The sequence below is a fragment of the Centropristis striata genome, chromosome 10, assembly GCF_030273125.1.
Source record: "Centropristis striata isolate RG_2023a ecotype Rhode Island chromosome 10, C.striata_1.0, whole genome shotgun sequence".
Taxonomy (NCBI): domain Eukaryota; kingdom Metazoa; phylum Chordata; class Actinopteri; order Perciformes; family Serranidae; genus Centropristis; species Centropristis striata.
The window spans coordinates 24,540,599-24,612,687 of record NC_081526.1 but is presented as its reverse complement, the minus strand read 5'-3'; the positions used below and the strand labels follow the sequence as shown (position 1 = coordinate 24,612,687).

At 41.7% G+C, this 72,089-nt stretch overlaps 2 protein-coding genes across 3 annotated transcripts; both read left to right on the top strand.

The window, feature by feature from the left end:
- Positions 1-18,846: 18,846 nt before the first annotated feature.
- Positions 18,847-30,388, top strand: arglu1a (arginine and glutamate rich 1a). 2 transcript variants are annotated; one of them, XM_059342635.1, is made up of 4 exons: positions 18,847-19,447; positions 24,801-25,023; positions 27,972-28,055; positions 28,807-30,388. In XM_059342635.1, exons 1-4 carry the CDS (start codon positions 19,116-19,118, stop codon positions 28,969-28,971), a joined length of 804 nt encoding a protein of 267 aa, XP_059198618.1. In that variant the 5' UTR covers positions 18,847-19,115; the 3' UTR covers positions 28,972-30,388. The 2 variants fall into 2 exon arrangements, with proteins under 2 accessions (XP_059198618.1, XP_059198617.1); XM_059342634.1 differs by having other exon boundaries at positions 18,849-19,447; positions 24,798-25,023.
- A 3,256-nt stretch (positions 30,389-33,644) lies between these two features.
- On the top strand, positions 33,645-62,998 carry efnb2a (ephrin-B2a). Its single transcript, XM_059343151.1, has 5 exons — positions 33,645-34,489; positions 45,625-45,908; positions 54,409-54,501; positions 56,396-56,506; positions 58,952-62,998. The coding sequence occupies exons 1-5, from the start codon at positions 34,377-34,379 to the stop codon at positions 59,356-59,358; spliced, it is 1,008 nt and encodes a 335-aa protein (XP_059199134.1). The 5' UTR covers positions 33,645-34,376; the 3' UTR covers positions 59,359-62,998.
- The last annotated feature ends 9,091 nt before the right edge of the window (positions 62,999-72,089 follow it).

The window sequence follows — 72,089 nt, the reverse complement described above, 5'->3', positions numbered from 1 at the left end:
CAAACATTTTTATCCAAGATTGCACCCACTCCTTTTTATATGTCCTTTCCTTTATTCCATGTCCTCCATTAAATCAATTGCTGCAAATCTTAGTTTGCCTTTAGATTTTTTGCGACATAAAGAAAGCTGTAAAATAAAAACAACATCTGACATAACAAAGCTAAAGTCAATTTCCCATATGAACTCAGACTCATTTTCAGGAGTTGCTCTTTGACACATGTAGTACACAACAGGAGACTGTCCTTGTCAGATGCATTCTCACCTACTGGAAATAGTATTTTGGTCATAAACAATCAAGTATCTTGCTGTTTCCTAAATTTCTTTGCTATTTGCCATAGCCTCTCAAGTTAGGGCTTTAGTGCATTTGTGATACACAGTTCTGTGTTTGCACACACCCAGTACCATTAACAAGGTTTTTCCACCGCCTCCGGGTTCCCGGCCGGTGCCTAATTGCGAACTGTTCTTTGGTTTTCCACCGCCAAAGAACCTGCTCTCGGCCGGGAAAACAGGTTCCACAGTGGCACCAACTCTTTGCTGTTCTTGAACTGCAAACGCTACATCAGGGGCTGGGGGCGGGGCTATCTCACCAACAAGACCAACTCGGTGCCGTTGAAAGAGACCAACTAAAACGTGTCATTTATTTGATTTGTTTAACTGCAATGTGATGGACATGGGCTAGCGGGCTAACGCTAGCAGGCAAAGGCTAGTGGGCTATCAGGCCAGCGCTAGCCCACTAGCATTAGCTTACAACAACTTACAACATTAACATCTTAAGTTCAGTGTTAATAACAATGTAATTGGCGTCCACATTGATCAAGATAAACAGCACAGATTAATTATATGATTAATTAGTAATTATATTTGCCATGAGGGCGGAGTAATAGTGATGCAATGATGTGGCTCTAGAGCCGGTGGAAAAGCAAACAGGTTTGGAGCTGCGAACCACATGAGCAGTGGCCAGGCTCTGGCTCTGAACCGGCCCTGGTCAAAAAACCCTATAAGAGAACAATGTTGGCATTTATTTCCTGCCCTGGAGCCTAAAAACTTTCCACACACTTTATTTTACACTTACATGACTACGAAAGATTTTAAGTTACAGTTTTATTATCATTCAAAAACCTCTTTTTAGTTTTTCTACTTGTACACAATGAAGTAACTCCTAAATATATGCCATTTGTCTTGTTTTTAAATAAAAGAAACAGAGTTGTATGTGTAACATATTTTGTATAGTTTATACATTGTGACATAAAGTGAGTAATTTTATATTTCATGGTTACTTTAACAGCACACGGGATGGATAAGTCGGATCATTTGTATTAGTATCATTAACATCTCTGAAAAAAGGTGAGAGGTCATGGATAGGTGTCAAAATATCCAGGAGACAAATGGGTTTGGGACCTGGCAGCTCAATTCAGGTCCACATAGAGGTCAACCCAGTGACGGTGGGGTGTCCTCAACAAGTTAACCTGACTGTGAACAGGCTTCCTCAGTGCACAAGGCCTTCATACATAGCAGGCAAGGCCTCCTACTGTTAGCTGAGGGCCCTGTAGGAGCGCTCAGGGAGGTTACTGTTTCTGCCACTGTCAGTGAGATGGATGAGAGGGGAAACACAGAGAGAGGGAGAGTCCATTTAGGCTTGGTGACATCTTGGACTGTGTTTGACACGTGAAAACAAAATCTCACAACCCCCCAACTTCACTTGCACTCGCACAATGAACATATGGTGTCCCCAAACACTTAAACACATGTGCAGAAGGAATTAGATTATAACTGGCGATGATGACCAAATTACATTTGTCACACTCTCACATGGGGATAGAGAGTGCTTTGCACACAGGAGGCGGGGGACACACATGTGTGCACACACACGTGTGCGGCACAAAGGTTGGAATTCTGCACAAAAGAGTGAAGGGGTGACACCATACTGTGCCACAGACAGACAGAGTGATGGATATGATGGATCAATCACCCACTCTGTTTAATCAGGACATCAGTCACCAAACTGGATGGTGGGTGATGGGTACGCTGGGGGAGGTGGGGCTGAGAGGAGAGGGCGGGGGAGAGCTAGAGGCTCTTTATAACTCCATTTAACCCCTGATGGGAATTTTTATGGGTTGATGGAATGATGGGGCTATATATTTAAATTAGCAACAGGCACATGCTTGTCTTGCAGAGTGCTGTCCTGTGCACACAGGAAGAGGTTAAAATGGTTTTCTAGAGGGTAACAAAGAGGGTTAGCTGCAAATGATGTAGACTCGAATTCTAGCTGGTGTAAGTAATTGATGTTGTGGAGTATTCTGTGATACTTTTTTGTCATGCTCGCAACAGCTGACAATTAAGGCCCCATTCAAACCGTGCATTAACATGCATCCTGGGTGATCTGATCTCAAGTGGAGAGCACAGGTGTGAACACACTCAGGTTGCACTGTGGACGCATTTAAGATCCGATCGCTCAGACTATTTTCAGAGGTGATTTGGCCACTTATAGCCACATTTTTAAACAGTGTGAACGCCAATGCGTCCTGACCCACATTAAGCACCGTCTACTCAACTGACGTTCCACTACCATCTGTGGCTCCCACTGCACTCCTCTTGTAAATAGACAGGCAGAAAAGCACTCTGTTGTTGCAGAAAGTACCGATAGTGAATCTTGTGTTTTGGATGTTATTATCAAACTGCCACCTTCTTTTCTTGGCAATGTCAGCTGCATGCAGCTCAGTGGGGACCGCCAGTGTACAATAACCGCATACTTTTAGGTTCATAAAATATAACCAAATTCATGTTCATGTAGAATTACACTACAGACATTGCTATAATCTTTCAGTGTAACATTGACTGTATTAGCCATGCATTTAATCTATTTTAATTTGCATGGGTATAAAATTTTGGTTGCAAGCTAAATTTCTCAAACAAACAGTAGGAAATCTGAACTCCTTATCATCAGCCCCAAATCCCTGCTCTGCATCCACTGTTCCTGCTTCCACACACATGGAAGAGAAGAGAAGAGAAGAGAAGAGAAGAGAAGAGAAGAGAAGAGTCTTTATTGTTATTGCATAGTGTACAACAAATTTTTGGGTGCTCAACTCAATCAGTACATAAGACATTAGAAAGTGAATAAGACATTAAAGAAGATAAAACAAGATAAGGACATGTGGAATATAAACATGAGAATAAGTGATAAATATTGCACAGCAATGAATTGGGGATATTGCACAGCAATGATGACAGTAATGATGAATATGAGACATTGAACAGTGGGTGGGGTTGGAGGGGAGTCTATGGGGTTGTATTGTGGGATCAGTGCATGTGTGTGTTTAGGACTGTGATGGCTTTGGGAAAGAAACTGTTTTTTAGTCTGTTAGTTCTTGCTTTGATGCACCTGTAGCGTCTGCCAGAGGGCAGCAGGACAAACAGTCCAAAGCCAGGGTGTGAGCTGTAATTATTATGTAAATCACAGAAAAACAACTACCTTCTTTCATCTCAAAAACATTGCTCGTCTTCCCCCGAGCCTCTCCTCTCTTCCTCCTAAACCTCCACTGACAACATATAATCCAGTTCAAAATTCTCCTCATCACCTACAAAGCCCTCCACAACCTGCCCCCTCCTACCTCACAGAACTCTTACTGGGGATTTCCATCGGACGCGTTACAGCAGCACGTCTCCACAGCGTTTTTGCTGCGTCTGTCAATTCACACCGGGCGCGTTACAGCAGCAGCACGTCAGCTTAGCGAGCCGGCCGTATACACGCGAGATAACGAGATCACGCGATAATCCTGACCATACGGGGGACCGCAAGATCCCGTGATAAACTTTAAACTCTATTTATACAGTCTATGGATAAACTGTGTGTATAAAGTAAACAACAACAACAAAAACCAACTTACTTTGCTTCTCTGAGGTGAAAGATATGTTGATCTGACCATCTATCCTTATAAAAACAATATGTTATGTCATAAATGATTGTATGATGTTCCACTTCAACAATCAGTCTCTTGTCTTCCGTGTCGCCGATCCTCTGAGACCCTTTGACATAATGTTGATGTGAAGTAGTTTTAGGCTGCATGAACTGCGTATTGTGTTTTATTTTGAAAGGGGCGGAAGTGTTTTACGCTGATTCTGAGTCGGACTTCCTGTCTGGTGCGATCTGCTCTGTTGAGATTCACGCGATTTGGCAGCGTCTCGCGGAGAAATAGAAGTCCTACCTAATGCTCGCGTAGAGACGCTGACGCGACGCTGCAGTAACGTTACGCTACGTGCCCGGTGGAAATGCTCTCATTGATTAGAGTGTTACCTATTTGCAACGTCTTACGCGAAGCTGACGTTACGCTGCAGTAACGCGCCCGGTGGAAATCAGGCTTTACAGTCACACCCCTACCCGCAACCTCAGATCCAGTGTCACCAATGTTCTCGCCCCTCTCACCTGTTCCAAACACCAGACCTGGGGATAGAACCTTCTCCATTGCATCCCCTTCTCTCTGGAACTCTCTCCTCTGATACACCAGACATTCTCCCTCACTCCCCTCTTACAGAGATGCCCTCCACAACCACTGCGTCATTATCTGTGATCCATTAGGCCTCCCATTCTACTTTCTCGTTGTTATTGTTGTTTCATTTTACTTTAATTGCCTGTACTGTTCTTAATAGTATATATCTCTCTCCTGGCCGGGAATGCCTCGGGGTCCCCCAGGAGGAGCTGGACGTTGTGGCTGGGGAGAGGGACGTCTGGAATGCCCTGCTTAACCTGCTGCCCCCGCGACCCGGCCCCAGATAAGCGGAGGAAAATGGATGGATGTTCTTAATAGTTTGTAATTTCATATATATATTGCTATTGTCACAGATATTGTTCTTACTGTTATTGCTTTCACCCTCCTTAGTAGTTGCTGTTATTCAATATCATTTTTTTTGTTTGTCAGTGCCCGTAAGAAGTATGTATTCGTACATTACATGCCACACTACAACATCTGCAACTCCATAAAACACTTACTTTTCATAAGGTACACACACCATCCAGCACATACACATTGAACAACTATTTGAATAACAACTATAGTGTAAACACCTACTCAGAGCTGTCCACCTGTGATCAGATCACCCAGGAGGATTCAGGTCTGAACAGCCTCTAACAGTAGTTTGAACCTCCTAGTGTTATTTAGTGAGCTTATGGATTTAATCATTTCCTTTAACCAATAAGTGGCTTAATGAGTAATTAAACTGAAGCTTGACATCAGAGAATTAAGTGAAACTATTTGCACAGCCAATCTAAAGCATACACAACCAGAAAGACTCCTCATTCAGTCAGGCTAGAGGCTCTTTGAGGTTGTACTTCAGCCATCAGAAGTGCTGGTGGAATCGTCGAACAGCTTCACATCCCATTGTGAGGCCTTGCCTTTTGTTTTACTGGTGATGTCTGCTTGTAGTGTTTTGCTTGTTAAAGATTCAGAGAAAAGGTGGAGGCACTAAATGAGTAAAATGCCTGATTTGCTACGCCGAGCGGTTAGTCAAAGAAATATTTCTCCCAGTCCACTGGATGGCTACCAATCAGCCCCAAATTCTTTGATTAAAAACACACCTTTATAATAACCTTGTTCTGATATTCTGTGACACCCAGGCCTGATGGAGAAGGTAACAACAAGTCACTGATTCCTGCTAGTACTATGTGTGGTGCTCTGCCAAGAGTCAGCACACTCTTCAGGCACCAAGCCTGACAAACACAGTGTGAAATTACCCTAACCCCATCCTCCATGGCTTCCATCAGGAGAATATAATGAAAGCTAACACGCTTAGCCAAACAGCCAAAATAACCCAATAAACAGTCCTAATTCAGAGTCACACCCTCAATCCCCCCCACCCCCACCCCACCACCACCACCACCACACACACACACACACACACACACACACCCTTATATATTGTCACCCTGGGACCTGCACAGCTGTGGCTGAGACTACGTAAACACTAAGTCAGCTAAATATGAAAATATTGTTTATGTGTGAAAACAGTTGGCATCCACACTAGTTTTCAAATTGACACGCCCAAAGGGTGAAATAAAAATAAGTGGATGTGATGAATAATGGCCCACTTAAGGCATAAGACAGACAGTCTGGTTACTCTGTTTAGTTTCAGTGGTTAAACCTCTCTTCTGTCCCACAAATTCACAATGTAGTTGTTTTTATTTATATGGTTTTTGTTGGTTAGTCTTGAACAAACATATAAATATAACAGCTTTTAATAGGACTCGTTAACCAGGCAAACATTATATAATACCGCCATGTGAGCAGACAAAGGAACTGGGTTCAGCAGACTCTCAGTAAACACAGAGGAAAATAAGTAGAGAAAAGGAGAGAGTAACCAAGCAAGAGGCCGCCAGACAAGAGTAAATCTCAATCTGGCTTTTTGAGAGCTTCCTAAAAATGAATGCCGTTAGTAATGGCGTTAGTTAGCACTGACCATTCTGCTTTTTTTATTTTAATGGAGATATCTCCTCGATCCACACGTATTATTGTATGGCCGTGAATGTGTTTGCCTCATCGGATTGCTGATCATTTAGCTGATCCACATCTTTAATCAGTTGTGGTTACTACCAACACTGTTTCAATGCATGCGCTTACTGGGACTCAGCTGGAAACATCTTTACCTTTGTCATCACCAGTCATCTTTAATTCCTTCCTGGGAGCTTATAGAACATGATAAGAAAGACTGAATACAGTCTGAGAGGCACAATTTAGGGAAAAATTTCCCAAATCACTCACTGCATCACTTGCTGCTGCTCATTAAGGTTGTTGTGTACATAGTGTACAGTAACTGAAGGCGACACAGATTAATGTGTCCTTATTTTTACCATCCTCCCTTCACCGTCTGGATTTAGGCAGCTGGACAGAGAGGGAATCAAACTCCCATTATAAAAGTAGAGGAGACAAAAGTATGAAAAGTGAGTGTGTGTCTCCTGTCGTGGCAGTTTTGACAACTGCACTATGTTAATGGGTGAGCTGGTCAAACAAGACGCACACAATACTCAGTTCTCCAGGTTTTATTAACACATCCGTACTCCAATACACCACTCAGTCCCGGATGGTTATCTGACAAAGCAACAAAGTCCCGTACACCGCTTGACTTGTGGTTGTTGCACTTTCCAGCATTGGCTCTTCAGCAAGAGGCAATGTGGCCCTAACCCTCCTGCCCTATACATCACATCAGGACAGACCTCACTTTTTTTACAAGTTTCCTTCTCACATGGTGTTATCACAGTTAAGTTCACAGTTTGAGTTAGCACAAGGCCTTGCATCTTGAATATCAAGCAGGTTGCCGCCTACTTCATGCCCCACCATGACAGGAAACACCAAATTTCCTTCACACTCACATGCCCTGTGAAAGGTAGGCCCTCGCCTGAGCTCACTGATGTGAACATGGGGGCTGTCTTTTTTCACAGCCTAAGCATACACACAGACCTTTTTAGCTTTCGAGCTCCAGATAACACCTTTCCCACAGTGCTGAGAGGTGACACACAAACACACCTGCCCTGAACCCAGCAACCCCTTCAGAATCTGGAGGGATTGGGGTGTGGGTGGATCAACGCAAGGTGGCAAACTCATCTCTTCATGCTAACCATGATGGCTGTCAGTGCTTTGTGAGAATGACAGAACAGCTTCTTCTTTTTACTGAGAGCTGATGTAGATGAGAGTAAGCCTGACAAAGAGAGGCATGAACCTGACAAAGCCTGAGGGGCACAACACCTTGTTCACTGATATACTTGCTGTTGATCTAAAGATATCAGACTAATAGAGGGAGTTTGAAGCCTTCAGTGTTTGGTGCTTTCATCTGGGTATGAATAATTATCCCTCCTCTAACCTCAGAGTGAATGTACTCCCCATTTCAGTCAAGATGAAGTGATTCCTAAACAGCAGCCAGTAAGTCCATATCTGAGAGGCTCTATTCACTCAGTGTTAGACATATTGATGTGCAGACTTGAGACCTATAGCAAAACACCCTAACCCTAAGAAGACCCTACTTGGCCAAGTCAGACTGAATACCATTTGGACTTGGCTCCACTTGTCCCAGTGAACAAGTGAATACCTCTAAAAGCAAGTAGCTCACATTTAACCCCCAAATAAATCCTCTATAAAACAGCACATACACCAATTGATAATAATTTATGGGTAATTACTTTAACCTCAGACTGGAAAATACAAGTTGGGACACTAGTACTTAATGTAACTAAAACACAGTATGATAATTTGCTAGTTTTTTAAAACTGTATTTAAAAACATTACATTTAAAAACTTTACAAAGACAATATCTCACATTTTAATATTGTTATATCCCGTGACCTTTGACCCCCTCAGATAGCACTGCATTGGAATCCAACATGATCTTATAAAGAACAGGCCCAGGAACGCGCTGAAAAATTGTCAGACAATTGACAAACTGCATCTACCTCTAACCTGAGAGTGAATGTACTCCCCATTTCAGTCAAGATGAAGTGATTCCTAAACAGCAGCCAGTAAGTCCATATCTGAGGGGCGAAGCCGTTCCGGCCTGTGAATAGATAGAAATCAGTGCAGTGTGTTTATTCTGTTGATTAAACTGAGTCATGCAGTATTCAGAACCAGTGAGCTGCACCTTCCCTTATGGTATGCTTGTGCAATTCTAAGTTGATGAGGGTTGAGTGAGGAAACATATAAATATGAAAGCAGTTCTCATGTTGTGCGGGCTTCTCAAGAAAAATCCTTTGAGTGATGGTTGGATGTTGAGTAAGACCTTGGCTCCTTCCTATTCGCAGATTCTGGAGCTTTCACACACAAGCGGCTCGTTGCTCACGACGTCACTGTGACCCCAGTCTTCAGGAAACATCCATTGTTACAGTGGGGAACAGTGGCAAGCAAGGAGAGTGAACTGTGAGTTACTGTGTGTGTGTGTGTGTGTGGCAGGAGGAGGGGGGTGTGTGTGCTTGTGATGGATGTGTCTCTCTTCCTGTTTGTAGTTTCTCAGGAGTGCTCTTTTTTCCCATGCTGTGAATCACACACACTGGCTCACACGCACAGGCTGCCATGCTTTCTTTGCACACGTTGTGGGAGAAAAGTCGGCGCAAGAAGAAACAGAGGAGGGAGATGAAAGAGTCGCAGGAGTAAATCTCATTCCCCTCGGACCAAAGGATATGCCAAAGACACACTCAGGAGAACTGGAGAGTCTTTTAAGTTAAATTCCTTATTCCCCCATGTTTTGACATAAAACTGCAGCCTCCACTGTGACCGTGGTGCGCCGGCACACAGTCCAGATCATGTTCCCGTCAATCTTTTGCCCTTTCATGCTTCTATTCAGGCGTACAAACACAGACCAACCCTTCTGCGTTCACTCGCAGTTTTTAATTTCAGCTGATAATTGCTCTGATACTTAAACTTTGTTCATTTGAGTTGTGAATGGCAGCGAGGGCAGGGACCTCCGGGGTGCTGCACCAAGACGAGAAGAGAGGCAGATTGCTCATCTCAGATGAAGACAGAGACAAGAGCTTAACCAGATCAGCTTCCCCGCCGGCCAATACTTCAAACCTGACCCTTGACCTCTCCATTTGGCCTGTCACAATCACCTGTCCTCCTCTCTCTCTTCTCCTCCAGCCCGTCCAAGAAAGATGATCCTCGCCGCTGACCGCTGCTTGTCACATATTCCTGGTGGTGACAGCCAAGTTCTCTCTCTCCCTTTTGTCACAGAGGTCATCTCTGAAGCTCCTCTAACACTTAATTACGTCTCTTAAGGGGAAAGGGACATGGCTGTCACATGCTAGGCAGACTTGAGCTCTTCACCGGCCTTGACACAAACAAATCATCAAGACGTGGACATTCGGCATATGGTGGTCCGAGTGAATGGGGAGCTCTTTTAAGGGTTACTGACTTTGAATTGAGTGAATCGTAGGGATGACTGTTCTTGAGTAATGGTCAGTCAGAGGATGGACATCTGGTCAGTGGGCTGTTGGAGTCACACAGCAGTAGATAGAGTGTGATGATAAAGTGGCAGAATAAATCAGACAGCAGAAGAAGATCGACCCTGTGATGTCTTCTTAAAACATTACACTTCACTTTTGACTATTTCACTATTCATGGATGTGTGTTTCTCTCTCATTGTTGCAAAGCAAAAAAAAAAAACTTTACAAGAAACTGCTCAATTTGTGATTCAAGACTACATTATCGTTTTTGCCTTCAGCTTCATGAGACAACTTTACTGGTTAGTAGCCCTGGCACTGTTTAATACATGATGTACTATAATTGCCATACCACATAATGTGCCCTGAGAGGACCAATGTACATGTTAACAAGTGCAGCTATTAACATTGGTATTGTTAGAATAATTTGAATATTATACGTTGTTTAAAATGAAATGTTACTGTCTTCCTCTCTTTTTTCTTTGTGAACAGTCATCACAGGTCACTATGCATGCGTAATTCACTAAACCTTGATAATGTCTATCTCTATGCATTTATATTAATCAGATAATATGATTTTGATACAATGATTGTGTTTGTGTGTTAATGTTGATGTAGAAAACTATGATTACTTTGATTGCATATATTCCATTTGCTTAAACTAATTAAGATTCAATAATCACAAAAAATAGTATTGTATGTCTTATATTTTTTAAACTTTAAAAGAACATGTAGACATTGAAAAATAGTTGGGCTCTTGTTATATTTCAGTAGAACATAACAAGGCAGTATGTTCGTCATAACAAGTTTGTTAGCAGATCACATGTCCTTGTCCTGGGCAGCGGTGATTGTGTTGCCCAGGTGGCCTGACGTGTGACGGTATGAAAGAAGACTGGCGAATCAGCGGAGGGGGGAGGCGGGACTTCCTGGAAGAAATCTACCTTCATGATATAATTAAACAATGTTAGTGTGGAACTGGGTTTTTTTGCAGGGGGAGAGACGAGGTTTTCAGACTTCATGACCTGAAACCTGTGTGTATCAGGGACAGTTAAACTGATTCCGATAGTGAATCCCAGAGCTCTGTAATTCACATTTCTTGACGTATTGTAATAAAACTATGTTAAACTGAGAACTCGGACGTCTCCAGCTCATCATTTCCCCATCAACGACTGCGCAGAAATAATTGGTGAGGTATTTTCCTGTTGGTGTCAGATTATTCAATTTTCAAGGTTTACTCATGCAATTTTTCTAACAGTATTGATGCATCTGTTTTGGATCAGGTTGGACCCAAACCAAAATAGCCCCATGGAAAAGCCACCCACCTTCAACATGCATAAATTCATTGTTTCACAATAAGTGAACTAATTTTTGACAGGGTCCTGAGGAAAACCAGACCTGGTCCAATCTGGACTGGGGATCATCAACCCAGTTGCCAGAATAAATGTTGGCATTGCATGTTTCTTCAGGTGACAGATATGTTGAATCTCTGCAGTTTTGAACCACACATATGTTGAAAATGAACATTTCTAACCTGCTGCAACCCATTCTCATTGTGACATGTGATGATAACTGCTTTAAACACACCAAGCCTGACAAAACTCGGAAAGTTGGGTTGAACCCCAAACTAAAGATATAAGTAACAAGTAACAACTCACCAACTTGTTTTTGAGCACCTGCCTTGCTTTGTTGTGCTAACTTACATTATTGCCCTAAATATCAATCATTTATATTTCAAAGTTTTACCAACTTAAATCACTGTATCAGGCCAAAAAATACAAGTTGGCTTTTTTGCAGTGTAGAGGCATCATTTGAACCAGGCTATAAACACATTTTTATTCCTTTTAACATGAGAGTTAATCTAACTTGCTCCCTTCTGCAGCCAGCTTCAAGGGGCGAGTCGAGGTATTGCAGTTTTTGGTACTTCCGCATAGATTTCACAGCTCAGGACCGGAGGTTGCCGCTTGGTAATGATTGGTGCAGGAAGGCGATGGCTGGTCAGTGGTGCAACCCAACAGACTCCCTGTGACTCTCTACTCCACTGAGCTCCTAACCTACCTCCTCCCCTCCTTTCCTTCATATCCTCAATCTCTTCACTCCCCTACAATCTCCACCTCCACCATCCTCTTCCTTTGTCTCCCTCTGCTCCTCACCTCTCCCATACCCAGCCCGAGGTGAAAGAGCTGTTCTCATTCAGGGCAGTGGAGGGGGGGTGGGGGGGGTGGCTTGCTTTCAGGTCTCCTTCCTCAATGGCTCTTTATGCCAGGACCCCTGGGCCATCAACATGACAATGTGACAATGTGGCGGGGCTTTTTAAAAGAGATCCTGTGTTTGTTAAGTGTTTTTCCCCCTGAAGAGCAACCACGGGGCAGGGTCAGGGGACATGAAAAGTGCTCGTGAAAGAAGAGGGCCAACTTTGATCACACAATGTGAAAGGGATGGACTTTTTGATTAACTTGAGCCGGGAGAGCTGGGTTCTGTTTCTTTTGGTTTTAGAGTGTAGTTAATCTCAGTTCTAAGGATAATCTATAATTCTTTAAAATATTTTTCAGGTAAAATTTTAAATTATAATAAACCTTACAACAAGTCAGATGTTCTTAGAGAGTATTACCAAGAATGTCTTACAGTGTGCTGAAAATGCTTTAAAGGGATTTGCTACTGGGGAACCATAATATTTTGCAGACTCATGAATGCCTTTTGAGTCTCTGCACGCCGTTGGAAATTATTTTGACTGGTGAGATTACTGAGGTTTATCTCCGTTTGTGGATGTCAATGGGATCAGTAGAAGCTGCTTCTAAAGTAGCAGCATACACCTTCTTTGTAACCACTGTTGCAGTGGATGCATGTAAACAGGAAGTAGTGTAATCCCATTTAATAGCTAATAATGAAATTAGTGCCATTCGAAAAATAGGCTCCCTAAATAAAACCTGCCGTTTAGACTGCCACTATAGGGATGCGCAATATGGATTTTTCCAATATTTATCTGCTTCTCATGGCTGATACCAATATTATTATTTTTGTATGTTAAAGAGAACTTTATGTAGTTTATGCACACCTGAAAGTAATAAAAGCTAAGATGGAAGTCTAACTGACATAACTGTACCCATGGAGTGTACTCAGGGTGGTTTTCCGTCGACCACAACGCAGACACAGACAGCAGATGTAAGCACATTTATTTAAGGTTACAATATAGTATCATGCTTTGGAGGGCACATTGTTCAGGGGTTTTTCTCCAGGAGGACAGCCATGCTTCCAAACTCCTCCAGGCCCTAATGCATAAAATGTGGTCTGATTATTAACAGGTAACACCTGTGCAAGGTGCTGATCCCACAAACCACTCCCTCATCTCTCCCCTGCAGCTGAAACCAGACCACACTCAAATGTTCACAAACATGCTTGTTTTATGACCATAGATAAAGACTGGTAAAGACTGGTTATTTTCATCTTCATCACGATGGCAATTTTCAGAGAGGGGTTTTGCTGCAGACCTGCACTGTGAGGTCCTAAAGGTGATTTGAAGCCTTTCAAAATAAAAGCGAGTCTACCGGAAGCACATATTTTTCGTTTCCCGTGTAAAGTGTGGAGACCATGAGGTGACAAAAAGTCAAGTGACAACAACTTTTCATCATACTAAGAAACAAACAGTCTTAATCACTAGAGCGTTATGTTGCACTCTATACATTGCCCTGTAAAGTTATATTAATTTGAAAGAATCAGGTTTTGGACTTTTTTTTGGATTACACATAAACATCTTGACACATAAAATGTATACATAAAGTAAAGACCCAAGAAACAAACGAAAAGTATGTGCTTCCAGTAGACTCACTTTTATTATGAAATGCTTCAAATCAACTTCCAGACCTCACAGTGCAGGTCTGCAACGAAGAGTCCTGACAGTGCAAGTCTGCAGCCAGACTGTCTTTTTGTTTGGTTTTTATCTTGATTTTTTTTTTTTTTTTGCGTTTTTTCACCTTATCCAGTTGAACTGGAAAGATATGCATTTTTAAAAAATCTTTTTAATTGAACACATCAAAACACAAACATTTTCACAATGTATACATAAAATGAAGACCCAAGAAATAAACACTGGGAACGAAAAATACGTGCTTCCAGTATGCTCGCTTTTATTTTAAAAGGCCTCAAATCAACTTCCGGTCCTGACAGTGCAAGAGACCTCACAGTGCAGGTCTGCAGCCAGACTCTCTTCAATTTTCAGATGATTTGTTGTGTTCAAATTCACAGATGCTTTCCTTTACATTTGGAATACTTGCAATTGCAACTGGGTTGTCTTCCTCTTCTAGAACTGTGAAAAACATTCACCACGTTGGACTGAATAAAAAGCAAGCTATTCTTCTTCTTGTGTTTATTGGTGGATCACAAACCAACTTTAAAGGTGCGTAGCAGCACCTATGTACCAGCTCCAGTTACTTTTTTTAAATTAATAATAAAAAATAGCTACTCTTGAATGAATGACCCACTGTTCTGCCCCTGAAACACCAGTACTTGGAAGTACATTCACATCAGTGACACGTGTCACACCATTGCACTGGGTCACACATTCTACACTAGTTTAGTTTAACTCTGCTACACATACACCATCTCGCTGCCCCAAATATTCAGTTTAACACCAAACAATGCATTGTTTCATACTGGTTAATGATTGTTAAGGACAACAGTGTGCAGGTGTTTCAGGAAATGACCGAGCTCTAAAAAAAATTAGCCTATACATTGGCAGTTTCAGTATGCTTCTGCTGTTCTTAATGCATAACAGGGAAAGAGGCTGATAATCATGCACCAACATCTAAGAAATAATGTGGAAAAATCACTTCGGATTTTACACCATGTATGGGAAATTGTAAATGAAGGTGAGGCTGTTTTCTGATGTTTCATGTTAGCTTGTTGCACATAGCAGTAACCATGATCATCAGTCTTTTAGTGGAACTGAATTAATATTATCTAATTTGTTGTAAGTTTTCATTTATTCATACTTGATTGTTTTTGAGAGCAGGTACTTAATGAAATTATCATAATGTAATTACCTGTCAGATTATCACAGCTAAACTGAGACTGGTTTATACTGCCAATCAGTGAGATATTATGTTACAAAGTCAATCCTCATTTTGGCTGAAACTTCTCCTACCAAAGGAATATGTGGTGTTTCTGTGGTAAATATACCTAAAACTAAGCCTTGACTGGCATGTAATTATTAGTGACATATCCAAATTGTTTCTCCAGAGATTACCTCTGCATGGCATCCTTTCAAATACGGATTAGAGAAATGTGAAACCTGCTCTTTGGGCTCTTTCAAACACTCTCCAACAACTCCATCTTCCCTGCTCATGTTATTGCCTCGCTTTCCACATTCACCCCAAACCACCCAAGAGCAAAGCAGACAAACTCTGCAAATTCTTTCATTTACACATCAACTGCTTCTCCAATTCTGCTTTTTTCCCCTCACTGCAGCCTCACTGGAAGTCTTTTCCTCTCCACCTCCATGAAACATTTTCTATTATTCATCAAAAGGGGTTTTAAGCACCTCTCCCTTCCAGTTACACGAGTGAAAAACAAGACATCTCTGGCTCTTTAATGTAGATTCCTCTCATCTGTGGGAAGATAAATTGTGGATCATTAAAATAAAAACCCAACCACAAGTTACATAAAATCGATTATTTAGCTTGGAGCAGAGAAATAAGAATAAAAGGGAGGGAGGGCAGGCAGGGGAAGCTGTTCCTGGATGGATGAACCGAGACTTGCCCTCAATTTCTGGCACTAAAATCACATAATTTCTCTCTTTGTTTTCATTCTTAGGATATGTGTATTTCTGCGGTGGTGCTCACACTCAATCTGACAATACAGGTTTATGGATTAATGCAATTACTCAACACAAAGGCCCTTTTTATTTGAGTAGGAATGAAAGTGAGTCATCTGACAACTGTTATCAGTTCACAACAACGAAAAGAAATCTTTATCAACAATTGAAGCTGCACACAGCGTGTCTCCACGTGAACAAATTATTTATTTCTACTAAAATTAGATTCAGAGATGCTGTAAGCTGCAGGTAATTAGAAGAAAAAACTGAATGACAAAAAATCTCTGTGAAGTTACAGCACTTTCATTTTTAGCTTGAGTGGTGTGACCTTTTTAAAGCTGATTCACTGGGCTTTTGAGTTATGTGTTTTTAAATATAGTAATGGCAGTTTATTTCGAGCGCAGCACTCTGGGGAGAGTTATCACAATGGCCTCATTTTACCAGAGTGGAATGGCAATCTTTTAGTGCAGGACTGTGTAATTGTCAAGTTGTGTTTTTTTTCCCCCCTTGCTCTGTCTTTTGGTTGGTTATCTGATGTCCTTGTCACTATATTTACAAGCTCTGATAAAAGCATCATTTTAGCCCATGATAGTGCATGAAAACAACACTTAAAATGGACACATGCAGAGTTAAATATAGGTCAAATAGGGACAAAAAATGACATCGGTGTTGCTCTGCTCTGCTTGCTGTCATAAAAAAAGAAAAGCAGCAATTAGCCATTACAGTTGACACTTCTAAGGTTCATTTTACTCAGTGACTCTACTCTTCTCAGTGGCTCACTGACTGAGCTTTTTCTTTTCTCTCATATGTTTTAAATTTCAAGACCTGAAAAAAAATGTTTTTCCTTTTAAATTTGGTGTCAAAGGCATGCCTAAAACACTGCAAAAACCAACTGACAAAAATAAGAAATAATTAACTAGAATTAAGCAAATACATGCTCGAAATAAGTAAAATTATCCGGCAGTGCAGTAAGTAAGTTTTTCTTTGTAAGAATTCTTTAAATAAATAAGAAATATCTAGGCACTGGAAAACCAATGATAGCTTGAAATAAATCCAAATATACTTATTTTGAGCAATTGTGGCTTGAATAGCCCGACTGTAGTAACATTAAAATAAGCCAGCAATATTTAAACCGAGCACGTTTTGATAGAAAATGCTTTTGAAATATCATTCAACCTACGTGCAACTAAAACTCTCAATTGGAATATTTTAGGTAAAAACTCACCATATTCAACAGTTAAATAGCTTGAAAAGCATGAAAAAGCTCACAATGTCAATCCTAAAAAGAAGTCTGTAAACAATAAGATAATTACAAAAGTGCATAATAATAATAATAATAATAATAATAATAATAATAATAATAATTAAATAAGCACATAAAGCTCTGGTCAGTAGGTAGATTATACTCAAAAAAATATAATTAAGATACTATTGCTAGTTATAAGAAGAAAATACTTGGTAAGCTTCATGTTTTTTGCAGTGAAGACCTACGCTTTAATGCAGCAATATTATGGTAATATTGGCAAAATTAAATCAGGAACCTTATCTGACACAGTCCCAAAGTTGGGAGACCACTTCAGAAACAGTCTCAGTAGTTATTTATATATATTGAGTAGGAGGCCTTGATGTAGTGGACTAAAGAAAACAAGGATGACATAACACCGTTACACTATTTCATGTGACTCCCTAGAGGAGGGACAGCCCCCTCAGTGCAAGCAAACACACAAAAACCGAAAAAGTGCCCTCTCAGGTGCTTTCTCAGTGCACTTATATGTGCCCTTACATGGAAAGGTGTCCCACATAACACTCGTCGGTGCCTTCCAGTGATGAACATGAGATGGAGTGCACTGGGTAGTGATGCAGTGCCATACAGGCTGTCCTATATAGATGCTTCTTTTTTTTTGGCACTGCCCCCTATAGCCTGTGTTTTTTTAAATGCACTGTAGTGAAAACAAATTATATTTGACATATTTTGTGCCATTGACACATGTCATGTATTTAAATTTAAGATTAGAGAAAGAGAAGTGGATTTAAAAAAAATAAAAACTAATTAATCTTTTTTTTGCAAATGTCCTAATTCATTCATGTGTGAAATCTGTCCCTGTTTACAATGCTGTGTTATCTTTGACATCACGTAATAAACCTCTTTTAAATCTTTGCTTACTGTTGTGTTGGTAATTTGTGCACACACATTATTAATTTCAGAGCACATTAAGTACTTCTAGTCCACACATTTGTAAATTATATACGCTGTGTATTTAGAGAATGCGTTTATTATTTATGCACACAAATAAGCTTTTTCCCCCTCGATAACTTTAATAAGATTTAAATGCATTCTGTGTACCTAAAATGATGTGTAACCTTGACCTTGTGCTGTGCAATCTATCAAAAGTGCAAAGTATGTATAAAGAGAATGGGAAGTCATCTGGGAAAGTCAGGACTTTGGGCTGTAGAACTGACTTGACCACCATAGCAAAAGGCCTAATCATGAATGGGATATAACAATAAAACCACACACGTCACTTTAAGTCATGCTAATATGCGCACATTTTATAATGTAATATATTTAGCTTTCAATTGATTTCATTAAGCTTGAGGACTTATTTTTCTTTTTTTTTCAAAACTTTATTGAGAAATTCCAATTACAGTCAGAAGATTCATCTTGGGTAGAACAAAACAAAGTCTGGCATCACAAATTGAGAAAATAAATATGAGACAAAGTGAATGGAGTGATGGAGTGTATAAATCAGCACAGGTGTAAATTAAACAGAATAATAAAAAAAAAAAAGGAAGGAGGAAAAAAGAAAAAGGCATGACATATTACCTTTCTCCAAATATTTCTTGAATTATGTTAACAGTATGTATACATTTGTTATTATCATTTTTTTTTGATACATTCAAGTTGTTGAATTAAATTTCAAAAACAGGAAAGAAAGGTCGACCTTTGGAAAATTTGGCTTCGTGTATGTGGAATTTCACCATTACAATAATCAAATGAATTAAGTGTTGGATTTTCCTATCTGTATTGCTATAATATAAAAGTATATCTATGGCTTTCAAATTAATTTGTAGGTTGGAAGTCAAGCTTGAGGACTGCACGTTTCACTCATGGGTGACTGGGTAATTCGGGTAATTCCGAAGACCGCCGGGAATTAACGAAAGCCGCGGTGCCTGCTGGGAAACTACAAACTCGTCAAACCGCCATCTTTCTTTACAGAGAGTTAGTGGGGCAAATAACAACCAGCTTTGAATGATTATTTCTCCATAATAGAGTAATTGAGGCAAGTCTACTAGGTCAGATATTGTAAATAATAAGTTTAAAAAGGAGCAGGTGGAAAGGCATTCTAGATATTACACACATATCAGACACAAGGCGCTCGACTAGTGGAGGTGGTCAACATGGGCCGATCCCGGAGCCGCAGCTCGTCCCGCTCCAAACACTCCAAAAGCAGCAAGCACAGCAAGAAACGGAGCCGGTCGCGGTCCCGGTCCAGAGACAGAGAGAGGTCCAAGAAGCGGTCCAAGTCCCGGGAATCGAAAAGGAACCGACGCAGAGAATCTCGTTCTCGGTCCCGGTCTACCACAGCCTCGTCCCGCAGAGAGAGAGCTGCCTCGCCGCCGGAGCGCATCGACATCTTCGGCAGGACGCTGAGCAAGAGGAACGCTCTGGACGAGAAGCAGAGGAAGGAGGAGGAGGAGAGGAGGGCAGAGATGGAGAGACAGAGGAAGATGTAAGTATAATTCAATAAATGACATGGCACCTTTAACATTACATAACTTTGCCTGTATTTGACTGCAGTATGTGCTAAGCTAAGCTAGGCTAGGCTAGCTGCGTTCATTTGAATAGCTAGCGTTAGCTCTTAGCACTAGTGAGCTAGCGGCTCTACAGGCCCGAATACACAGAGATTATTATCCCTGTCAGAGCAGACAGCTGCATGCAGGAGCTCACCTTTACAGATGGATTTAGGGCTGGGCGATATGGACCAAAAGTCATATCCCGATACATTTAGGCTGAATATCGATATATGATGTATATCCCGATATTTTTATCGTAAAGTGAAAGCTAATATTCAGTCAAAGCCAAATATGACATGTCACAAGTAGTTTTATTGAAACTAGTTAAGTGAACATAAATACTGTATAACAACAGGAGTACCTTTTTAGAAAATCTAAGCTCCATAAAGTGCACATTTAAGTTCAAGAAATATCTTGAATAAAAATAGGATCACAAGGATCACAGTGCAAATTTGAACTACATCGATTTCGTCACACTGTTAAAATAATCGCCTATGTCATTTTTTGTCAAGATAGTTTTTTTTGCACATTCTCAGTTAGGGCTGCACGATTATGGCCAAAATGATAATAACGATTATTTTGATTAATATTGTAATCACAATGATTAAACATGAATATTCATCATGTTAGGGAAAACATCTGTATTTTTATTGCACTACTTTTGAACAAACAATAGAAACAGTTTTAAGTGTGTGCACAGAGTGCCTGGTGCTTGTTGTAAACAGAGATTGCTAAGTGAACACCTCCTGCAGCAGCAGCACATTCATAGACTGGATGCTAACGGGTTAGCATCCCCTCCGGCTCTGCAGGTGGGAGAGACTGCTGCAGGAGGACTGGGTTGCTTCAACTCGCTTTTACTCTTTTTTTTAATGAGCCTCTGGCCCCTGCTAAGAACGGTAAGAACGAGTACACCAGATTCAATAGATTTCAATAACACCAGAAAAAGTCGCTGGATTTGTCGCCAGTCGCTTTTTTGAAAAATAGTCTCTAAGGGGGTCTGAAAAGTCGGTAAATATAGCAACAAAGTCGCTCTACAATAATTACAATAGGCTAGGTTAGCTGCATTCATTTGTATAGCAAGCGTTAGCTCTTAGCACTAGTGAGCTAATGGCTCTACAGGCCCCGACTACACATGGAGATTATGCTGCGTTAGATTGCGCTCGGAACTTGGAAAGATCCAAGTTGGAAATTCCGACTTCCGAGGCAAATGCGTATCATTGCTCGACCTCGGAAAACATGGCCGGCCACAGCGAATTGATGTTTGTTTGGATGTCTTTCGAGCATTTAAAAATTATTCTCGGGAAGTACATCAGCTACTTGATACAACATACAGTTAAATGGTTGTGTCCTCTCTGGATCCAAATATAGGGTGGAATTGTGGTCTGCAAATATTTAAGAGACAAAAATATAATTAAATCTTATCAATTTCCTGGATATAATAAAAAGAAGTGCAGTATTACACCTTATAGACTAATGTAGTTTAAATATGGGAAAAACTATAATATTTTTTACACTGTTACTCTGCTTTTTCGTCCCTACTACACTCACACAAACTCTTTAATTAACAGAGTGGGAGTGCAAATACCACTACAAAGTAATCCTACACTTTTAGTAACACAAATGCTAAATTAAACGACACATAACAGACTTAATGTTGAAGATAAAGTGACTGTTTACCTTTCATGGTGTGTGGCGACATTTTGCTTTGACATTTTCCACGCATTTCCGACCTACTCGGGCTGCTTGGATCCTACCCGAATTCCCGAGTAGGAATCCCAAGTTCAAGGGCCGTTCTATTGCACTTTTCCCACTTGGAGGTCGGATCTTTCCGAGCTCTGAGTGCAATCGAACACAGCATTATTACCCATGTCAGAGCAGACAGTTGCATGCAGGAGCTCACCTTTACAGATTGAATAGGGCTGGGCGATATGCACCAAAAGTCATATCCCAATACATTTAGTCTGAATATCGGTATATGATCTATATCCCGATATTTTTATCGCAAAGTGAGAGCAAATGTTCAGTCAAAGTCGAAGTCAAATATGACATGTATCAAGTAGTTTTATTGAAACAGTTCATTTAAGTGAACAGAAATACTGTATAACAGGAGAACCTTTTTTTTTTTTTTTTTAAATCAATGCTCCATAAAGTGCAAATTCAAATTAAAAAAAATATCTTGAATAAAAATAGGATCACAGTGCAAATTTGAACTATATCGATGTATGCGATATGGTCCAATTCTATATCACATTTAAAAATATATCATATCTTTTATATCGATATATCGCCCAGCCCTAGTGGATTGCACTTCAAGTTTATTTATGAAGCCATTTGGATTTTAAATGAACCACTGTTATTTGTCTTTTACATTATTATTATTTACAACATGTACAGACTACAGTTGTGATGAGGGAGTGATTATTTTCTTTTTAGTCATTTTGAAATAAATTAATCATCCCTAAGATTGTCATAGATTGACGGTAACAAGTCACTGACTACAGCAGCTGTACAGAAGACTCCAAGACAGGCTATTGATCCTTAATATAATGCATGAAGGGCTGTGCAGTTTGTCATCCAATGACTCTGGGGTCAGCAAATCATTCATGACAGTTTAATAATAATGGAATCAGCGGTCTGCATTTTGTCTCCGCCATTCAAGACGAAAGTCCTCCAGTTTCTTCCTTGCTGTGACAGTCCAAATAATAATTTTAAATCTTTGGTCATATTTACTAATGAAAACTCTTGCCCAATTTACACACTGAATGCGCTCAAGAAAGCAAGCTTAAAGTGTGAAACTAGTAAGTTGGTCCAGTAGCCTATATCCAAAGTACCCCTCCTAAGGCTGCATTCACACCAGAGCAGGTGGTGCAGCATTATTAGTTGAAATAGACTCTCCTTTGGGAGAATCAAAGTTGCAAGTTGGTGGGTGAGTAGGCTACAATAAATCCCTGCCACTGACTGCCATGGGACGAGGGACAAAAACAACCATGGTACTAGAATTTTAAAGCTCCAGCACATGGCACAGTCTCTCTGTCTTTCCTAGTTTAGGTGCTGCACTGCCTTCAAGTGCGGCGGGAAAAAAACAATATCACAAAAACACCATGAAGAAAAGCAGTTAATGTGAACTATAAAGTCTACTTATGCTGCATTGGGGAGTTAAAGTTCACAACGTGATGTCACACAAATTGGCCATTTAAATTACAAGCCAACTCTGCTGCACAACCCTGCAGCTAAGTACTGCATCGCCTGATTTGGTGTGAATGCAGCTTAATGTTTTAACATTCAAGTGCCTGACTATGCAGCAATGGTTGGATCAGCTGCTGCAGCAATGAAGTTGCTGCTTCAGGAGCAAATGTGCAACACTGTCACTACTGTGCGTCTTATAGCACTGCAGTAGTTGCCACACATAATGACTACGATCCGTTTATTGTCTGCTGGCGGATCTATCTGTTGGACAGGAAAGCCGCTATTGTGAAGGTGTGTGTGGTAGCCAAAGGCACACCTACACCTGAGATATGACACCTGTCGTCCTGAGTGGCTCCTTTTTAGTGCTTCATGGCCACAGGGCCACTTAACCAGGTATACAAATGTAAATATCACGACACAGAGACTTGGTAGATAAGCAAAGACTTGGGCCTTGGTTGGGTAGCGTCTCTGGTTTCCCAGTGGCTGACTGAATGAAATCAGATCCAGGCATGGTACGTTGTGTGTTTACAGTTGTGCCAGAAGCAATGTGACAACACACCCTCCAACTCTTAATAGCTTCCTCTTCAGGGTGGAGAAAAAAAAGAGCAATGTAAAAGCGTTTTTAAGAGGTAAACAGGATGGCAGGTGACCTATCAGTCTGCTCTGCCACTGTACTGGATACACTCATCTATTCATGATAGGGTAGTAGGCTGAAATAGTATGCCAAATTTCTGACATTTAACATGCATAATTTATAGTGGCACTTGGAGAGCACAGACTTTAACCAAGGCCAATGGTGCATTCACATTCCAAGTTGAGCGGTTGTTCTTACGTCAAAAGCACGTTCACAAGCTCTAAGATGTAATTTGGAAACAACATGGACACTTATAATAAGGTGTGTTGTGTATTATTGCTCAGTGTTTAAACAACACCTTGATAGCTGGTCCCATTTTTCATGTACCAATGTAGAACAAAGGAAATGGATTAGGTGAGCCATGAAATATGACCAGGAAGTAATGTTTCTGGTTTATACTGATATACCCATCAATGCAGCACAAGTATCCTGCAGTGCTAACTATATTAAAAATATGTGTATCCACCCCATGATAATTCAGATTGGCTCCAAGATGTAAGGGGTTCTTCGTTGGCCTATGTTACTGTCTTCCACCAAGTTTCATGTAAATCAGGCCATTTGTTTTTCATAATTCTGTTGAAATCTGAACAAAAAACATAACCTCCTTGGCAGATGAAATGACTTGGTAAAATGTGTTGTGTACATGATGACATGTTGAATGTTCACCTGTCTCTGTAGGTCTTCATCTAACCAGTCCACTGCTTGTATCTTATTTTACCATAGTGCCCCTTTCAACATTTAACATACAGCTATATACTTATTCTGTTAGTATACTGTTTTCTACAATATAATATTGAACATGTGAATGTCAAGTACTCTTCAATGCCTTTGTTGAATTTTCTGGAGCTCATTGCCATTTAGAATTCATTTTAATGTTGTGCATGTGTGTTCATACTTTAATTTTTGCATTGCATTGTGAGACAACAGTATACACACCCAACTTTGCTAAGAATGAGCAAATGATCACATTCTGTTTAATGTATGTTTTAGACAACATAGATTTTGTCTACTGACCCCTTAACATAGTTAATATTTAAAACTGCACTTTCTGTTCAGTTTTCTACATGACCACACATACCGAGCTGGTCAGTTTGTCTTCTCTCCTATGCTCTTACTGTGAGCTATTGGTTTCAATGAAAAGTGACCACAGTGGCCTACAATATTATGGCCCTGTGGTTGGCCCTGCTGTGACAGCACAGGGAAAATGCATTTGAAGACAACACTGCATGTTATAACAGGCCAGTGGAAAAACTACACTGGACTTGCTAGAAACCAAAATCAAAAACTGTTGCAGGTAAAGTTTTGAGTGATTTCATAAAAAGCCACAAAACATTTTCAGTATTTTAATTTAAATGTATTTATTTTTTAGTTCTTAAATCGGTTCCATTCATGATTTCCTTTCAACAGCCCTTGTATATGTTTGATCTCATTCCTCCTCTCATCTGTTTCTTTGGCCGATCCTCCAGCAGGCAGCAGGAGATCGAGGAGAAGCTGATCGAAGAGGAGACTGCACGACGAGTGGAGGAACTGGTGGCCAAGCGGGTGGAGGAGGAGCTGGAGAAGAGGAAAGATGAAATAGAACGGGAGGTGCTGCGGCGTGTTGAGGAGGCAAAGCGCATCATGGAGCGGCAGCTGCTGGAGGAGCTGGAGAGACAACGGCAGGCAGAGTTGGCAGCGCAGAAGGCCAGAGAGGTAACGCTCGGTCGTTTGGAACGCAGCCCCTCCATTCCCTACATACCTCCCAAACCCCTAACCCCTCCCAGTCACCTGCTTTGACTGGTGCCTTTCTACGGGACATGTGGGGGCGTAGGAGGTGGAGGGACCTCACGCCCCTCCTAATTCACTTTCCAGAATGTAATCTTGCCATGGCACAAGTTTCACTGCAGGGAGGGTATTTGCAGAGCCTGGAAGTGGCCGTCCAGCAGGGATAGAATGTATTTAATAGTTACAAAGCATTACCATGAATTCTTGTGCACACAACATACAAAACATAATGCATATTTAGACTTTCTCTTGACCAATCAAGTACTCCCTATATTTATGTTTATCTAATGTTGTCCTTATTAAGATTAAGTTTTGGTGTAATTCAAAATATGGTCAATTTTTTTAAATATGAGACACTTACACTTGTGCATGAACTTAAGTGCACGCTGCTCTCTGAGGAAAAAGGCAACATGTAAATGAAAATTATAGAACAGACACATTTCCTGCTTCTGAAATATTGCACCACAATATATGCTTTATTTTCTTGCAGCCACTTACCAGGTTGTGCATTGAGAGGCTGGGAGTGGGGGAACAAGAGTTTTGCTGAAACTGAAGCAGCAATTAAGGCTTTAAGAATGATGATTGACTGTTTCATACCAAAGGTGGAAAGTGAATTTTGCCAATATTAATTTTTCTGTGTCAAGGGATCACCTAACATGCCAGTGAGAGTTTTGCCATGGTGGGGTTACAAAAACAAATTTTCCCTGGTTCAGCTTAATCTTTTCCTTTTCATATTTGTTAGCATCTCATGTATGTAATAAAAAGCTCTTTTTTTTTCAAAGATGACACTAATGATTTGCACTCACCGTCTCAGTACATCACTGGCCATTTTTAAACTTTTCCCAAATGCGTATAATGTACCTTAATTTAGCCAGGCTTTACTTTGAGTTCCAAGAAAAAGCCCAGCCCTTAAACATTCTTTATTATGCAGTTCTTAAAGGGCCCTTCTCATGCGTCTTTAAAATGAATACAAGTCCATTTGCTACTTTTTTCTCTTTGCATTTAAGAGCGTAAAAGTAGACAGCAGTCTGACAATCTGTACCCCACCTCTCCAGGCTTCATTAAGAACAGGGGGTTTGTTTACACTACAGTAATAATGTATTGTGAAAGAGAAGGGCAGCTAAAGCCTAGTGACCCTGACTTGCACAGGGAGTAGCCAGTGGCTCGGTACTAATAGGTTGAGAAATGTAGTCCAAGCATGCCTCCTTTACCTACGTGGACTTATTGGGTCACCCCTCTCCTGCCTTCTGCTTTGTCTGTATGCTACCACTCTTCTCTTTAGAACTCTCCTCTCTCAATCCAACACATTGTTTATCTATGGGACAGGTAGAACTAGACATGCCCCTCTCTAACTAAAATAGGAAGGCCAGTCTTAAAGTTTTCAGCTAAGGAAGCTTCGGCTGGATAGAGATCTACAATGTTTATTACACTCCTATTCGTTTTTGAAACATGAGTGGGGATTTCCTGTCTCTGTTTCTTTTGACATTTTACATACAATTTGTTGTGTAGAAATGTTCATCACATTTGTGTAATTCACAGACAGTTTGTCCTGTACAGGTTTTCTTTATCACCCCCTTACCTTCTCTTTAACAATCCTTGTTTTGAGAATCTTCTGTTAGACGCCATCTGCTCTTGGATACATAATGAAGGACAACTACATTTCCTGTTTCCTGTTTGACAAGGTTAACTATCTCTGGTCTAACCTTTTATCTGTTAATATATATCTATATTTTCTGATATTCCTTATTTTTTACAGTTATTTTTTTCTCCCTAGAAAAAAACAAATGTACTGTGTTTTGTTCTGATGACTTGCTTCTCCTATAGGGTTGCTGCTAAGTTTGACATTATTTGTAAATACATTTGTGTTTTTATTTTGGAAACACAACTCGCCAACCCCAAGGCCTGCAGCCTTTCAGCTCAGCTGTGACTTGTGTCCTGTACTGTAAGTGTACCGTGGTATGGTCCTCCTCGAACACACAGACACCACTTTGTGCTGTACTCTCCTTCGCTCTGCTATCGTCTCAGTGGGAACTGAGCCACTGTAAAGAAAGGAAAACAATAAAAATGAATGTGAGCTGTGGCTGCAGGCGCAAGCTAAGCAGTACAGAGATCAGTTATAAAGAGGAATGCCACCGGCGCGGTATGGCAGAATCCCCCCCATACCTACCCACCCACCCACCCACCCCAGGAGCGCTTCTCTGTCTCTGCAGGGGCCACACAGTCGGGACGAGACAGTAAATATTCAACCGTTTAATGCCGAATGCTTTCACCAGTTGTGTAGGTACACAGGCAAGGAAAATGCGTAGGTATACATGCATTGGTGAGCCAAAACTATTCCCTCCTTTATTTATATCCTTTTTTCTCTTGCTTATAATGATGTTAAAGATCAGCAATTGTATTTTCTTCTAGATTGTATTGTCTGTCATTTATATCTGTCTTCTATTTATGAGTGTGATGAGTGGGTTTCCCCCTTTTTTTGAATTCTTGTGTTTAAATTTTAATGTCTTTCACATTAATGCACAATAATTAGTGCCCGTAGATGTGGCTTAGCTTTAAATTTTTCTAAGAGATTATTAACAACAATAGAGGGAAGGGGAAAAAATAGCGGGTTGATTTTTGTCCCCCAAAATTTCTTTATGCTTTTTGCCCCATCTTTGTATTTTTAAAACAATTCAGGCTGACTGCAAAGAATGCCACAGTGTGGTCATGTGCGAGAGGCTAAACAATCTTCTCTGTGGTGTAATGAGTTAGTTGTGTGTGTATGTGTGGCGAGTGTGTTTGACAATTAGAGGGCAAGCGTGTGTGTGTATGTACATAAAGTGCTTTGTGGCAGTAGCCTGTTCGTGCGCTAACATGGAACCGTGTCACCCGTGTAGGAGGAAGAAAAATCTAAGCGGGAGGAGCTGGAAAAAATCCTGGAGGAGAATAACCGCAAGATCGCCGACGCTCAGGCCAAGCTGGTACGCCCTGCTCTGTGAACAGCAAAGCTGCTTCTTTCCTGCCTCTTTTAAATACATTTATCCCATTTAAGTCAAACTCCTAACTGTCTTTAATTGTTTATCCATGCTGTCTTTATCACATTTTAATGTTGTCAAAATCCAGTTATATTTTTACAACATTCCACAAGAATATTTATATTATAATATTTATTGTATATGTTTGCATCACATTGGTACCCAGAAATTATTTTGTCTGAAATTTAACTGTCCTGATCACATCCAATGATAAATAATGTCACTAATAACTTGCCAAATCTAAGTGCAGTAAGAAAAACCAACGCACATCATGTCTGGTTTATGTGCTTTTAATGTCACTTATGTGTCTTTACTTCCAAATCTCTGTCCTCCACTGATTGAGACCTCAAGGCTTTCACCACACCACAACATGACCAAATAACTTAATAGTCCTTTTGGCAAGAACCACTTCTATTGAGTGGCTTTGAATTGATGGTTATCAGCATTGGTTAAGAATCCAGTGGGTTTTCTCTGCTATTGGCTATATATGCTTTAGTCTGACTAATTTGTAAAGCAGTGTTTATTTGATTCAGGCTTGATTTGGATAAGCTGAGGTTGCGCACAAAAAGAGAAGCAGACAATGTGATGCTGGAAAAAAGTGGTTTAAGACAATGCCAGTAGCTTGTGGGCACTTGGCTTAAAATATATATATTTTAGTCCTTGTCTGACCTTATTGTTTCTGCTTTGTGTTGGACAGGCTGAGGAACAGTTGCGTATTGTAGAGGAGCAGAGAAAGATTCACGAGGAGCGCATGAAGCTGGAGCAGGACCGTCAGAGGCAGCAAAAGGAGGAGCAGAAAATCATCCTCGGCAAGGGCAAATCCAGGCCCAAGCTCTCCTTCTCCCTCAAGGCCACCGAATGAGACTGCTCCCCCTTCGTCCACGTCATGCCCTGCCTTCATCCCCATCCAGCTCTCCCTCCTCAGCATTTGACCCCACCCCTCCTCCTCCTCTGTGGAACGCTCGCTTCGTTTTGGAAGTGCTAAAGGAAGGCTGAGGAAAGGGGTGCGACCCGGTGTATTAACTTGCTCGTCCCTGTGAAAGGCCCACGTTGTCCTTCCCAGCCTGGAAGAGGAGGCAGCTCTTCGCCCTCGAAGGACCTGGCTGCTTCCTCCATCCTCCTTCATCCCCACCGCACAGATGACTCTTGTTTGTGCTTTTTTTCCCCCCTGTTTTAATTTTTAGGGAACTTGAACTTTTGATGTAGAATGCTATAACATGTCCCTTGCCCCATAAGTCTTAACTCTGGTGTAACAGCGAGAAACTGTGCGCCTGTGCTCTTCTTACATGTCTTCACAGCCAGCAAACTACAATAGAAAGCCAGTTCCTGATGTAGAAGAGTGTGTGTGACTTTGTCTAGTTCAGTCTACTGTAAAAACTCGTGCGCAGCTTGGGAGTTGGCCTGTGGTTTTCCTGTTTTTTTTTTGGTTCCTAAAGTGGCTGATGCAGTGGTAACAAATCACAGCACAGCCTTTAAAAGCACAGTTAACTTCCCGTCCAGCTGACAGGTTTGTGTCTTCCACCTACCTTACTTCCTTTGCCTATAACCTCTGTTCACCATATAATTCTACAGCTTTTTTTCTGCTTCAGCTCTGTCTGCCATGTATATATATTTTTTTCTAAATGACAGCAGCATGTTGACCGGGGAGCAAAGGTTGAGCGTGTGTTATATTTGAAGTAGCTGCAGTGCAGGTGAATTCAGCCTCGACTCTCAAGCTGCCCATGACTGAACCACAAACCTACAACAGGATACGTGTCTCGTCTATGATAAGGGGGCCTATGGGTAATGGAGGAGAGGACATTTCCTGTATGATGTAATTTTATTAGCCTTGCTGTGATGTGCTGACTCCCACTGCTCCTCCTCCTCCCCCCCTAGTTTAAGATTGAGTTATAAAATTGAGCCACAATTGGGAAAACAAAAAGTCACAGTGATGAGTTTTGTTTTATCAGACTCTTTGGGAAACCAGTGAATTGTACGGAAACGGTTGAGCATACAGTCCGTGTTCTGTCCCTGAGATTTGTTGTAGTTAATTAATAAGGCATCTCACTTGGTAAGTCTTGATTCGTGTAGGATGGACAAGTTCAGGTAAGATAAGGTTTGAGGTCTGCTGCCGTATGAGTGTGTGAGTGAATGTGTTTCTGTGTGGGGTTGTGACTGACATGCAGCCTGACCTCAGGTGGGTATGATGACTTTTTGTTATGTAGTGAGATTTTGAATTTGTCATGTAATTTCGCCCAATTGTCAAGGAACTGAACAGTTCAATAAACCCATTGAATGCCTCCACTGTGTGTGTGTTGTGTATAGGAAACCCTCCTGCACAAAGAGTTTTATCAATAGTTCAAGCTCACAAATAAGCTAAATTACTATTTGGCATTGCCTTAATTAAAAATGAGGTCACTTAACACAATAGAAACAATTTAAATAAGTAGTCGTTTGACCTGGTCAATGACAAATTTTAATGGCATTACTGGCACCGTCTGGGGTTCAGTCAGCGGCTTGTTGCACACTAGATCCATTTTGTCGCATTGAGCCGTGTCCAGACCAACACGTCACGAAAGCCCTGTAATAACACCGTCTAATTATTTGGCAGCTCCATTCTGAGACTTGTGCAACCGCTGGTTTGTTTCCAACAAGTGGAGGCTGATGTGACAAAGACTGAGACCTCCGGCCTCGCTGTCTGTCCCGTCCTGTCCTGTCCTGTCCGGGGCGTTGAAGCCAATGAGAAATGAGCTCAGCAGATACACACGAAGTGCTCTGCTGTATTTGGAAACCGCTCGAAAGTAAAGAATTAAATTGTAGCTGCCGACTACATGTAAAGGTGCAAATGAATCATAGATGGATGAAGATATTAATGTAATGAATCATTAACATCAGATATGATGAGCTACACTGTTAACTCATTACTGATTATTTTAATCTCTCACATAATTATGACTTAAATCACAATTTGTGAGCTGCACTATGACGTTATCTGTAGTTTAGAGCCTAGGCTACTACCACAGTCCTGTGTGTGAGGCGGAGTCCCCGGGACACACGGACCCCGGGGCCCACCCGCTCCGGTGCGCTGCGCTGCTGGATAAAGGTCGCTGCACCGGCCTGTGTCTCAGCCTGTCAGCGCCACTCATTCACAAAGGAGGGATTTGAGAAAATAAAAATACAGCTGGCTTTGAAAACTTCCCCACAAACCAATTTTAGAGCAAAATATAAATGAGTAGGGTAGTTTGAAATACTTTTTCTTTGATAGATAAAGTAGCCTAAAGTGTGGAAGGAGTCCATGGAAAGCTTCAGCTGTTATTTTTTTTTTATGTCATTTTAAAAACTGAGCAGTTTGCGTTAATTTGAAATGTAGCTTTTGTATAGTTTGCTTAATGAAAGACAAAGTAAAAAAAGAGTCGAATAAGAAGAGACAGCTTTTAATTTTATTATTATTATTGCTGAAGTTTTTTTAAATGTATTTTCAAGCTGAGAGCTTCTCAAACTTGATTTGAATTGATTCAGCTGTCTGCAGGCTGTCTTCAGCACAATATCCATTTCATCCACTTTAACTCTTTCACATTGTTGGAACAACAATCAGTTCTGTTGCAACTGCTTCCTGTTTGCAAGTGAGATTCACAATTAAGTGTGTGTGTGTGCGCGCGCGCGCGCGCGCGCGTGTGTGTGTGTGTGTGGCTCTTCAGGAAAGACGCTCCGCAGTAATAACTGGCCGACGGGTTTTGAGTGACTTGTTTTAGAGGCAGGAAGGAAGAGATTTAAAAATAAAGAAACTCAAAACTTCCTCTGCGCTGTCATCCGCAGTTTTTTCACCAATACAAGGCATTTAAAGACAACATAGGCTCCGTAAAAGTTTGCCTGCAATTTAAATAGAGTTGCACAGTTTGTAGTCCAGACAGTAAAATATTCTGCCACACATTAAATAACTGAAAGAATTGGTATTTTTTCGGGATATTTTACGAGGAGGAAAGGGTTATCAAAAAAAGTCAAAAGTAGCTGAATAAAGCCCCAAATGTATTTTTAAAGACAAACTGATGTGAAGCAAAAGAAACAAAAACAAATTGTAGCACCACAAGAGATATACTATCATTCTGAAAAGTTAGTACACAGTCCGTATAAAATATTATAGAAATATTTGAGGAATATTAATTTGGTCTCCAAAAAGTGAAAGAGATAAATATTTAGAGAAGGTTCGGCAGGGCCCACGCGTGTTAGTCTGGTTAATCTAATACGGTCGTCGGGTTTTCCTTCATCCAGTCTTTGAATGAAATGGATGTTCACGCTGCTGCAATAAACATGCAGTGTGCTGAAAGCCTGCGTCCCTCTCTGTGTTTATTCCAGGCCAGGAAAGGGGAAAAGTGCGATCGGACTCCTCAATTATCTGCTCGGTGTTATATCAGCCTGATAATCAACTAAACTAACAGGCGCAATCCACAGCGGCCGCCTTTCAAAAGCGCCCTGATCGAATTAAGGCGTTAAAAAGTGTCAAAAGTTCACACGTTACATTCGGACACCTGTAATCTACAACCGTCAGAGCTGTGTGTGTGTGTGTTTAGGCCTACTCATCAAATTAGAGGCTATTGACTAAAATTTAAGTGTTTGCAGAAAGTGTGAAAGAGTGCCATTTCATTAGGAACTTTGATTTATGTTAAAAAATAATGTTTAAATAGTCCGGGAAGCGATTAAACAGCACATTTAGGTCTGAACACATAAGTGATAATAACGAAATAATTTTAGTCGGGTACAGGCAGAAAAGCAGAATAATAAAAAAGGTAAAGAAAACATGTTTAAACTTCTTCAAAGATTAAAGAACATGCGGGTTTCCCCTTTAAACTCACTCTATGTGATGAAACAATGTATGTTTTAAATATCACAATGTTCTATTTAATGTGTTATAAATTAATAATCTATTATGTTATTTTTCTTTAGATTGAAAAAACAAAGTAATTTGATTGCGTGTGGCTTTCCTCGGCTGTCTCTGAAGCGGATTTTCCGCTAGTGGGCGCTCGTGTCTTTCGAAAAAACTTGAAGTGCAGTAAAGAGCTCTCAATGGAGACACATGCAGCACTGTGGGCTCAATACAGGCTGTGTGTGAGCCGTCTCCTTCTCATTATGGGCTATCCACAGAAACTCACAGTGCGCCTTATTCCTCGTTTTAGGGTCATAATGATTTTATGAGGAATAAAAAAACAACAATTTATTTCCATGAAATCTGGTCTGTTCAGTTAACCTGCCGTAAGCTTTAAGAGGTGGAATCCACCTTTATTATAATTTTGTGTATTAGGCTATTGGACACTTTTATTATGTTATAATAAGATAAAAATAACATTCACTCAGGTTCACGCACCTGACTATTGACAAAAGTCCACGTTTTGAACACCACTAGTTACCGTACTGAACCAGTTGCCCCCTTTGACTGACAGCAGAGCTCCTACTGACTTCCCCGCCGAGGGACCAATCAGCGGCGTCAGGGGGCGGGGTCTGGGCAAAACCAGCTCCACCAAATATTCCCAGTCGCGGTTCCTTGCAGTTACTTTCCATCCAGGTTTCGGAGCAGCGCTGAGGCATCATCCCTGCGTTGTGTGCGGGCGTTCGGGACGGATCTGCAGGATTCAGCCGCAGCACTTGTTGGGGACCTCTAGTATGAGAACTTCCATTCCAGCTCCTTTGATTTCTTTCATTCTCATATTTGATCATTTTCTTAATTTTGATCACCCGACCTCATTGTTTCGCCTTTCTCATTTTTCTGCTGCTGTCACCCACAGTTTGTTGCTCACCACTACCACCAGCAGCAGCAGCTGAAAGGGGAATATCTCACCATTCCACCACCAGCCATCACTGTCCTTTCCTCTGCTGCTGCTCTGGATTTTGCCGTGCATTTCTGGACTATAACGCAGGGGGATTTATATTTGTATTGATTTCCATCTGCCTCCCGGCCCACAGCGGACAACACCACTTTTTCTCTGTGAGGGATGTATTACAGCGGGGTGAAGTCTGCGCTCTGAACAGGGGAGAATATAAACCCACTGTCCGCTGAGTGAACTACTGCCGTGCGCCTTTGGTTTTTGGAGCAGGTCTCTCATCTGGAGATGCTCTGGTACGTCTGATCGGGGTTTGTGGTCCACGCACATCCCCACTGGATCGGGATATAAGGTGAAGAAATTGCCGCGGTCAGCCCTTTTTCTGGAGCGCTTGTCCTCTGCTTTATTTTTTTGCGGACATATTTGGTTATTTTGAGAAGGATTGTGCACCCACCCGGAGGCGCGCAGGCTCACCATGGGGGACTCGATGTGGAGATATTATTTTGGAGTTTTGTTTATTGCCTTCAAAGTGGACTTGTGCCGGGCGCTCATCCTGGAGTCCATCTACTGGAACACAACAAATACCAAGTAAGTGGAGCAGCCGCGCAGATTACTGACCCCGTAATGCCGTACGCTCTCCTGTATGGCGACGATTTCATGCCAGAGTCCGTTGAAAAATCAGACAATTTAATGTCGGCTTGCTTGCCGCCTAGAGCTTCTGTGCGTAAAATAATTCCAGTTTACATACGGTGGTTTTACTGAAACGACTCCTCAATTCAACATACACTGAGTGGAACAAAGAGCTCTCAGAGTAGCGTGATTTAAATTGTGCCATTATATTTTCATGTAATCCGCACAGTGGTTTTCCACGACATCAGTCTGTTGGAGTCGCGTCTCAAAGTACGATTTGTCATAAATAAATACAGTTTATAGTTGGACATCTGTAGCCGAGTTTCCCAGGGAACCTTAATGCTCCGTCAGAATCTTAAACCGATCTCTGCCGCTCTGCAGTTTAACTCCCATGATTTTTGTACTGAGTTTGGGTTTGCACTACTGACAAGTATCGGGGTTATCCACGTGGATAATAGCCTGAAATGATAACGCAGTCACCCACAGCACATGTCAAGATAAAAGCAACCGTATTTAGGAGTAAACGTTGCTTTCCTGCTTACCTGATAGATTTACTGTTTGCGTCTGGTCGCCGTTGGGGAATATTTACGCGTCGCGGGCAGCGGAGGCCCGCTCGGCCGTGCGTTATAGCAGCGCAGTACACACACAGCTCCCTAGTTTGTGTGATTCATCTATTATTAGTTGTTTATTGGCTTATTTCGGTGGAGTTAGTCAGATATGTGGCTGTTTGGCTAAATTAACGTTGAAGGTAACTTCACGCTTCGCATCCTCTGTCAATAATAACTTCGACTCGGCGTATTATAATTCATTTGTGACGGTAACAGGTTCAAATCAATTAAAAATAGCAGAGCTTTGAAGCTGTATTGAGCTCATTAGCAGGCCCGTTTATTCCCTCACTGCTGTGCTTCCACTGGACCAAATATTAGATGTTTTTCACCCACTGTAACCAAGATAATATTAATGAGAGATAGAAGAGAAGTAAATCCTCGTTGTGCCGAACATGACGAGGCGGAGGCTTCGTGGAGCTGCTGGGACGCACCACCGGGCCTCTGACGCTCTGCTGCGGGTTCCAACTCTTAAGTGTTGAAATAATTAAATAATTAATTGAGCAGTGTGCCAAATTTAAGGGCTGATAATATAAAAGAAATATAGTCGATGAGAGGAAAACTTTTAATAGACTGCTGTGCGCCAACAGCTCTCCACCATTTACAACCACGTATTGCGCCAGTCAGAAACCTAAATGTAAAAGCGTGACAACAACGGCTACGGCTGCGTTCGGAAGTATCATTTCAAGCGATCTCATACACTAGTGTGTGTGTGTTTTTAAAAATAGTGCATTCGCTTTGACCACTGATGGATTATTATTATGAAACAGAGCGAACGACTCGTCTCCCTGCATGTTTATAGACCACATTCTGCAATCTGACATAATCTGAACCCTCCATTTGCCTCCTAAATATTCCTGAAGGCCAAGAGAGGCGGTTAAACTCTTTTCTTCAGATAGAAAAGGTGTCTTTCTCCTCCTCTACACCCCTGGTCTCAGCCCGGCGGGGGGCGCCCCTCTTTGTGGCCGTTTCGTCACGGCCAAACTCCAACTCTCTCAATAATTCAGCTTTTGGCTCGGGTGCAGCCAGAAAGCCCCTCTGCCTCTCAGTCTCCTGCTTTTCATCAGCGGGAAACACACAATGGAGACGTTCTGATGGTCAAACAGGTGTCTGATGTTGCATGTCCATAGGTGCTGGGAATGAACATGGAAACGGGCTGTGCGAACTCGGGCCCTGTTTGTCTCTTGTGCCATTTGTGGAGGGTTTGCGGGACACATCTCTAGTGCTCTATATACAGCACTCGGCCTTCTAGTCTCTTGACCGCCACGGCCATCTGTGTCCCGACGCGTTTGAATCCAGACTGTGCGCCTAATGACGCACTCATTTATACTTTTACCTCATTTTAGGACGGATGGGCAACAAACCCTGTTATTTAAAGCTTCATATCGGTCCAGACTGCATTTTCACACATACATTTCACCCCAAATTGTACTGTTGTGTGTCTGATGTAATGAGTTACGACTAGGCCGATGCATATAGTGCCATTTGATGAGCATTTGCCTTACTAGACAGACGGTGAAGACAAAACACCCAGAATAGTTTTAACAGGATACTTTAGCTTGAATCTGATCTTTGGAGAGAATTTAGGCTGAAGCCATTGCAAAGTGGCTGATGCAGCAAATATATACACAGCTAAGAATGTTTTTTAAAATATCATACTATGTATAGACTTCAGTTTGCTTCCTGTCAAAGCTTTCTTTCTATATAAGGTTCGCCCAACAAGTAATTTTGTGCTTTCAGAAAGCCTTTCTCATAGAGCCAGAACATGAAACCTGCTCCATCTTGGAGCTGCAGCTCTTGTTGCAAATTGGTATGTCATTTCACTTGGCGTGTCATTTTTGATTTTGAAAAAGAGGACAAAACAAAAAAAAGAAAAATGCGTCCACCCTGGGAGCAAGTATAGGCCTCAGGCTGCCACAAATGCAGCGGGCATTCCACGGAATTAGTGTGTGCATGTGCGCATTCTTTGCGTTCTGTCTGGGTGAGAAGTTCAGAGGTAAAAGGCCACAGAGTGATATCATTGTGTGACTGGACACCTCTTTCTCTTTAGGCAAATAGCCCTTTGTGAATTGGAGCACAGCAGGAACAATAACTTTAGTTTGTAGTTCAAGTTCTGTGGCTGGAATAAATATCAACTCTTTCACTATAAAGCACTCTTATTAATTCTTATTACTCATTACCAAAGAGGAAGAGCATACAATTTTTTGAGATCTGGACAGAAACCGTGCCTCTCATTTTCCATACAGCTAATGTCTGATAAATAACTTTCCTGAGTGAGTGTATTATCCTTTTTACAACGTGTTGAAAGTCCCCATGCCTGTGTGTCAGTTATTCCTCCCCGGTAACAGAGAAGCCTAAAGCGTGAATATCTTTATTCAGCAGGTCAGCAATATGCTCAACAGCCCAAGTTGTCCCTGCCTCTTCGTCTCTCTTTTAGTTTGTGTTAGTCCTCCTCTTTGACTATTCAAGGAAGGATGAATGTTAGAAATGTGAAGGCTGCGGGCCAGTCTAATGCCTTTGTGTGTGCAGGCCGGGGGAGAGGATAAAGAAACAGCTAGGCTCTCTCTCCCTCTCTCTCTCACTATGTGTGTACTAAGTGTGTGTGCATCTATATGAGAAAAAAACCCTCCACAGAGCCCACGGCTGTGTCGATTAAACCTCATTGTTGTTTTCGTTTTACTACTTTACTGCCCTTATGCATGAACCTAGTGAGAAAGAAAAAACAAAAAAAAACAAGAGAATGACCCCACCACCTCCCCCCGATCTCCCCAACACACACATAGGCACATCACATCACATCGCACACACCTCCTTCTTCTGGTAATCCATTTTGTAGTTGGGAGGGAGAAACAAAAGAGAGGCCTGCTTTACATGGTTTATGTAAAAGGAGCGCTCCCTCTCTTCCACTGCAGTTCATTAAGAGATTACATAGAAGCCCAAAGGCCCTTTGTGACCGGGCAGTGACGGGGGCATCTCTGTGGGTCCTTTTGTGAATGTAGGGGGGTTAGAGACAGAGAGGGGTGGGGGGTGGGCACAGAGATGCAGGTCCATCGTGAATGAGTGACGAGGCCTTGTGCTGAATGTCGTAACGATGCCCTCCCTCTTCCTCCAGCTATCCCTCCTCCTCAAAACCCCTGCAGTGCCTCTAATTTTGCTTTTTTCTTGTCTTCCCTTCTTTATTTCTGGAGCTGAGAGAGAGAGAAAGATCAGTTGCTTTAATTTAGCTACATCGATCGGCAGAGAGCGTGAGGGAAAAATTGAAGGAGAGAAAGTGAAATCCTGCCATGTTCGACACAGGGTTCACACTGCCGGGGTTATAGAGGTTGACATGGCTTTTTAATGATTACCGCCAAGAGAAAAGTTTTAAGATTGTGTAATAAAAGAACAGGGAGTGAGAGAATAGGAAAAAAGTGAGAGAAATGAAACAGAGACGGAGAGAAGAAAGCGTTGGGGCCCCTTGGGGCGAGGAGGGTAATTATGTCTAGGCCGGCTCAGAACCCATAGGCCTGGATTACTGGATGAAAGGTAGGGCCGAGGGCTCGGAGAGTGCACAGAACCAGAGCTAGGCCGAGGGGGGATAGAGCGACAGGCGGCTTAAAGACCTCTGTCCCCTCGGCCGACAGAGGGCGAAAGCCGGGCGCTGGGAAGAATTGTGGCTGGATTAACCCTAACTATGGCCCGGCTTGGCCTCTTTGTCTGCCGCCTTAATGAATCCTTGCATTGCAGTTGGGATTCAGAGTCAAACAGTTGCTCTTGATCTGCAGTAAATATTCACCCTCACCGTGTTTCACTTTGTTTTCTCATAACTTCGGGGCCACAGGAAGACAATGGAGGCTAGGTTCAGACTGGGGATTATAGCAACCGTGGCTCTGTTTTGCCACACATAAATCCATCAATCCACTGGTTTAAATAGAAAGTCTAAAAGAGACAAGGGGTCAGGAAACAAGGGGGCTATATGGAGATGTGCAGTGACAGGAGGACGCGGGGAAAAACAGGCAGAGGGAGAGACTCACACACGGCCGATCTAAATCTTTTTGTTGTTGTTTTTTACTGTCGACAGATGTAGCGGCCATAACCTCAGGAAGTAGGTCCGCAGTCCTGCTCCTCCTCCTTCTTTTCCCTTTGCCCCAAACATTTCCTCTCCTCTCCTCTCCTCTCCTCTCCTCTCCTCTCCTCTCCTCTCCTCTCCTCTCCTCTCCTCTCCTCTCCTTTCCTCTCCCCTCCCCAAAGCCCTACATACACACACTAAAAAAGACACCAAACATTAAGGTGAAGAGAGGTAGTTAGAAGATAAATGAGAAAAACAGATGTCACCTCTCCAGGAGTCACCCAGAGTGTCGCCCACCTGTGTGTCTGAATCAGCAGGCTTTGTCACGTATGGCTTTCACTTGCTTTGAAACCTAAAATCCGTAACCTAAAATTTACAACTCTATATTTTACAAAAGATAATTTTATTGTATTGCTTTTTTGTAAAAGTCATCACAAAGAAAGGCATGGTCGTCCGCTAACAAGCAATCACAGGCAGAAGTCATTGCTTTAAAGCTCTTTTCCAATAAATGCTTTTTGTTGGAAGAAAATTGCAGCTGTCTGATTTTGCCGTTTCATTATTAAAACCTCAGTATTACAAAAGCCTTTATTTCCAACTCTGACAGAGACGTGGAGATTGTGAGGAGAGAGTTCAGGCACCTGTGGCTGTTCTCACCTTCCCACCAAATGGCCTGACGGTGTGCTTAGAGATGAGAGGAAGGGGGCCGGCTGATGGAGCCGGCAGCTCCGCTCTCTGTCAACTCCTGCTGGCTCTGCTGAGCAGTTTGGTGTGACTGTTTGTAGGGGAAGTGCAGAAGGGCAGATAGAGAGATAAACACTGATGAGAGAAGGAAGAAGAGGAGTGCTACTGTACGCTTGTCTGTTGCTTTCAGTCCTTGTTTCTCGCTCTCATCACCTCCTGTGATTAGCAGAGAGCACACACTGTTCGAGGAGTGCTGCCTCACTGTGGGGAAGGACAAATGATGCGTGACAGAAAACCGGACTGCAGCTCGCAAAGATTTTATTTCATTTTCATATTTTTTTAATTTATCAATTGGTTTTTCAAGTAATCAAGTAATTGTTTAGTCTGTAAAATAGTGAAATAAATGGTCAAAGTGAAGTCTCCAAATGTTTTGTCTGTGCAACAGTCTCCAAAGATAATCATTTATAATTTATAGTTCTAGACAAGACATTATTTATAGTTATAAAACAGACAAAAGTAGCGTTTGTTATTTCGCTTTATAAATGATTTAGTCAACTGATCGATTAAACGACTCTCTAATTCACCTTGATTATTACGCAGAGCTCCATTTACTAATATTAATCATGTCTAGTATTCACAGCAGTAATTTCACTTTTCACACAAAGTTGTTATTTTTGATAGTAATGAATTTGGATATTTTCCTTTGGAAGAAATGATGGCTTTATTGGACTGACAGACTGCTTTGAAAGCAGTGAGACATTTATACTGTGCCATGAATTATTTTGACAAATTCATAAATTAATTAATTTTGCCTTCATTAAAAAAAAGACCATAATCACAAAAAAAAAGTTTATAAATCAATATGTGCATTACATTTTCATATTCCTATAGCTTTTCAATTTCTGTCCTGCAGGATAGAGTTAATGTCTTTAATTCTGCAATCCATACTGAGTCAAAGTATATATATGTCTTTACATTACCTCGCAATTGTTGAGACTCAGCCTTTAATGTATTTAATGCCTAATCTCCAGACTGGCACCAGGCCTGTGTGATAAAGTGCTCTCAGCTCTTTAGTTCAGGAATATTTATGGTGGGGGGAGTCTTACTAAAGGAGGTTTTTTAGGGGGGGCTGGAGGGGTGAAGGGCCAAGTGTGCCTGAAAGCAGGGTGGGGGTCAGGGGTCAAATTAATTTACAATCATAAGATGGTGGGGCTTTATTCCTCCTTGCTAACTGTGCAGTAGCTGCAGCAGGCTCCTCCGCCTGTCTGTGACCTTGTGTACCTGGTGTTTGGTTCTAATGCTGCCCTGGTCCAGGTGTCCGGTATCCGACACATTCAGCCATCACAAAACGCAGCCGGGGGAGGAGACGGAGCGTGGAAGGGCGGTGCAGAACTAATGAATGAGTGTCCAAGTTGACAATCTTCCTCTCTACTCTCATTCCTTGCCATTTCTAACCCCCCTTTTGTGTTTTTTCTAAGAGACAATTCAGAATAGCTCATATTTGCCCTCAGTCAGCCTCTTGGCAGCTTATCTTTAAACCCATATTCAAACAGTTTTATTCTTCTCTGTCAGCATTTATTGAATGCTTTCATTATACAGCACTTTGCTGTAAATCAGCTGGCTAAAATACAAGAGTGTAATAGAGAGGATGGTTTGTGTTAGTCTTGTTTTTTTGCCCCTGGCTAAGGCAGATCTCAATTTTTGAATAGTAAAGCCAGTGAAAGAATATGATACAGCCATTATGACTGTATCTCATATTGTGTGAGGAGAAACACACAGAATAGACACTCAGTGTGCTTGTATGTGAGAGCAGCAGGGACAGAACGAGATGAGATTACCTGTGTGTTGTTATGCAGCTCTCCCTGTGTGTTAGTTTTGTGTAGGTTTGCTCATGTTTGATTTGCTGTTACCCAGTTCCTGTACTGATAGCATTCATGCTAGCAGAGCAGGAGTTCCGACACCCTCTTGATAGTATTGTCAGAAAGGTGTTGCATGTGGTGAAATTCTTGATCAGAAAAGACGTGATTCACCTGTTCACCATGTATGCATGTGTACACTAGGTGTGGGCCTGTACCTGTATGTGTGTCAGAGCTGGCCGATATACTGATATTGCATGGAAATGTAAGATTGACATAATACGATTTTTGATAACCAGTCATCAGTAATGTGGATATAAAGACTATGTGGGTAAAGGAAAACAATATAACAACCAGGAAAGTCAGCAAAGAATTAGTTTAAAAATGATTTCATTTTACTGTAAAGCAGATGCTAAAACCAGACTAAGATAGTATCTATTGATATATTGCCCAGCCCTAATGTTCTGTCTGGGAGTCACTCTGGGAGTGTCAAGTACACAGACATGACTGGTATCAATTGTAACCCATTTGTGCCTAAATAATGTATTTAGTATGATAAGGAAAAAACAGAACATTCAGTTATGTCTGATTAGTCTAAACAGTATAACAGATCACATGAAAAAAAGGATTTTCACTTCATCAACAGTTAAAGTCAGAATTTTTGAAAGTTGGGAAGAATGCTATCATTGTATTCATCCATTTTTTCCATTTCAAATATTTCCCCCCTGTATTTGTGTATATAACCTTGATATCATTTTTTTATGAATCAATATACTCAATAGGCTACTTGATTGTACTACTTGTAGTTTCTGAGGTGCAGCCATTTTCTTATCATGATATAATGAGTCTTTCGTTCATTAATTAAAGAAGTACCCTCATGTGCCCAAAGACTAGAAATCACTTTTGGGGGTTTTGACCTATTTTGAAAATGTCTTCAAATTTGTGTTAACTCAGAGAACACTCTCACCACCTGAAATTCAAAATTTAAGTTGACACAAATGGGTTAAGAGGATGGCAGCACTGGCAAGCTGGGAAACATATCAATATTATATTAATATCGTGATATGAGGGAAGTTATTGTCTTAGAGTTTGGATATAGTAATATGGCATATGGCATGTTGCCTTTTCTTCTGGTTTTAATGGCTGCATTACAGTAAACTGATGTCATTTTGTGAACTTTAATTTTCCTGTAATTGCACTTAGTCTTTATATCCACATAACTGATTATTCATCAAAAGTCTCATTATTTATGTAATTTGTAAAAGCCCAATACTAATATAAAGGTTTTTGTTAAACAACAGTGTGATTTAGATTTTCTCTATATTGCATAGCCCTAAGCACGAGAATACACAGAGTCATAGCTTTGATACACATGGACCCTGAGTATCTGAGCATGATGAGACAAGGCGATAAGGACGTGGAGGTGCAGGATACAGATCTGCTCTTGTGTTGTCATTATGGAAGCAGAGTACTGAAGCACTCTTACATTAACCTTTTTAGATGAATAATGGCCACCACAAACTACGCTACAAACACATACCCCATGACGCGCACAGACGTTTAAAATAAGCACATGCATGCATGCTCTTACCCCTGCATAAACACACATGCCCACTTGCACGCATGAATGAATGCTTCCTACAATGCACGCATGCACGCACACACACACATGGTTAATGCACACACCGACAGCTCCACAGTGTTTGTGTAGAAGTGAAGCCTCCAAGGCCTTTCTAAGGACCTTTCCTCTCTCTCTGTGCTCTACTTCTCCCCCTCATGCCCCTTCCTCGAGACAGACACACACACAACGATGATAAGATAATGCCAGATGGCGCTGCAATGCATAGGCATACATACTCTTCCTCGCTCCCTTCCTTCCTCGCTCTCTCTCTCTCTCTCCCTATGTCCGTCACTGGACACACTGTACCACCGCTGAGTGTGTCCCCAGGGGGCAGAAAAAATATTCACTCGGCCTAGTTAGCCGCTGCGTGTGCACGTATGAGCTCCACTGTGTGTTTCTGTCTATATGTGTGTGCGCACTTGAAATGTAGAAGATGATGCATGCTGTTGGAGGAAGAAGATGTCTGTATCTGTATGTTTGAAAGACAAACAATGTGTGTGTGTGTGTGTGTGTGTGTGTGTGTGTGTGTGTGACAGAGATAGAGAGAGAAGAAGAAGAAAAATGTTTCTGTGAGAGCTAGCAGCCAGTATGTTTATATATATAAAACTGATTATGCGTTGAATTTTTCCCCGCGCTATTTCATTTAGTGCTTTGTTAATTATGAATCGACTGTGCCTTGCCATCCGTCCCCTGTGTGAAGGCTCCCCTGCCACCCTGCGGTGGCTGTCTTTGTAGTCAGGAAAAAACACAGTAAAAGCCTTACGCTGGAGCTCAGGGCTCACTGGGAGAGCAGAAGAGCGTGCTGTTGCAGTCTCATTGCTTTGTAATGATACGAACCGAGGCTTTCCTGTGCTTTTTTCCAGGAAAATAAGTTAAAGTTCACTGGGAGATGCAGGTCCTACTGACACTTAAACACATTTGTATTTACAGTAGAATCATTTTCACACATATTTGGTTGTATCTGTTGATTAGATAATTTAATTGATATGTCAACTAAATTATATTTTAGTTGTATAATGATGTATGGTGTAATGATGGGCAGCCCTGGAATTGCAACTGTTTCTCAGAAAAACAAGCAGAAGATGCCAGCTATTGAAATATTGAAAATAATTAGTAACATTACACTCGCAAAAAAGCTGCAATATCAATTACAGTTATTGTCAATAACCAGCACATAATTCTTTTGATTTATCAATTAATGGTTTGGTTTGTAAAACATCACAGTGGTGAAAAATGACCACCACAATTCTCAAAAGTCTGAAAGTCCAAAACCCAAATATATTCAGTTGCTCTCACAAAAAAATAAAATAATCACAATTTAGAAGAGAGATATTTGGTATTTATGCAACAAAAAAAAAAAGCTTTCAAATATTTTTCTGTCAGTCGACTGGGTTAAAGACCCATTTTCTTGGCTCACAGGTCAGACACAATCACAGAACCACAAGTACATGTGATGAACACATTAAACCTGAATGGTCCCACTTGATATTCTTAACATTTTCAGTAGGCAGTATTTGCAATATTCCTGTCTATTTACTTGCACCAGTATTCACAGTGTACCATAAAAGCCTCCAGGGCATCCATGGTTAACATTTCAAATTATATTCAATTGTAGGGCAAATTGGTTTAGCAGATAAATACAAGGTTTCACCTCAGACTCAAGCTCCAACTGTGAAGGAGTGTGTGAGAGAGCACATGCAATCACAGGGATGCTGCAGGGGCTCTCAGTACTCTAGACTAAACGGCAACATTATTTTACTTTTGGGAAGAGTTTAGGGAAATTCAACTACACTCCCAGACAAACCCCTCCAGGCTCTCTGTCTATCTGCTGTTCCTGTTGTTGTGATTTTGCATCACCACGCTGGGCTTTTATTGTTTTTTAATTTTCTGTTTTGTATGCCAACACTGTTCTGCCATTTCCCTGGCATCCGGGAAGCGCGTTGCCTTCTCTTCATTTATCCGGTTAATTATTCTCTCTATCCATCGCTGCCACAATGCTGAAGAAAAGCTGTGATTTCATCTTCAGATATGGGGTCACTTTGCACCACATGCGTACACACATATACACACATCACACATTCCGCCATTATCCTTCATCATCTAAAATTAATGGACCCAATCATTAATTACCACATCAATAATTAAGCCGACTTCTCTCTTTTTTTAAGATATGGAGAGGCTCAATGGCCAACACTCCAATCCGCAATGCATAATGAATGTCTTATCATCACTTTTTCTGCAGCTCACTCATATCCTTTTTTCCTCCCTGTGTCTGCTTTCAGATTCGTGCCAGGCCAAGGCGTGGTATTGTACCCCCAGATCGGGGATAAGTTGGACATTGTGTGCCCCCGCGTGGACGGCGCGGTTAGTGATGGCGTGGAGTATTACAAGGTATACATGGTGCCTAGGGACCAGCTGGATAGTTGCACTATCACCAAGGCCGACACGCCACTGCTCAACTGTGTCAAACCCGACCAGGACGTCAAGTTCACCCTCAAGTTTCAGGAGTTCAGCCCCAATCTATGGGGCCTGGAGTTCTTCAGGGGGAAAGACTACTACATCATCTGTAAGTACACGTCTCAGCCTGAAGGGATAATAAATTAGGCCTTGCATAATTTAAGGGGGAAAACAGTTTGGCAAGGTTTAAGAACCAGCTGTTGGGGACACACCTTGAATTTAAGGGTCATGTTTGTTGGGTTGTTGTGCATTTTTCTTATTCTAGTCAATAACTGGTAAAACAGTTGGCCCTTGCTCCACCTGACTGTATACATCACAGTTCATACACCTTCCTGAGACCCTGCTGATGGACATTCTGACATATGTATGACATAAAGTAGTAGATGAGGTTGAGGTTGAAGGGAAAGTTGATAATGCTTATCTAACAGATAAAGTGGAGAATTCCTGAAGCATCACAGTTTGAGACTATCCAAAGGATAATTTTTCCCTCAAGATCTTTTAAGTTATAAGCACAAACATTTTAGGTCCATTTTAAGTTATGCTAGAAGTCTCCTTAAATGACTCTGTTGTGTTTTCAAAGACTCTCCCCATGGGATTTGCTTTTTGTATAAATCAAGCTTTTGGCAAGATCCAAATGACAAAATGGGAATCTTGAAGCCAGACCCTTCAAAGTTGTTGTAAAAACGTTGTGAGTTGTGATATTTAAAGACCTTAGTATGCTTGTCAGTTCATGAAACAGCATCTGAAACCTGCTCATCCCAAACCTTTCTAACATGCACCTTTATATGTATACAGACGACACTTACAAACAACTTTGATTGGGACATACTGAACCCTTACAGGTCCTTAGCCATGAGAGATTTAGCAGTTGGTACTCTCCAGTCTCATGGTGCAGGTGTGGCCACTCCACTTTGCTGATTGCCTGTGATGTACTAACGCCATCCTGGGAGGAAGTTCTGATGGGGTTTAGCGACGGCCCCCTGGTTTGAAACATGGGAGGTGGACTGAACCATCTGTGTGGCGCTGATGGGGGGTTTGCAGCAGATAGGACCATCTGTGAGGCTCTGCCACAGCCATCTGTGAGCTGTCACAGTAGGGGAAGGCCATATTTCTGACTGAGTAGAAGGAAGGGGAAGAAAGGAGAGTGAAGAGAGGAGGAAAAGGATGAGCAGGATATACGGCTTATTATCCAAACAGTCCACTGCGGTACAAGAAGTTGAATTTCGTAAAACAAATGTGCAAGGTAACAACTAATTGTACTGTATAAATCCCACATTAAACTGCCTGCAGTAGCCGACTCCTGTGAATTTAAATGTTCTTCTAGGCTCCACAGCACCCAGAAGTCCCACAGAGAGATCTGTCAAGCAGCTGTTTGAGAAAAACAGGTTCACCGACACAATATGCTCATTCAGTTCTGCTTAAGTTAGTTTAAAACTAAACAGGCAACAGTGGCTCCTCTGTCACTAATGTGTCATAGCTGCAGGATATTTGCATGGCGGGGCATGTCTTACTGTCTTACAGTCTAACAGGTACCTTTGTGGTCTTGCAGGTGAGACGTGTATTCAGGCAAATAGAAGCAAATATAGCGGGTTAAAAGGCTCACAGGCAAAATGACACTACATTTTTTGAAAACGCAGAGTAGCGCATATAAATACACCTGTGGAAGCATGCGCGTGCACAAGCATTCACACCCACAGAAGCCTAACAAACCATTAGATGTGGTTTGTGTGTGTGTGTGCTCAAGGACTACAAAGGCTTCTGACTGAAGAGGCGCAGACACGATCCCCCTCCCCTTGTCTCTCTCCACCCAAACGCGGCACTTAATTATTGATGAGCCGATGCTGGTGTTTACTTACCCTGGTTCTCCTGGTGCTCTGCCTGCGCTCCTGCCGCTGATTTTGATCACATTGTGGTGGATCAAAATCGGAGGAGAGAATGTGGTTAGGATCAAGTTCAATTAATGCAGAATGTGGACAAAAGAAAGAAAAAAGTGCAGCAAAGACCATCACAGGTACATATAGGGGTACATGAAGGGCAGATACATGTGTATGAGGGCAAACATGCACGCATGTTGATAATACACACAAACACACACACACACATTGTCCCTCAGGAGACTGAAGCTGCAGCTTCTCTGTGCACACACAGCTGTACTGCTATATACGCCCTGTGACAACAACAGACCCCATCACTATCTATACATCTATAATACCTATTTCTCTCTGTGGCTCTTTATCACAGCCTGAGGAGAGGAGAATATTCAATTCCCCATCGCCTCACGTCCTCTTCATCAGCCTGCCGAGTCGACAAGTTGGAACAGAAAGAGTGGTGGGAAAGTTCAATTGGGAACTTTAAAAAGGGTCGGAAAATCCAATTTTGCAGTTCTTGCAAATTCCCTTTCCACCAACATCCCCACTCCTCCATTCCTCTCCCCCTACCGCCGACATCCCACCTCCCTTCACAGCTACCCAAAATGCTAATGCGTAGCCTAAAGAGAGGAGAGAGGGAGCTGTTTCTCCATTGGAGTGTGTCACGTTTTGCTGTTAATTGCCTCTTCTTGGCTAGCTCTGGCCCCAGTTCTGCAGCTTTAACAGCCCATTGCAGTTGCATTGTTGCACTATGTTGTGTACTTAGTGCTGTTCCTTTATTTCTTGTTGAATCGGCTGCTTGGAGAAGCTCCAGCTTTGCATGGGCAAACAACGGGAGTAAAGCACAAACAAACACACAAACAAACAAGAGACAAAATAAGAGAACTACGCAGAGGTGTGCGTAGGTGGAGTCAGACTCATGGTTGTTTTTACCTCGCGGTGATGGAGTGAGCCAATGTGTGAATCTTTGCCTGTGGGTGTAACTGCATGTGCCTATGTGTCGGGTGAATAAGAAGGGCTTTAGACGTATATATTTAGTTGCCCTGCGTAGCTCCACGTGAAAGCCTCTCCAACTTGTTATTTGTGCCTGTGTGTGTGTGTCCTCGACCCCCGCCTTCCCTCCAGCAGTGCTGTCCAAGATCCATCGGAGTGTGACACCGCCTCAGAAAGTTCACCGCGAGGATTTCATTAGTCTTTTGGAGTGAGCACTCGATACATAATTAATTAACCAACGTTTAATCCTCCATTTCTTCTCACAATTGCCAAGGCCCCACATCAATGCTACGGATCTGAGTCTCAACCAATTGGATTAGTGCTGCCTTGTGTTGAGTATTGTGCCAAGGCTAGACCTAGATTAGATGGGTAAGCTCGACCCCCCCTCATCATCAAAACCGCCCTTTCAAGCAACTGTGACATCAGTCCTCAGAATTTGACTGTCTCATCCTGTATATCCTGTAGCGAACACTGACAGGCGGCCGATGAAAAAAGGACAGGCGTGCAAGTCTGTGATAGTGTGTCTCACACGATCTGATCGTATGTGTGTATGAATATGCAAACTGTGTCCTGTGTTTGCTTGCGTGCGTAGAAGGGGCTGCTGTATATCTGCAGATTTCTGTCACTGAGCCTACATGTGGGCACGTTTGTGCATTTCTTGCATGCACGTGTGTATATGTATGTGCACTTCTGTGTGCCTTTTTAAAGTGGCCGCGCACAATGCTGCTCCAGTTGAGAGCAGATGAGTTTGATGTGATTGTTTGCGGCAGCATGGCCTGCAGCCGAGAACGTAGTGAGCTGGATGATTACATGAGCTAAAGAGGGAGAGAGAGGAGGGTCGAGGGAGATAGAGGGAAGGATAGGGAGAGAGAGAGAAATGAATAAGGAAGGAAAGGGGACAGAAAGAGTGACGAAAGCGAAAGAGAGCTAACGAGAGAGTGAGAGAAAGAGAGAGAGGAGAAGTGGAGCCAAAGGGAATAGGGGTATAGCAAGAGACAGAACAAGAGAGATGATGAGCTAAAGAGGGCAGAAGAAGGACAAGGCAGAATTTACAGTCGGAGCAGACATGCACAGGGAAATTTCATCAAGACTTTAATCACCTTTAGCCTCAGTCACAACAGGAAATATTCCTGTCACCTCCCTGCTACTCTGATTGTTATCTGAATCAAACGTGAGCTCTGAGAGGAATGTTCTCCTCATTAAATTTGATATGAATATAAAATGGGCTTTTGTCTGATTGAAACTATCAGTTCTATATTCACCCCAGTATCTCCAGGTTTGTTGTATTTGATTGGGGGTGACATTATTATCACATTATGATAACAGGAGACAGGTTTATTCAGTAATAGGGATTGCTACTATGGTTAAAAACTCTGGCAGTCCAACTGTGCTTTTTGCACACAGAATTATAATTAATTCTCGCTGCTTTAATAATTGAGTGTTAACTTAAACCTAAATGGATTTGAATAATGGATTTAAAATGTTTGTGTTTTGGGAGAGCACAGTGCTGATTGGTGGTGGTGATTATTGGACAGCTTTGGGTATTTGAGGCAACCCAGCTTTGCCCTGGCCTGTTTCTGAGGGTCACTGGGGTCCCTAAACGCAGAGGCGCCCCATGTCACGGGTGATTAGGGCACACGGTGGTGATGGGTATTAACCAGCGTGTAACCCCAGCGCTGTGATGAAGGCTTCATGCTCCACAGCAACCCGACGGATGGCAATTATGCCCGGCGTTTATATCATAGCTGCCTTTGTCTGTCTTCTTCTTCTTCTCTTTCTGGGACACATCATTCTGCCCATCCGTCCATTCTCTAATTCTCTTGCTGTGTGCAATACACTCTCTCTCCTTTCCTATCTGTCTTTCTGAGATGCCTCTTCAGTCTCTTGTTGCCATGCCGTTGCTCTGTTCCATTATGAGTGGTGAAGCATTGTCTTTTTGCAGCACTGAGTTGTGTATTAAATATAAGCACAGAATTTGATAATTTCAGCAAAGCAGCTTTTAGAGTTTAGTTTTTTAAGCTTTACAAATCTATTGATACCGGACTGCTAAGTTCATGTAAAATTCTTATATCTTAATGCCATGAAAAAGGACATTTATATCAAATGAAACTAATAAGGCTTTCCTCCGAGGCAACTAACATACATATTATTTTGTTGTCTAATTGATGATTTAATCGACAAATCAGTAAAAATATTGATCCAGAAAGAAAGATCTTGTGTTCATGTGCTCATAAGTTTCTTGGAAATAAAACATTAGACATCTTAGAAGAAAAACCAAACCACCTCTTGGATTTTTTCTGGGTATTTACTAGTACATCAGGAGAAAGCGGGAAATGGAGCTCACAGTCTTTATCTGGAGCTCACAATTGACTCTCTCCTTAAACACGGGGTGATTTTCCACTCTCTTGATTTGATAAACAGGAGAAAATTAAGTTAAGAAGGGTAAATTAAGTTAAGGAGGGTGAGGATGGGTGGGGTGGGGTGACTTGTGGTGTGTTTATGACGCGGGGGTGGGTTTGTGTGAGTTTTATGCTAGTGCTAATTTTATAGGTGGCTGTAGCACACACAGACAGGCAGACTCTCAAAGCGAGGACACTTCTTTGACACACTTGTACTGCATGTGACTTGTGCGTGGTTGAAGGTGTGTGTGTGTGTGCAGGAACATTTTTTACAGACCCACTCAAGCTGTCACTTTGGTCTCAAGCGGTACTTTGTCACAGCCGGTGAGTGATTTTTCCTGATGGCCTTTTCCCCTGTTGCGGAGCCTGTTTTTGCATTTGCGTGTGAATATGTGTGTGTGTGTGTGTGGGACCAGTCGTCTTCAGCCCAAAAAACCCATCTTCACCACATTGCCAGTTCCAAAACAGTGAGAAAATAGACTCTGTAATTCACAGTCAAGATGGACTGAATGGTGAAGGAAAACCAGTTGTCGCTTTTCCTTTTTCCTTCTTGTTTCTCTCTTATTGTTTCTCTCTGGGTCCCCACAGAAGGTCACACACAAGCTGAAGCAGTGGGTTAATCTTTCCCTCTATTTTTTCTCCTTTTCCCTTCTCGTGCTCCCCCACGCTCTCTCTCCTTCCTTCCTCAATGTCTGTGTGTCTTATCTGAGCGCTGTAATGCCAGGTAGTTGGTGATTAAATCCATTTGTGAGGGTCTTGCATGAACCAGGTCTATCTTACCCCCCTCCTCCAATGTGCTCCCACAGCATTATGGATTAGTTGGTTAACTCTAGCCAGCTAGTCTGTCAGCCAGTCCAGCCTGGCCTTGTCCGGCTGGGCTGAGGAGGGCCAAGTCATTCAGCCAGCCTTAGCCGATTCAACAATCACATTCTGTTTAAATCCAAGTCAGGCTTGCCGGGACTGCAGCCTTGGCATAGAGAGTGTGTGTTTTACTTTGCATTTAAAGGGGAAGAAGAATTTAAAGTTTAAAATGACTCCGGAGGGAAGGATTTTTTCCTGACTTATTTTAAATGTCAAATTAGTGTTGTAAAATTTAAAATAAAGTTCAAAACCGATCTGTTTTTGGCAGCTTGACAAGGAGGGTGCTTCTGTTTTTTAGCTTCAGTGTGGATGGATAATGATGTGTTAAGTGATTTAATAGGGCAAAGGGAAGGAAGAAGGGAGCAGAGAATGAAGAAAAGAGGTGATACAAGTGATATGTGTGGAAAAGCTAAATACACCTTCTGTGCAGTTCACAGCCTGTGAACTCTGACCTCTCAGTCACAAGTGGTTACAGGCATGCATGCACCCTGACATCCCACCCACCTCACACACATTGTCATCATGCCAATAATTAACAGTGTTAACATCCTATAGAAAAGATAACATCCTATAGAAAATTTGTGTGTGCTTTGCTAACAGGTTTATGAAATAAAGACATGCATGCACATACGCATTCACAGACAGGCACAGGAGCACAAGCCCTTAAGGAGCTTTGTCTGTAATGTGCTTTTCGGTCTCCACTGGAAAGCCATAGGTCAGCTAGAGAAGGAGACGGGGAGAGAGGAGGCGAGGTGGAGGGTGGGAGATGGGAGGAAGAGAGGGAGGGAGCAAGGGAGGGAGTCCTTGTTAACATGCTCTTTGTGTCCGCTCCCATCACCGTCTTATTGAAGCAAGGGGATTCAGATCAAAATGATTGGTAGCTGGGAGGGTGGAAAAGGAATAAAAAAGAACTGGGAGGAGGAGAGAGAGAAAACGGCAGACTATGTCGGGCTTCATTTTTCAAAGCTATTTCAATTGGGATCCTAGCACCTGCCTTTCAATTCCACTGCAGCTGATGGAAAAGCTTTGAGTGCAGCAGGAATGGGAACATGTTGAGGTGGCGATGGAGAGGGGCGGCGAATGTTTTCAGGGCTTTAGGGAAGAAGGTGGCGGCTGCAAGGTGGCTGCACTGGAGAGAAGGAAACTGGGGATGATGGGTTGTTGTTCAAGGGAGGGGAAAGAGGAGGAGAGGCTGGAGAGGAAGCAGAGGGGAGGGAATGGGAGAGGAGGGGGGTCAGTGTGGTGGGGGCAGTCGTAGTGAATGCGGGCCACTGCACGCTGGCGGGAAGCCAAGCCGCTAAGCCCTGGCAGCTCGTTAGCCTCTGTGTTACTGACCTGATAGACCACAAGCCCAACTACCCCCACCTCCCCTCTCCCCCCCTCCTTTGTTGCCTGTTCCCTGCCCCACCAGCGAGCTGCAGTTCTGCCCAGCAGCCTCTAGGGGCAGCACAGATAAAAGCAGAGAGGTGGAGAAGAGGGCCTGAAAACATCCAGCTGATTGGCCTTTGCATTTCCTCAGTGTGTGGGCCACATCTGTACAAGTTTGACACAAGTAGAGATTTCTTTCATCAGAAGTGCAGTTTCCATTTTTAAAAGGGCCTTACAGCATCTGCTTACAGGGCCCGTTTTGTTCCTCCTGTCACATGTGGGATGTCTAGCACCTCCCCTCCAGATTCCTCTCCCAACATCTGCTGCTGTCCCTTAAACACAGTGTTTAGTGGTGCACTTCTGTTTTCTCCTGTGTTTAAATGCTTTTTTAGATCCTTTAAGCTCTTTTCATCTAAGGGCCATTGAGGTATTTATCACGTCCCTCTGTTCCCTTAATTTCACTGCCTCTCCTGGAAAAGTGCCCTATTTTTTTTTAACAAGTTCTCATCCCCTCCTGTTTACATCCCTGAATATTTTTTTCATGTTGTCAGCAGGCCTCTATTTCTTCTAAAGGCTGGCAGCAAGTTTGGCTTTTTTAGATCTGAGCATTTGAGGGCTTTTAAAACCCAAAAGTGTGTTCTTTAATAACTGGCTACCTCTCTCTGGAGTGTCGTTTGTGCTAATTCACGATAAGCCGCTGAATTTCCCGCGGCTTGCCAAGATGGCCACTGTCATGGCAGTCATCGTTGTTTTCCTCTCTCAGTCCCTCCCCTCTCCTCACTTCCCTTAACTGCCTCCTTCATGAGGCCCATCAGCACATTTAGAGATATTACAGTCACAATTACTCAAGCTAATTGACTTAGGGGATGTGAAATATTCCACTAGAGCGGAGCATCTGAGGTGATGAACAGGTGAATTGTGATTTTATTAAAACGGATATGAGTCATATCCTTTCTCAGCGGAAGGCTTTGGGTGCCTCTGTTGTCTTTAGGAACTGGCTGTTTTTCCGAGATAGGCTCAAGGCATTTATGGCAACACAATTTCCCCAACACATCTTTCCTGTACCAAATCGCACTGACAGCTAATTCTAACCTTGTCCCTCTCTCTCTGCCTGCTGTAGCTACATCTAACGGCACCATGGAGGGCATCGACAACCAGGAGGGGGGAGTGTGCAAGACCAAGTCCATGAAGATAATCATGAAAGTGGGACAAAGTGAGTATTGTATTATTGAATTATGGTCGTGAGTGCCTGCAGGCATGAGCAGGCAGCCACAATGCAGCACTAGTACATTGTGCAAAATTGTGTGAGACTCTGAAAATGCCCTAATAAGGTCATAGGAGGCTGTGCAGCATACAGCTCCATCGTCTCCATGACACCTGGGGCTGCGAGGGGGCAGGAGATGTAATCTAGCGGAAGCCTAACGCGCTCAAACACACACACACACTCACACACTATTGCGTATGCTTGCATGAACACATGCACTGGAAGCATCTGCTGTTATACACTCCTTCTACTACAAGGATTTCCTCACATGCATGTAGTTTTGAGGCAGACAAAGACATAATTCTCATGACCCTGTATGTGTGACTCTTACACACACACACACTGTCCCTGAGTGGACTCCTCAAAATCAGCTTGAAAGCTATTGAGAATCGCTGAAGGTCAGAAAACGAATCGAAGCTGCTGCACTCGGAGGAAGAAAGGGGCAGGTAACGAACAGGCCTGGAAATTGGTTCTGCTGCTTTATAGTAGTGAAAATCAGCTCAAGTATTAAGAGTTGCTTAGAAATCAGCGGCTTTATTTAAAAGATGTCCTATTAAGTGTGGTTTTGGTACGGTTGAGCTGAACACTGCATCAAGTTCAACCCGAGAGAACTAGTGATTATAACAGCAGATGCTCAGTGAATTATTCCACCATTTAGTGCGACTGTTTTGGAGTGTGATCAACATTAGAACCACAACACATATACTGACAGACATTTACAACCTCACGGACCCATTGCAGATGCATTACCAACAGTTAGCTCCTCTTTATGGTTGATTACAGTCGTATCTGGGTCATGAAGAGCCATATTCACAGAAACTGTTTGCTTTTATATGAATCTAGTCAACGAAAATTTGGCTTCTCGGTGCACTGTTGGGACATTTAGAGGTTCAGATTTTTGCACATTTTTTCCCCCTCTTTGTGTTTCTCTGGTTGACATGTATTGTTGCTAAGAAATATATATATATATATATATATATATATATATATATATATATATATATATATATATATATATATAAATTTAATTGCTGGTGTTTTGCCATCTTATCTTATCTCACTTATATATTCCTTCTTATCTTACATGTAGTGACAATTATCAGTCTAGGACATTTGAGAGTGAGTGTTGCAGATATTAGACATAGAGATGTCTGCCTTCTCTCAAATATAATGGAACAAGATGCCAAAAGAACATTTTGTTGTTGTGAGCAGTTTCATAAAGGAATTATTTTCTCTTTAAAACGACCCCAATTTCAAAACATTTAGATGCTGTATAAAACATAAAAAACCCGGAATTCATAAAATGCAGAATTTAGCATTTATATTTAAAAAAACAAGATTTAAAAAAAAAGATTTGCAAATAATCACATTCAGTTTCATTTGTGTTTTACACAACATCCCGACTTTTTTGGATCGGGGCTGTATTATTTTGACATGAAACTGCTCAAAACAAAGTCTGTGGGTTATCTTGAGTAACCAGGTCATGATTTCTGGAAAGAGACATTACTTTTGAGTTTTTCAAATGTATTTTTGGTGCTTTAAACACCACAAGCGAGGTGCAACAAGTCCTATTATATTGCAGTAAAGACATCTCTATACACCCAGCACCTCACACCAAAACAATCTACACTACTGTAGATTACACTACTGTACAAAACTATCTGCACTACAGGTAAGAGGACAAAAATCTATTTTGATTTTGGGATGAACCTTTAACCATCACACAACTGAGAGAAAGATACAAACCTGATTGAAAAAACATGAACCTATACCTTAATAACAACACTGACATACACTGTGAAGTATAAAATAATGAATTGCATCTTATCTGCCTTTTTTTCAGATCCCACTGATCCTATTTCACCCAAAGACAACCCCACCAGAGTACCCTACCCTCCCAAGCACTCAGATGGCAAGGATACCTACAACCCTAATGACGTGCTGGAGAAACCAGGTGAGAGCTTAAATCTCAGGAAATTGGGTAATTGAGTGGAGGATTTATCGAAACACTTTGGCATCTGGGCGGCCGATTGTTCGGCCAGCTAAGAGCAGATAGCGCAAAGTAAGCATGTGTGTGTTTGGGAGAGTCACTGAGGTGTGCGTGTGAAAGTGAAGGAAAGAAAGGTCAGCGATTCATCAGCCAGTAATTGAATGTTGCTCGTAAAACTGATAGGCATCTCCGGCCTCTCAAGGACTTATAAGGTATCTCCACTCTGGCCCCGGTCCAGCTTTAACCCGCCGCTTAAGTGACATTTTCAAGAAAATGATCTGATCGCTGTCTGCCATCTTTTTAACGACCTGTTCTTAGTACAGACACACACTTGTTTCTGCACCGAAGCACAACTCAGACAGACATGCGGCTACGTGCAGACTGCTCTTATCTCTGCTATTATATTGCAGTTAAAAATCTACCAAGAAGAAAATCAGACCGGCAATTTCCGCAGTGAGCTGTGTTCTGAAAAGTAACAGGAAGAGTCCAAGAACAAAAACAAGCTGACCTATATTAATGGTCCTTCCCCCCGCATCCTGGCTCATTGAGGGCGTGGCCTCACCTGACTTTCTGTTTTTGCTCCCAGATCTGTCTGACATGCAGATCTGCCATTCCGCCTGTTAAATCCATGCTGGCACCGTTCTCTGCAGAGATCAGCATCTTGCTCCCCATTTTCCTGTCCTCTCCTGCTTTTTATGTTTCATCCCTCCATCCCGGCAGCTATCTGGAGCATATGGGCGTCAGAGTGCTATGGGCAGAGCGTCTGAGGCAGCATAATCCCCTTGTAAAACAACGGAAGGGTCCTTGCTATGGGCTGCCTGCCATCCTGTATCCACTCCCCCGACCACAGCAAAAGCACTTTTAGGCCCTCAGGAGAACAGTTGCAGAGAGGGGACACAGTAATCCTGCCTGCTCCGGGAACACACTCCTGTCCTGCTCCCAGGGAGAACAGAACACACCCGCCCTTAGGGTGCTGGATGTGAACCAGAGTGTCCATCGCTGGGAGTCAGAGCCCAGCTTGGCTTTCATAATTGATGTCTCATGATGACATCAAATATTTCTTTCTTATTTTCTTCCCTCTGGGGCTGTTAGTTAGAAAATGAAGTTGCTTTTTATGTCGTTCAAAATGTAATTTATCTAAGTGCCATTTGCCTGTATCTACCCCAGCCATTGTATCTCCTATCAGCCTGCTCTCGCCCTAGTTTCAAGGTTGCAGTCTTCACCGGCTGAATTTGAATAGCCACCGATCGAATGTGACCTTTATAAAAAAGCCCTCTATAGGCAGGCTTCGCTCTCAGCCACTGTGCTACTGGCCTGTTCCCTACACCTTTACTGCAACATGATGAAAGGATTGTGAAGAATTGAAAGGAAGGCAGGAAAAGACTGTGGAAAACACTGCCTCTGCCTCCTTTTCTTTCCTTTAAATAGGCATTATTAAGCTTCACCTGCCCCTACAGCGTACCGGGGTCAGATTTGTGCATCAGAATCACATTTTTTTTTTAACTTTCCAAAACTATAATTCCCAGAATCAAGCCAGCTTCACACAGCAATTGGCCAGAGGTTCTTCTCTCATTCTCTTCTTCATTCTTGACATAAGCATTTTCCTCACTTTCTTGTGCACAACCAAATGCAAGGCGTGAATACAATGATGGAAAGATTGTCTGAGTGGAAGATTATTGCATCTCATCTTTCGCTGCAATGACAAGCTTTTACTCTGCCTTTAGGTGTGGCCATTGGTGGACAAAGTACACAATTCTCTAATTCAGTCAAAGTAAAGATACTCCAATACAAGTGGAAGATGTTCATTCAATATTTTACTAGTATTCAAATTTTTTTATGTCAATACATTGTTTTTAATTAGGGACCGAGCACTGAAGGTGCGAGGACCCTATTGTGTTTTTATTATTTTTTGTTATTTACACTGAACTGAATGAAGAAACCTATTAAATACACCTGCAGCATAACCTTACTTTTGACTTTGGCTGTGTGTGTTAGGGTTTACACAACATAATCAGAGCTTGAACTCAAAAGAAGAAAATGCAGGCACTCTGGTGGATTGACAAAAGTTAAAAACCTTTATTTTACATGGGTTACATCTAAAAACACCAACGTGTGTCGGCTTGCGCCTTCCTCAGGGTGTATGAGGCGCAAGCCGACACGCGTTTAGATGTAACCCATGAAAAATAAAGGGTTTTTAACTTTTGTCAATCCACCAGAGTGCCTGCATTTTCTTCTTTTGAGTTCACTGGTCACCCATTGCAAAGCACCGGTGTATTTAGGGACACCAATAGCGCTCCTGTTATTCTGTTTTTTCTGTTTTTTATAATCAGAGCTTGACTTCTAGGTGAAACCTGTGAACACATGGCTCTTTTGTCATTTAACTCACTTTTGCCTCCCTGTGTGTTCCAGGTGTAGCACCCAGAGAAAGCGATGGCAATGACAACGGTGGAAAGTCCTCCAGCGTCATTGGCCCTGAGGTGGCCATCTTTGTCGGCATCGCTTCAGGAAGCGTCATTTTCATCATTATCATCATCATGCTGGTCCTGCTGCTTCTTAAGTACCGGCGGCGGCACCGCAAGCACTCGCCGCAGCACGCAGCCACGCTGTCTCTAAGCACCCTGGCCACGCCCAAACGTAGCGGAGGTGGCGGGAACAATAACGGCTCGGAGCCCAGCGACATCATCATCCCGCTCAGGACTGCTGACAGCGTCTTCTGCCCGCACTACGAGAAGGTCAGCGGCGACTACGGCCACCCGGTCTACATAGTTCAGGAGATGCCTCCTCAAAGCCCGGCCAACATCTATTACAAGGTCTGAGGTGGAACTTGTAAAAGCAGGAGATGAACTGGAACAATCCCGGGCAGAGCGGGTTTTAGTTTTGGCTGGCGCTGCCGGCAGGCCCGCAATCACTCTCGCTCTTTCTCTCTCTGTCTCTCTCTGTCGACTCCTCCTTTTTGTCACTACTTTTTTCTTTATCAAAGTTTTGCTGATACCTTGTGGCTCTGGTTTGGTCCCAGTCGGTGCAGACGGGATGGGTGGAGGGCCGGAGAGAAGGCTGCCAAGCTGCTGCTCTCTGAAGCTCTTGGGAAATAGAGAGGACAATCTCTTCTTTCCTCAACGCCGCTCCCTGTTTTGTTTTGTGCACTGCAGCCAGCATTTTGTGGAACTGAGTGTTGTGGGATCAGAAAGTTAGATGCACAGCGTGTTTTTTCTTTTACTTGGATGGGACGCACGGACGGACGGACGGATGTGTGGACATGAAGGTTTACTGGCATGAGAGGAGGGGAAGAAATTCATGGCCTCACCTTAAGAGAGACTACTGCTTGGGAAAAGAGAGGGAAAGAGACAAAAAACGAGCGAGGAGATGTAAAGGAGAATATGGGCTGACCATGAACTCACAAAATGGCCGCCCTCCCTTAATGCTCACTAGCCAGAGAGACTCTGTGGATTAAGCAGTCAGACGAGGAAAAAGGAGAGAGATTCTCATAGCGATCCTCTCTGGGACTTTTCTAACTGACTCACGGAGATCACCCATTCACCCTGCCACCCACATGCTCACCATCACATATACACACGTTCACCCACACACACAGACACACTGTCTCACCAGTCAATGTGAACTGTTTGGGTTTAAGTGTGGATTGAACCATTTCTCCTCATTTCCAGATATGTTTTCAACTTCTTTCAGATGTTACTTGAAGGTTTTAAGGAAGAAAAGAAGATTTCCTTTTTTTTGTACTGTCAACATTTACTGATCTTATTTCATCTGGTTTTCATCTCCTGGTGTTCAGATGCAGATAGAGCTTACCTTTTCCTTTAGTGACACGTCATATTGTATGTTACGTTCAAACACAAGTGACCCAACAGTGGCGAGAGGTGAGAGCGGGAAAAGAAGGAGTGCCGATTTTTCTGTTTTTGGCGCCCTCATGCTAAGGCATATGTCAGGTCTGCCCAGGTGGCTCCTGGGAAGAGTGGAGGACTTTCATATACATAGAGCAGCACTTTTAACCCCTTTTCGGTGTCTCCACTCTTCACAGCAGTCAGAGAGAGACACAGCGATAGCTAGAGATGGGAGAGCAGCTGTACCCCGTCAGATTTAGTAGTGAGGGCTTGCCTCAACCTTTCTAGGACCTGGGCTTTTCACATGGGACAGTGTTCGGGGCAATAAGAAATCCAATTCGCCTTACTGCCGTTTTTCCGCATCAGGTGAAGAAGAGGCCCAAGATCTAGTTGAGGTTAGCATAGCTGGCTGAAACAGCTCTAGGTACTGTAATGTTTACCCCTGGGGGTCCAATGATAATTAAGGGTGCCCTAAGGGCCCAATATCAGCGTGACCGGTGCTCTGCTATTCTTGTTTTTAAAAAAGCACAGGGACATCCTCTTACATTGTCACTGTTTCTCAATCTCCATTAGCATTTCCACATTGTGAGTTTTCTTCCTTTTTTTTTTTTTTTTTTTTACAAAATAGATGTACATTTGAAAAAGGACATTACGAAGATGAAAAATAAAAAAAATAAAACAAAAAGCTGAATTTATTTATGATAGACACATAGAGCACAGGTGTTGTCAGGCGGTATGGAGATGATGAAGAAGAAGAAGTAATGTTAATATATTATGGTATAAGTGCACATTATGCAATCTAGGTTTTTGATTATTTGATATCTCTCGACCCACTGAGTCCCGTATATTCATGAGCTGTCGTCCACACACACAGGGCTCGCTCCTGGGAAAGAGGACCCGGGGAGGGCAGCCTGGGCCCTGGCCCCCATGGGAACAAGAGTTATCTGACCCAAAATAGCTCACATTGGTGTACACAAGGGCAGAGTAGCTGTGTCTCCCACACTCACTCAGTGTAGCATCTCCCAAAGGATAATTCTCATGAACACACAGTGCCCCGATTCTCCTCATACACACCTTTCATGTTCTCTGTGCATGTGTGTATGTTTGTATGCGTGCGCGCGTGTTGAGCAAATCTGTATTCCAGTGATTTCACATTCATTAATATTTTTGGCTTAGGATCATAATCATGACTTAAGCTGTTCCCAGAGCATGTATCAGCACATCATCAACATTGTCATTTGTTCATAAAGAACATCAAATTTCACCCTAAAAGCCAAGCCTTGTATGATCTGAGGTTTGTGCCTCTAAGAGGCCACAAAATCTGCAAATATGCAATTCTTATTTATTTTTTTAATCAATTCTGAGAAAAAAAAACACCAATGGAAAGTGTTCTTAACCACTGAAAGATGTAACAACAAACAAATGACACAAAACTAGCAAAGTACGTCACACAAGCCTGCTGTTAGTTTTTATTTCCTGCATTATTTGTAGTATTATTTTAACCTTTTCTGTTTTAACTATGTGCCGTAGTACAAAGGTAAACTGTGAAAAATGAAACCATTAAAAAGCATATATATCACACCCAAACAGGTATTTAAGAAAAAATGAAAAAAAGACACACACATACAACAAAGAAATGGCTGTTTAGTTGCTGTCTGTCTGCGGCAGAATATGACAATCTTATTAGTTTATTTCAATCTGACGTCCTTTTCTTAGCTACCACTCGACTAACGCTCTCCCAACATTGACCAGGTTTGGATCAACCTGTAATGAAATGTGGTAGCGATGCTGTGAGAGTCTTAGCACAAAGGCTAGGAGAAGCACCTCAGGCTACTGTAAAATGCCTTGCTCGTATGGTCAGCCCTTGGTCACTTGACTCAGTAATTTTGCACCGTACTTCTGTAGGTAAGAAACTGTAAATACATTAATGTTTGTATTGTATATGGATCCTGGGTTGTTACAATAGCCTTATTCACCTTTTTAGGAAAGTAAATGAAAAAAAAGTACAGAAAAAATGGAATACACTTCAGTAAAACAGAGCATACTACTTTTTTGGTAAATAGCTTATGTAAATATTGACCAGAACCCAATAAAAACATTTTTTATAAACTCTTAAAGTAAGATGTTTTGTATAAAATTTGAATTTTTTGCTATGTATTTTAGCTAGCGCTCGATGGAAAGCCCGTGTCCTCCCCACTCCCTCCCCTTTTGCACTGTTTCCATGGTAATTTGGTTTTAAAAAAATGAGAGAAAAGTTGCCAAACCGACTGCTGCATATTTGTGCCATAAGTGTGTACCATAAATATTTATTGAATTAGTTTCTTTTTTCTTTTCTTTTTTGTTCCGTTCATGATTTAACTTCAGTCCAGTTTGTAAGTAACACAGTATTATATTTGCATTGTTTGTTCGTCTCCCCCTGGTTTTCTTTAGTCATGTCATGTTACTGGGTGGCTGTAGCCCTGTTCTCCCTTCCTTGCAGTATGAGATGGCCAGGCTGTGAAAAAACGTTTTAACATTCAAAAATTTAAAACAAGTTCAAAGTGAGGATAAATGACACACATTCCACCAGTCTGTTACAAACTGAAAATGTTTTTCAATAAAATGTTTTTCCTATGGACGCATTGTCTGCCTGTGTTGCTTTGGTTTTCTGCTTTAATACTGCATGAATGAATAATGTCTAAAATATATATTTTTTTTATTTCACAAAACTTGACAGTAAAAGAGTTGATGATTGTTTCATTTTCTTATCTTTCTCAGTGATGAATTACTCCCGAGGACAGATGTGGGCATACTGTCATTTACACGACATATTCAGAAAATATTTGACATTATATTTACATATTGATTGCAAGTTTTACTTTAAAAAAAAAAAATAGAATTAATAAAAAACATTTTTTTTAAAAAAATTTTCAGTTCAGTAAAATAAAGAAAATACAATGCCCAAAATGGTTTGTTGTCAGTTTTAGGTTCATGCAGCAGAGCACTAGTTTCTAAAGAATTTCCACTGAAAATGTAGACTCAGAGATACTTTGTCAATGACATCATCATCGAAACAGTTTTCACAGGCTGAGCGGTACTTCTTATGTTGAGTAAAATGCCTGGGAATCCACCCACACCACCAAGTTGAGTGGTTTGTCTAGCATTATGACATGAAACAACCTTGTCTCTGTAAAATAAAAAAAATAAAAAATCCAATGAGCGCCATTGAAGGACTAATGACCAGGCAATCCAAAATTGAAATTCCCTGCCCAAATGGAAATTGGTGAGAGTGGAGGCAATGTCAGACTGTAGATGGAAATGGAGGGTAACAAATTGAAAACAAATCTGATATCAGGATATTGAGTAAATTGAATTGATATGAAACATTGGAAATGCCCCATTAAAAAAAAATGAATTAAAACTAAAGAGCCAAGCTGAAACCATTAAGTATACTACTGCACACATTATTATAAAAAAACTTACATTAACATTTTTAAATGTTAACAGAAAACACCCATCCACCCATCCATCCACCCATCCATCCATCCATCCATCCATCCATGTATTTGTACAGACATTCAGGTGCTGCTAACTAATGAATCCACTGGCTCCACCAGCTATAAAGTCTATATAGTTCCAATGGTGCAAAATGGCAACATACCTAATTTATTTCTTAAAAACACAAAGATTGATTTTAATAATTTAATAATAATAATAATAATAATAATAATAATAATAATGATAATAATAATAATTATTTTGTATTTATTTCTAAGATACTTTTTAGTGTTTTTTTTTCTCCAAATACTCAAGATATATGAAATTAGAAGAAATATGTAAAGATTCAGCAGCTCTCCTTCAGGTGACTCAACAGCATTAATACGTTTCGACAATGTATTTAACATGACAGGGATTAATGAAGTCTTACAACATTGTGAGTACGGACACGGAAGGTGTGCCTGCTTTGTGTGGTGTGGCCCACTCTATGTTGGTGTAATGTGGAGGCAGTGATTAAGGGATCCTGTTTCCTATCAGTAGATGATGGTTGCTCTCTGAAACAGAACCAGCATAGCTAAATTGTCACTAAGCCGATGAGTCAGTCTTGTTGTCTCGTCAGCCAATATATCCAGGCAACTAGCCTGTGTAACTAGCCATTCTGCCAGTGAGTCAGGAGGAGATCCTGCCAAAATATAGCCAGGCAGAGACACAGCTATAGCAGGCCAGGCATCCCTTCCACTATAGCTAGCTAGTGCCAGTCAGCCAGCCACCAAATGAGCTCTTATAGCCCATCAGCTCACCACCATAACTCTCTGCTCAGCCAAAGAGTCTGCAGGCCGGGAAACCGAGCAACAGGCAAGATTATAGCTCTGACAGCCAAGCATCCAGCTAGCCAGCATTCATGACCAAGTCTACATTAGGGCTTTATTTAGCATCAACACTAGGTCACTGGGTCTCTATTTGTTTTCTGAAAGAGGTTGAACCACTGAACTTGAGATTACCACCTTGCAACAAGGTTGGAGGTATCAAACTACCAGAAGAGGTTCCTTATACTGTGGCTAAAAAAGTATTCTTTAGTTTTTGTGGCTGTAATCAATGTTGGATAATTTGATAGGAGCATCATCATTCAATGGAAAATCATAGATACACCCTGGACTTAAATAGTAGTTTGACATTTTGAAAGATCCTGAAATTCCCTTCAGCATCTCCATTATAAATTAGACACTATACAGCCAGCAGATGGTTAGCTTAGCACAAAGACTGGAAGCAGAGGGAAACAACTAGCGGCACTCTGTTCAAAGTAAAAATAAAAAGCACCAAATATCTGCAATTTGGAAGTGAATGTTGAAACATTCACTTCTAAATCGTCCCATGTTTCAGCAGAGTTAAGATAATTATAATGTTTTACTTGCTTCTAATGCTTACATAGATGGTTATCTTGTTCTGTCCCACTCATTATTAACCAGCCCGATATACAAACATAAACAATGCAGTTTGTGTCTGAATTCAACACTGATTTATTTCTGTGTGTCAATCAATCAATGTGACGTTGTCAAGGGTGTTGCTATGATGCTTGTGGCTCTTTCTGACAGAATCTGTCACTACGGGTAGGTTTCATGCCAAAGAGAAGGTTGGTCTTTTCTAAAGATTTCAGGAGGCTTACTCCTTCCTTGGTGAGGTACCTAGGAAGAAAAATGCTGCACATTTTCAGTCACAGTTTACAGTTTCAAAAGCTTCTAAAAGCTATGTTTTGGTGGATTTTAGAAATCATGAGGTTTTTCTTCCACCCAGCCATTGTCCATGGTTTTTAAAGTGCCGATCGGTGTGCTAAGCACTGACACGTTACCATGGATGTATAAAGAGAACTGGATGCAGCATGAGAGGCAGGGTCCTGTTTATTCCTGAAATATGCTCATTGGTGCATGGAGCTGAAAAAGTTAGACTTCCATGCATAATGCTCCCTGGCTCTTCTATGGCTCTTCCACATCTATGGGCCCACTGAGAAAGCACACCAGAAACACACAAGCTCTCCACTTCCCAAAAAGTATTTCTAAAAGCATTTTGTGGTTGACTCAACACCTGCACTGCATTGGTGGATAACTGCATTGCAGGTTTTCTTTTATTGTAGTGCCCTTAGCATTTCGCATCAGCACCTTGGAACTATGGGGCCATATGTGTAAAAAGCTGCCTTGTTAGTCCTGAGAGGCTAAACCTGGAGTCAAAAATTCCTAATAGAGCACAAAACCTCAGAGTTGAAAAGCACTCTCCATCTTTTTTCTTCTTTTTCATTATTATCTAATACACCGCTTTATTCTTTGCCACATCACAAGTATTAGAGATATTAAAGCCACTGGCTATATATTCATCATTTCTAACCACATTGTCTTCACAGCACTCTGTTTATGAGGCTGCAGCTGAAAATGAAAATATCTTCACAGCACCGCATCTCAGCTCTTGACTGTTTATCTGGAAAAAAAAACTGCCTAAGAAGCCAAGACAAAAAAAAAAGAGGCAGGAAACAAAAAGCGAAAACAAATTGTAAGGCTCCCATCGCTCTCTCTCTCTCTCATGGTGGTCCGTCATCTCCTTGCATCTCGCTCACACACTTTGATGAGGAAAAGGAAAAGGAGGGAGGGAGAGGGGGAAAAAATTCTGATGTTTTTCCTATTTAACGTTTCCGTTTTATCTCTCTCGCTTTCATGCCTTGGACAGCAGAGTGCTGTTGAGAGGCGACGAGGCGTTGCGGGTGTTTAATGGGTTTTTTCGTTTTGAGGAGGCTGAAGAGTTTATCGTCAGGGAGTAGTCAGGTTTTTAGGCCCTTAACTTTTCTCCACATGTCTGTAATTTAACATTGTTCAGTAGCACAGGGCCAATGTCTTAAATGCCCAGGAGGCTGCTGTTTCAACCTTGATATGTTTGGTAGGAAGACAACTGCTGGGACTGGTTGGAATTGTTTGAGGAGGAAATCTTCCTGGAGATTGCTTTGAATGCAGACCTGTGTGTGTTCTTTCACTGTACATATCTTGTTTTGGGTATGTGAAGAAACAACAAGCAAACTCTGACAATTCTTTTTGGGTACTAACATTACAACTTCAAGATACTATCACAATACACTCATAATTACTGAAGAAATTTCCTGTGTGATCCAAGAAAGACTGGGTTTGATGTTTCTCTGCAGCATTCAGGGGCAGATGAAAGAACTTGACTTATCTGCACAGATAAGCTCTGCCGAGTAAGTTAATAACCCAATCATGCAAATGGTAGTGTCATGTCAAATTCCATTCTAGTTTCTCATATGTGGAGGGAGGAAACAAATAAGTCATATGGGTGCACCAACCACTTACAGTAAGAAGTTAATCCACACAGATACTTGATTCCTGCTGTGTGACTCATCCAGGAATATGGATTCTGCTTGTGGGTGTGCTCACATGGGAGATATTTGTCATTTCAATGAGGATTTTACACAAAGAGAGACTGTGTGTGGTCCACATATTACCCATCAAGTCCTCCAACCTATACAACACAGGTCTTGATCCTACCTCCTAAGGCTGTCCTCATGAACAGTTCGTATAATTTCCTACAAAAAATGTAAGTTTTGTACATTCATGAAGTAAAGTAATGCTGAAAGCCACATAGGTTGCCTATATAGGGTGGGGAGTAAGAAATTATACATAACCCAACATGAGACTATAGGCCCTTTCATACTGCGTTACAGCAAATGTCCCACTATATTGCTGTAAAGATCTGTAGCGGCTTTTTTTGCCTTAGGTTATAGTGGTGATTCTGCAAAGACGTGATATTGGGACGATTCATAGTGCAAATCAGCGTCGCGGAACGAGTTGTACGTGTACAATAAGTGACAAGCAGCAGCGGATGATTTCTCCAGGACTGGGACATCTTTTACGGTCCCTAAAATGTGCCTGTTTATTTTTTCTTCGGCACGTAGTGTAAGGAGCTTGCATACCTCTGTGTCTCTCCAGTTAGCCATCTTCAATCTTCTGATGATGCAGTCCTCTTGCTTTCTTATTACCCGGTGTTAGGTGCACAAATAATACGTGGTTAGACGTCACGTGAATGAGCACAGTGAGTGGTCGCAAAGCGATATATAAGTGCAGGTCATTTACCATTTACTGCTGGCAGATCAACACCTCATACTTTCATGTGACTGTTGTCACAGTGAGGTTAGGTTTAGGCACCAAAACTTGGGTAGGTTTAGGAAAAGATAATTGTATCGGTTTAAATAAGTATGTTTGTAGGGACATGATCTAGTTACATACGTGATGTAATGCAACATAAATGACAAGTTAAATGAAGTCAAATTTTTCTTTTGGTTTCACTCAGGACAAAAACAGGAGTCTCCTGGGTCAAAGTCTTGTGTTTGACCCATCCACCCAAACTCCTCCCTAAGTGGTGGGTCGTTTTTAGGTAAGGACAGTCTCTTAGTTATCAGTGACATTTTGCAACCATTTCTCTGTACATGTAAACAGGTAGCATTAGAGGAGCACAACTTAAACACATTAAACATACATAACACAGTAGCTTTTAAAAGGACTGAGGATAAGGTCTTGCATCTTTGAGACAGCATTAATTGATTTCTGGAAACTTGGGGGTCAGCAGAACAAGCTGCTGTAAACACAACCTTATCAACTTATCACGGTATATTTGTTTGCAAACAATTTGCTCATCCAGCATATACAGAGCAACATTAGCATTCATTTGGAGTGGTGTTTGTGTCCACCTGAATGAAAGATGTGATGAGTGTTTCTAAGCGGCATTAAATAAATACAACAGTACATCTTTTAGTTGTTAGTGTCCTGCTGATGCATTTGAAACACTAAAATACACACATACCAAACAGAGTTTCTGTTTCAGTATGATGCAGGGCCATTTCAAAACACACATTATTACTCATGAACCTTTGGGTGGTGACCTTGTTGACATGTCGCAGAGGTATGCAAATACAGCCAACACCTTCAGCTAATGGGAAGCAGCCCAACCACACACACACACACACACACACACACACACACACTTCTCAAAAATGTGTTTCTGTTGCATTCAGAGCCTCCCTCACCTGTTGGCATTGTACAGACAGCCAGCTCCACCCCTCTCCTTTGTGTGGATGAATGGAAGGTGTTAGCATTTGTGGCTCACCGTGTAGAAAAAGTAGCAAAACAAGAAGCTTTGAAATCACTTAATCTTCTCTCTGTGCCACTTCAACTGGCTTTACCTTTCCCAGTCTGTAATTTAGTTTTCCATGTTGTCCTCCCATGTCCGTCATTTTGATCACATGCCACAACCCAAAATCATCCTCCCTCTTTGTCTATTCTCAGATTTAGTCATACTACATGAAGTTTGACATAGGGAAACTCTACAAGGAGGAGCACTCACACATTTTATAGTGATGTTAGTCAGGGGCAGTGCCAGGCAATAGCTTGGCGTTGCTATAGCAACACCAAGTTTCGGTCAAGCAACTGCTGAGTAACCTCAAAGTTTTCATTATGAAAAAATATATGAAATAATATATATATATATAAGGAGGAGTTGGACATTGTGGCTGGGGAGAGGGACGTCTGGAATGCCCTGCTTAACCTGCTGCCCCCGCGACCCGGCCCCAGATAAGCGGAGGAAAATGGATGGATGGATGGATATATATAAATATGTATATGTATAATCTATCTATCTATCTATCTATCTATCTATCTATCTATCTATCTATCTATCTATCTATCTATCTATCTATCTATCTATCTATCTATCTATCTATCTATCTATTATAACCTATAACCTCATAACCTTTAATACCATATATTAACCAAACTCCTAAGTTTTAAAAACCAGTGATGTGTCTCTACCAACTGTAAGTGGGACTGAACTGAGCTGAGGCCATGTCACCATCAAACGTCAATCAAGTCTACTGACAACAAATCAAGGGGTGCATCGATGCAGGAGTCCCTCCCCCCTGCTGTCCATGATGGCCCGGGAGCTGTCTATCATTCTGTTGTCATGGGACTCTCCTGGCCTTGAACTGCTCAGCTACCTCTGTTGCCAGAGTCAAACCAGCGTCATTAGAACCATGTCAGTCCCACCATAATGGACCCTGAGGCACTCTCCTGTTTGAAGTTGGCTGAATCACACATAAACACAAAAGACATTCACAGTCACATTGCTGTTGCTGTTTTGGGTATTTTTTTCCTTTTTGTTGGTGAGATTTTTTGTCATGTCAGACTGAGAAGCTTTTTCTTAAAATTCTCATTTTAGAATTTTGGAACCCTTTTGAATCTCAGTGGACAAGCTGAAAGCACAGTGTGATCAGGCATAAAATAAGATGATTTTCGGACACCTTGTATAAGTTTCCCAGCATACTGTGTTCCCGAAACCCTGCATAATGTAAAGTTCCATTTTTCCACACATTTCCTGGTTAACACTCTTGCCCATACTGCAAGAGGTTTGCCAGTTTGACGCTGGCAGGGTGGGTTCTCTCTGAGTCTTCCTCCCACAGTCCAAAGACATGCAGCTTAGCTTTAGTTGGTGACTCTAAATTGTCTGAAAGTGTGAATAAGAGAGTAAATGGTTGTCTGTCTCTATGTGTCAGCCCTGTGATAGTCTGGAGACCTGTCCAGGGTGTACACCGCCTCTCACCCAATGTCAGCTGGGATCGGCCACTGGACACTAGTTTTTTATCAAATGTTATTCATACTGTAACTCAGAGGTCCTCAACCTTTTTTCAGTGATGTTCCCCTGTGAAATATTTTTCCAGCCAAGTATTCTCTAACCAGGGCAAAGCATTTTTGGTTGAAAAAAAAAAAGACTTAAAAACAGAGCGCTGTGCCATCAGTGTCTGATTTATTAAACTTTGGAACTGATAAACACATACAAAATTCAAACATTTGAAAAAAATCAAACTATTTCAAACATTTTAAATGTTAATAATCCATGACTATATTCATTACAAATATTTCTCATCACTAAAATGTAATGATTCAAACCAATGAAGTAAAAACAGTGAGCATATAACCATTTAAAACTATAACTGCTACGCTTCAACCATCCTGGTATGGGGGAGACTCTGGGTTTTTAGGATCAGGAAATTGAATAGCCCACTGATTTTAAAATTAATTTTATGAACTTATACTTATATTTTCCTGAAATATTTATTAAATAATTATTTTTTAAGGATTTTTGTATGGATGCTACTTTTTAAATGTATATTTTAAAATCTCACGTACCCCCTGGAGTGCCTTCACGTACCCCCAGGGGTACGCGTACCCCCATTTGAGAACCATTGCTGTAACTGATCCATATTTAGCGCTATAGAGAGTATTTATGGCAGCAGGATGGTGTATGTAAGATTTGGTCAAAATTAGCTTTTGGATGCCCCTATGGTAGATAAAACATGATAAAGTGCCCTCTAGGGTGCCCTTAAATAGAGAAAAAGTATTATACTTCAGAGGTGCATATTCCTAAAAGGATTTTCAATCAAATGACATACAACTGAAATGGAACTGCCCCAAGGCAGTTAGTCACTTTGCTCAGAGGGTAATCTAACCTTGGCAACATTAATGTACTTTTGACAAAAAATGTATGTTCACAGTGATAGTTTTAACTATTTTAAATAACTGTGAAGTGCCTGCAAGCTCATCTTCACTTTGTTCTTTCCATCAATGGAAAACCAATGGCTGCCTGAAAATTAGAAGTCTGCAGTAATTTCAATATTTTAGAGAAAAAAGGCTGCATTCAAAGATGATAGCTTTCAGAGAACCATTGTACCATCCATGTGCCCATATAATATTAGAGTGACTGGAGGAAAATCTGAAATGTAATGGCAGTGTATGTGTGATGGCATTATTTAAAGACTTTCTGTAAGCTGCTGGTTGGGCACAGATGCTTTAGAAATTGAGTGTTACTACTGCATTGCCATTTTGGAGGGAAAAATTAGATTGGAGCATAAAGTGTCTGAAAAACCTCCTCACTCCATCACCATTCAAAAACTAATCTCCATCACCTCAGAGAGGAGAGGATGATCTCACAGCATGGAGAAAGAAGGAATGCTCTGCGAATCACAGCCTGACTACTTAGCTTTCACTCTGTGGCTTCTCCCGGTTGCTTCTCCCCCTCATTTCCAAAAGTGGCTTGACCTTCTTACTCCAGTCAGCACAGCAGAGTCACTCCCTATTCTTTCATCCAAGGCTCAAAACTCATCTATTCAAAACGTACCTCATGCTACCCTT

Coding starts and splice junctions, on each gene's coding strand:
- arglu1a (XM_059342634.1), top strand. CDS start 19,116: ATGGGCCGATCCCGGAGCCGCAGCTCGTCCCGCTCCAAACACTCCAAA. Junction 25,024..27,971: donor CAGCGCAGAAGGCCAGAGAG/GTAACGCTCGGT, acceptor TCACCCGTGTAG/GAGGAAGAAAAATCTAAGCG. Junction 28,056..28,806: donor CCGACGCTCAGGCCAAGCTG/GTACGCCCTGCT, acceptor TGTGTTGGACAG/GCTGAGGAACAGTTGCGTAT.
- efnb2a (XM_059343151.1), top strand. CDS start 34,377: ATGGGGGACTCGATGTGGAGATATTATTTTGGAGTTTTGTTTATTGCC. Junction 34,490..45,624: donor TGGAACACAACAAATACCAA/GTAAGTGGAGCA, acceptor GTCTGCTTTCAG/ATTCGTGCCAGGCCAAGGCG. Junction 54,502..56,395: donor AATCATGAAAGTGGGACAAA/GTGAGTATTGTA, acceptor CCTTTTTTTCAG/ATCCCACTGATCCTATTTCA.